General features: G+C 43.1%; 2 protein-coding genes across 2 annotated transcripts; both read left to right on the forward strand.

Moving 5' to 3' along the window:
- The first annotated feature begins 6,285 nt into the window (after positions 1-6,285).
- LOC113246153 (peptidoglycan recognition protein 4) lies at positions 6,286-18,294 on the forward strand. The gene is made up of 8 exons (XM_026486653.3): positions 6,286-6,331; positions 7,384-7,472; positions 8,284-8,495; positions 9,914-10,032; positions 11,488-11,640; positions 12,963-13,161; positions 16,092-16,210; positions 17,499-18,294. The coding sequence occupies exons 1-8, from the start codon at positions 6,286-6,288 to the stop codon at positions 17,675-17,677; spliced, it is 1,116 nt and encodes a 371-aa protein (XP_026342438.1). The 3' UTR covers positions 17,678-18,294.
- An 11,043-nt stretch (positions 18,295-29,337) lies between these two features.
- Positions 29,338-41,800, forward strand: PGLYRP3 (peptidoglycan recognition protein 3). Its single transcript, XM_057310737.1, has 8 exons — positions 29,338-29,471; positions 30,326-30,333; positions 31,540-31,741; positions 33,565-33,683; positions 34,511-34,663; positions 35,923-36,121; positions 40,204-40,322; positions 41,005-41,800. Exons 1-8 carry the CDS (start codon positions 29,338-29,340, stop codon positions 41,181-41,183), a joined length of 1,113 nt encoding a protein of 370 aa, XP_057166720.1. The 3' UTR covers positions 41,184-41,800.
- Positions 41,801-72,089: the final 30,289 nt, after the last annotated feature.

Raw genomic sequence — 72,089 nt, forward strand, 5'->3', positions numbered from 1 at the left:
CTTAGGGATGTGGGCTTCTTGATTTTTCAGTCTGCTTTCTGGGGGAGGGGCCTGCTGATACTCAGGCAACCCTCTTTGGGTAGAGTCTCCGTGTCCCCTGCGAGGGGTGATGGGGATAGGCACACTGTGAGCCAGTATTTCCAGGCTTTTGTTCTCTGGAGGCCTTCCCTGGTGGTTTTCTGTGCCTCTTCTGAGAGTCAGAGCAGCAGTGGCCAAATCCCAGCCTCTGTCTCAGAACAGAGAGATTGCGGTCTGCTCTCCACTGAGCTCTTCTGGCCACTTTAACTCTGTTTCTGTTGGTGCTGCTAAACCCTGCAGCATCCCAGGATGTGTGCCCCACAACCGGCGTCCCAGTCCTCACCCCCAGGGCTAGCAGGTCTCTGTCCTTTGTGTTTCTAGCACCACCAGCTGCCCCCCCTTCGCGCTCTGGAGCTCCGTTTCAGTGTGGTTCGCGTACACTCCGGAGGTCCGGTTTTCAGACTGGTCGCGAGCGTTCCCAGGCTCACGGTCTCAGTCTGCTCTCTCACGGGTGCTGGTCCAGGAGTCAGCCTGCTACCCAGTGCAGGTGACTACTGCTTCCCAGCACCTGAACGTGGAGACTCCCTCCCCCTTCCGTTTATCTTCTGATATCTGTGAGCGGATTCAGGGCTCCCCACTTTGTACCTCAATACTCAGTGCTGGAGATTTTCATTTGTAGATATCCAGATGTATCTTCCTGCGTCTCAAGCTGATTCTGTGTGTTTTCAGTATGTTCTGGTACCTATCCACCTCGACTCAGGGGACCAGGTGAAAAAGGGGACCCCTACTCCTCCTCCATCTTAACTCCTCTAGAAACTTGTTCCTTAAAGGAATAAATAAGATCAATAATCCACTGGCCAGACTTCTTCAAGAGAATAGAGAAAGGACCCAAATTAATAAAATTATGAATGAAATAGGAGATGTCATGACCAACACCAATGAAATAGGATGGATCATTAGAAACTGTTATCAACAGCTTTATGCCAATAAATTAAACAACCTGGAAGAAATGGAAGCCTTCCTGGAAACCTATAAGCTACCAAGACTGAAACAGGAAGAAATTGATTATTAAAACAGACTGATTAATTATGAAGAGATTGAAACAGTGATCAAAAACCTCCCGAAAAACAAGAGTCCAGGGCCTGACAGATTCCCCGGGGAATTCTACCAAGCATTAAAAGAAGAAATAATACCTATTCTTCTGAAGTTGTTTCAAAAAACAGAAAGAGAAAGAAAAGTACCAAACTCATTCTATGAGGCCAGTATTACCTTAATCCCCAAACCAGGCAAAGACACCATCACAAAGGAGAATTACAGACCAATTTCCCTGATAATTATGACTGCCAAAATTTTCAGTAAGATCCTAGCTAATGCGATACAACAGTACATTAAAAGGATCATCCATCATGACCAAGTGGGATTCATCCCTGGGATGCAAGGTGGTTCAACATTCACAAATCAACCAGTGTGATACATCATATCAACAAGAAGAGAGTCAAGAACCATATGACCCTCTCAATAGATGCAGAAAAAGTATTTGACAAAATACAGTATCATTTCCTATTTAAAACACTTCAGAGTGTAGGGATAGAGGGTACATTCCTCAATTTCATAAAAACCATCTATGAGAGGCCCAAAGCAAATATCATTCTTAATGGGGAAAAGCTGGAAGCCTTTCCCTTAAGATCAGGAACATGAACCGATGCCATTCTCACCATATTATTCAACATAGTACTAGAAGTCCTTGCAACAGCAATCAGACAACAAAAAGGGATGAAAGGTATCCAAATAGGCAAGGAAGAAGTCAAACTGTCCCTCTTCACAGATGACATGGTACTCTATATGGAAAACACAAAAGACTCCACCCCCAAACTACTAGAACTTATAGAGCAATTCGGTAATGTGCGGGATACAAAATCAATGCTCAGAAATCAGTTGCATTGCTATACAAGAACAGTGAGACTGAAAAAAGAGAAATTAGGGAATCCATTCCATTTACAATAGCACCAACAACCATACGTTATCTTGGCATTAACTTAACCAGAGACGTACGGATCTATATTCTAGAAACTACAAATCACTCTTGAAAGACATTGAAGAAGACACAAAAAGATGGAAAAATAATCCATGGTCATTGATCGGAAGAATTAACATAGCTAAAATGTCTATGCTACCCAGAGCAATCTACACTTTCAAAGCCATCCTGATCAAAATACCAATGAAAAATTTCAAAGAACTGGAACGAACTGCCCTTAAATTTGTGTGGAACCAGAAAAGGCCCCAAAATGCCACAGAAATGTTGAAAAGGAAAAACAAAGCTGGGGGCATCACGTTGCCTGATTTCAAGCTATACTACAAAGTTGTGATCCCAAGGACAGCATGGTACTGGCACAAAAACAGACACATAGACCAATGGAACAAATAGAAACCCCAGAAATGGACCCTCGGCTCTTTGGGCAACTAATCTTTGACAAAGCAGGAAAAAACATCCAGTGGAAAAAAGACAGTCTCTTCAATAAATGGTGCGGGGAAAATTGGACAGCTACATGCAAAAGAATGAAACTTGACCACTCTCTCACACCATACACAAAGATAAACTCCAAATGGATGAAAGACCTCGATGTGAGACAGGAATCCATCAAAATCCTAGAGGAGATCATAGGCAGCAACCTCTACGATATCGGCCACAGCAACTTTTTCATGACACATCTCCAAAGGCAAGAGAAACAAAAGAAAAAATGAACTTGTGGGACTTCATCAAGATAAAAAGCTTCTGTACAGCCAAGGGAACAATCAAAAAAACTAAGAGGCAGCCCACGGAATGGGAGAAGGTATTTGCAAATGATGCTACAGATAAAAGACTGGTATTCAAGACCTACAAAGAACTTCTCAAACTCAATACATGAGAAACAAACAAGTCATAAAATGGGCAGAAGATATGAACAGACACTTTTCCAATGAAGACATACAAATGGCCAACAGACACATGAAAAAATGTTCAAAATCATAAGCCATCAGGGAAATTCAAATCAAAACCACACTAAGATACCACCTTATGCCAGTTAGAATGGCAAAAATCAACAAGGCAGGAAACAGCAATTGCTGGAGAGGATGTGGAGAAAGGGGATCCCTCCTCCATTGTTGGTGGGAATGCAAGTTGGTACAGCCACTCTGGAAAACAGTGTGGAGGTCCCTTAAAAAGTTAAAAATTGAGCTACCTTATGATCCAGCCATTGCAATACTGGGTATTTACCCCAAAGATGCAGATGTAGTGAAGAGAAGGGCCATATGCACCCCAATGTTCATAGCAGTATTGTCCACAATAGCTAAATCGTGGAAGGAGCCGAGATGCCCTTCAACAGATGACTGGATTAAGAAGATGTGGTCCATATATACAATGGAATGTTACTCAGCTATCAGAAAGAACGAGTTCTCAACATTTGCTGCAACATGGACGGCACTGGAGGAGATAATGCTAAGTGAAATAAGTCAAGCAGAGAAAGACAATTATCATATGATTTCTCTCATCTATGGAACATAAGAACTAGGAAGATCGGTAGGGGAAGAAAGGGATAAAGAAAGGGGGGTAATCAGAAGGGGGAATGAAGCATGAGAGAGCTATGAACTCTGAGAAACAAACTGAGGGCCTCAGAGGGGAGGGGGTGGGGGATTGGGATAGGCTGGTGATGGGTAGTAAGGAGGGCACGTATTGCATGGTGCACTGGGTGTTCTACGCAACTAATGAATCATTGAACTTTACATCAAAAACCAGGGATGTACTGTATGGTGACTAACATAATATAATAAAAAAACATTTTAAAAAGTGGGCAGAAGATATGAACAGGCACTTTTCCAATGAAGACATACAAATGGCTAACAGACACATGAAAAAATGTTCAAAATCATTAGCCATCAGTGAAATTCAAATCAAAACCACCTTGAGATACCACTTTACGCCAGCTAGAATGGCAAAAATGGACAAGGCAGGAAACAACAAATGTTGGAGAGGATGTGGTGAAAGGGGATCCCTCTTACCTTGTTAGTGGGAATGCAAGTTGGTACAGCCACTTTGGAAAACAGTGTGGAGGTCACTTAAAAATTTAAAAATTGAGCTACTCTATGATCCAGCAATTGCACTACTGGGTATTTACCCCAGAGATACAGACGTAGGGAGGAGAAGGGCCATATGCACCCCAATATTCATATCATCGTTGTCCTCAATAGCTAAATTGTGGAAGGAGCCAACATGCCCTTCACCAGATGACTGGACAAAGATGTGGTCCACATATACACTGCAATATTACTCAGCTATCAGATAGAACGATTACACAACATTTGCTGCAACATGGACAGGACTGGAGGAGATTATGCTAAGTGAAATAAGTCAAGCAGGGAAAGACAATTATCATATGGTTTCACTCATTTATGGAACATAAGAAATAGCAGGAAGATTTATAGGAAGGGAAGAATGAAAGAGGGGTAAACAGAAGAGGGAATGAACCACGAGAGTCTATGGACTCTGGGAAACAAACTGAGGGCTTCAGAGGGGAGGGGGTTTGGGTATTGGGATAGGCCAGTGGTGGGTATTAAGGAGGGCACATATTGCATGGAGCACTGGGTGTTATATGCAAATAATGAATCATGGAACACTACATCAAAAACTAAGGATGTACTGTATGCTGACTAACATAACATAATAAAAGATTATTATTAAAAAATCAAATTGAAGTGAGACAGATTAACAGGAGAAAATTAATCAAAGCTTAAGAAATTATATACCTCCTGTATACATGGCAGAGCCCCAGGAAAACTGAGTAACTCACTGAAATGGCCAAAACCATCACCTTGAAAACCATTTTCAGCTAAAGACAAAAAATGTCCACGGCAAGGAGTCAGTTGTGGGAGGTCACCAGGAAAAGCATAGCCAATAACATCAAAGTTTAAACAGATTCAAGTCATTGCTTTCTCCATTGATTGTGTCATCTGGAGGTTTGACAGCCACCCCCTCTTCCTGGTACTGAAGGAGACACCCTTACAAGTGGAGATTTCCCTTATTCATGTAAATGCATCTTACAAAAGTGTGACTTCTTGGTTATCAGAATGTCTCCTGGCTCTTGTGTATTTCCTTAAAAAAATAACCAGGTTGGAATAAACAATATGCCAAAGAGTCATATCTTGGGGTGGCAAAATTTGCTCCCCTTACAGTCTTCAAGGCCAGGAAGTTCCCAGATGTTGGGTTGGTCGGCTTCCCAAGGACTGGGGATGAGGAAGCAGCTCAGGGAGCCTTGGGCAATCACACCATTTGCCAGGGAGGAGGTGCCTGGGCTTATTCACAGGGTGAGGTCTTGTTCTCAGCTTGAGTCTGGTCTCCCTCAGTTCCTCTGGGTGCCCTGGATGGAGCCTGTAGGAGCCTCAGAACTCTGCCCCCTCTCCACCTTCTCTTAGGGATCCACATATTCCTCTTCTCTCTGGAAAGCCAGAGCCCAAGTGCTCCCTTCCCAGGGAGGGAGTGCCCTGTGGTGAGAGGGAGCCTGAAGACCTGGGAGGTGGCAGCTGGAGAAGGAGGGCAGGGCCAGAGGCCAAGTCTGAAGGGAGGAACTGCCTTGAAGGGAGAGCCACCTGCACCCTGACCAGTGGGGCTGGAACAGCGTGAGACTCACAGGTATTTCTGAGTGTGGGTGTGCGTGTGTTTCTTGTTGAGGAGCCCTCTCCCTTGGAAGGGACTGGATGTACCACATGGAGCATTAAGATCAGATCTCTTCTGCCCTAGAACTGGGGACACTGTCCCCCACTGACTCTTGTACCCTCTCTCACCCCACCCATCCCCAACTGGGAAGTAATTCTCTGCACTAGACCCATCCATGTGTGTTTGGATTTCTTAATTCTATTATTCCTGGATCTTACAGTTTTCTTCTATAAGAATGGGCATTAACATTCCTACATGGCAGGGTTAGCATAAGGATTAAATAAGATTGCATGTGTGAATGTCTATGCTGGCCTTGTACATAGGAGTGAAATCTAGTTGCCCAGGGAAAGAGGATGAGGGTGTTTACCCATCCAAGGAATACCTGACATGTACTGGGGACCTTGAGAGGCCTGGTCAGGTGCTGGCCCTCAGGGGGCCCATAGTTTGGCAGGGAGGCAGACAGAAGTGTCATGCAGTGGGGTGGGTGCCCTGTCTGAGGAGTGAAGCATGTTCTGGTTAACTATGTCTCTCCTAGGGCTGAGTTCCACCCCCTCCAGTCAGTGTTTTGGGACCACATGAGGATGCCGCTGTGGCTTTGTGTCTTGGCTCTGGGTCTCAGAGCCTGGGGTGAGTTTTCCTTCACTGGATCAGAGGGTAACTAAGAAGGATCATCTACTTTCACAGTAGAGTTCTTTAAGTGTTGCCTCTCCCTTAGGGTGAAAGAATAGCTTTGCATCTGGAACACAGAACTTGAAGTCTATTAACCTGGTTTCAAATCTTTGGCCTACCTCCAGCAATGATTTTAGGAAAATTATTCAGCCCTTTATTTATCTATTTATTTTTTAATTTTTTATTATGTTATGTTAGTCACCATACAGTACATCATTAGTTTTTGATGTAAAGTTCCATGATTCATTGTTTGCATATAACACCCAGTGCTCCATGCAATACGTGCCCTCCTTAATACCCATCACTGGCCTATCCCAATCCTCCACCCCCCTCCCCTCTGAAGCCCTCAGTTTGTTTCCCAGACCCTTAAACCTTAATTTTTGCACCTGATAATTGAGATAAATTTATGATTTCCCAAACTTTTGAGGATTAAATGAGATAATGCACATGAAGGATTTTGCACCTGAGCAATGGAAGCAATAATTCTATCTGTATGTGGCTGGGTTTATGCTTCTCAATAAGGAAGTTCTTTGGGTCTAGGATGACAGTCACACACACAGGAGATTGGGATAGCACATGCTTCCAAATCAGGGCTGGAAGAACTGACTTGATTTGTGTAAGTAATTCTAATCCCTCTTCCACATCATCTTCTCATTGTTTCTACTTGGTAAAATCCACTCAAAAGAGAAACTTGTGCTTTTGGGATGCTTAAATACATTTCCAGGTTACTGTTATTGTGTGTTGTTTTCCCAATAGTGTATATAGATGCAGCTCATGAGAAACAGATATATTGCTGATTCCCTGCTCTTGGCTATTTAACTGTGTTATGGGGATTCCCTGGAGTTGGTATTGAAGAAAATCATGCATGTGATGCTGTTGGAGGTGGTCCTCTGGTCAGCCCAGAGAATGTCTCCTGGAGGGGCCTTAGTGATCTGGCCCAAGTCTGTCACTGAGATGGCTAGTACTGGGACTCTCTGAGGATCAATGTAAGATGGACTGTTCTTCTGCAGGTGATTTCTCCTGGGATGAAACACAAGCCAAACATGTATCAGAGGGCCATCAGGACCCATTTGGCAACATCTCTCATCTCACTGAGAAAGGAAAGCTCAGTCTTAATGGTGAGGAAGATTAAAGACACCTGGGTATGTTCTGTGACCAGAGTGCTTCTAAGATCTGCACTGCCTCTTGTGGCTGGCATGGGGCAGGTGGGGCTGAGACAGTGGAGCATCAGCAAACCACCTGCAGGGATGCCACAGGCCTTGGGGGTCTGGGGTGGTACCCGGAGAGGACAGAAACCAGGACAGGGAGATTCAGTCTCTGCGCTCAGGGTCTCCTAGCCTGAAGATGGAGACCCACACCCTGCCCTGAGGGAGTCGTCCAACTGAATGGGAGAGCCAGGCCCTATCTGGAGTGAGCTGCTAGGCTGAGGAAGAGATGTAGTCCCCTTAGAAAGGACTCAGGGCAGGACAAAGGACACAGTCAGAGTCACAGAGCAAACTGTGAGTGGGCGTAGTGTGCCCTGAAAGCATTAATGCTGCAATGAAACCCGAGGGGCCACTCAGGTCTTTCCCAGGGGAAGCAGTGGGAAGAAGCTGCTTCCTAAAGCAGGGGTCTAGGAGTAGAGCAGGGCAGGAGCTTCAGGGTGGAGTGTGTCTCAGTGGGGCTGCCCTAGATAGGGGAGCAGAGCATCCAAGCTTCTCTGGGCTGGTGCATACTCTGCAGTGGGGGCAGTGGCGGGGAAATAGATGTGGAGGTGAGAAGGAGAGGGTGTGTCTGCCTGCTGAAGGCTCCTTCAAAGGCTCTTCCACCCCTATGGGGCAGACTTAGCCCAGAATGGCACCTATGGCCTAGGGGGTTAGTGAGGTAATGATGGAGCAGGGTGCAGTGAGTGATATCCTTCTCACCCTCGTGGTTACCCCACAGATGTCTCCACAGTGGTCTCTCACAAGGAGTGGGGGGCAGAAGCTGTTGGCTGCAGCACCCCACTGACCACGCCCGTGGATTTCCTTGTTACTCACCACGTCCCTGGACTGGAGTGTCACAACCAGACTACATGCAGTCAGAGCCTGTGGGAGCTGCGGGCCCATCACATGCACAACAGCTGGTGTGACGTGGCCTACAAGTAAGGCCATGTGGGGGTATATGGTCAATGCTGCTCCTTAGGGTACTTCTCCCACCCTTACTCATGTCTTCTTTCCTCATTTCCCTGGTTGAGGTTATATCAGGTTTATAGTGAATAAAATATTAAAAACCCTATAAGATTCCAAATCCTTTTGAATTTTCTATGAGATCTCCTAAAAGGAAGCAAGGAAGGCTAAGTAATAATTATACTTCTTATCTCCCTCCAAAACTGGCTCACACAGCACACTGATAGTTATGAATGACTACCAAGTGCATGGGTGCATTTGTTCCACCAAAAACATGGGAGGTTAGTCAGGCATACATTACCATCTCCATGCTCCAGGTGAGGGGACAAAGGCAGGGACATTGTCTGGTTTTCTCAGAGTCACGCAGCTACAAGGTTGTGGAGCACAGACTCATTCAAACCTGGCTCTTTGCCCACTGCATGTCCCACCTCACTGCATGTAGGGGGCTCTTACTTGGCAAGGCATCTCTTACACTAGTGGTCACTCTAGTGGACCCTCTTAGTGCCTAGGACCACATGTCCTCAGCCCACCTCTGACCTTACCTAGTTGTGGGCAGTTCCTATGCATGGTGATGGCTTTCCACTTTGAGTACCCTCTGCATCTCTCCATTTTTCTGCTTCAGGCTTTTACCACCCCTGATGGTGAAGGAGAGTTAATTCCCCACTGGGAGGCAAGAGTGGTAAATAACTTCCTCAGCCCTCAGTCCCTCTCAGGGACAAATATTAGGTGCATGTACTCAGTTCCTTGCAAGTTCACCTGTCTTGTGGCAGGTGATGGAGGAAACAGTTCTGAGCCCCAGGTAGCCATTGTGAAGCCAGCCCAACTGTGCACAATTTGTTGGATTTCTTTCTTCTGACTCACTCTCCTTGCTCCGTCATACTGGCTTCTGGGATTCCTTCTCAAATAAACTGCCTGCATCCATGTCCTTATTTGAGAAGCTACTTCCTGAGAAGTCTGTATAAGACAGTAACCTGGCAGGGAGAAATCACATGAACAGCCTACGTGGAGATGACACATGTAGCATGCATTTTGGAGGAAGGAGGAGAGCAGTGTTTGAGGCAATGTGGAGGCTGAGAAGAATCTCACAGTCTAATTGGGTCTGTGTTAGCTACTATGGTGGCAACGGAACCTCTCCTCCTTCTGAGTGTGGAGAATGATTTACATAAAACCTGGGCATCTGCACAAAGAAGGGAGGTAGGGAGTGTGGGGGTGGGTTCTGAATTCTAAGGGAATGTTATTAATTTGGTCTATCCACTGTCTGGGACAAGTCCATGCAAATTGCCTGTAGTGAACATAGCTTGAGCCCTTTTCCCTTTAGAGGCTTATAAGTGGTTCCTCTTGTGGGGATGTGCCACAGTGCCAGTCATTCAGCCTGTATCTCCCTGCTCCACAGCTTCCTGGTTGGGGACGATGGCAGAGTGTATGAAGGTGTTGGCTGGAAAGTCCAAGGCATGCACACCCAGGGTTACAACAATATCTCCCTGGGCTTTGCTTTCTTTGGCACCAAGGAAGGTAATGGCCATCCCAGCTGCCCTTCTCCAAAGAGTTACTTACTTCTTTGTTTCCACACTGCCTCCTTGACCTTCTCCTACTTCCCTCATGATCTGCTTTCCTGGAGTTCCCCTCTCTCTCGGCTTACATGAATGGTATTGGTTCTCCTCTTCCTGCTCTGGCTTCCTTCTCAGTCTCCTAGCTGTCTCCTCCTCCTCTGGATATCTTGCAACAGAGGTGCTGTCCAGCCTTCTCTTGTTACCCTCCCATTCTCATCATGGAAGGATGTGGGCTTCTGCTCTCTTCTGTTGGTGACTGTCACATCTTCCTCTCTGGCTCTGACCATTCTGCAGCACCAGACACTGCTTCCCATTTCCTACCAGGCACCTCCTCCTCCTATCTCTCTTACCTCAAGATTTTCTGTACAATTTTTAAAACCACTCTGAGGTCTCCAATCCCTAAGTCCCTTCTACTTTCTTCTAGTCTTACTGCTGCCCATCCCCCCAGCTCTCCCAGCATCCTATCATACATGCTCCAGGACCATTCCAGTGAGTTTGTGCACCCTCGACTGTTAAAGCTCTTGCAGGTCTAGTTTCTTATTGTCCCCTCCCAATACTCTGTGAGAAAATCCAGACAAGTTTCCTGATCGCTGTTACACAAAGTACAGCCTGAATTCCAGAGAGGAAGTGACCCAAGAAGAATCAGAAGGCAAACTCACACCTTCCATTTCCAATTCCAGGGTGGTTTCCAGAACACCAGGTGACTCTGTGTTCAGCTTGGTTTGTTTTTGTGACCACTCATTGTTACCTGGGTGTCACCTTATTAGCTGTAGTGTCTTGAGCATGTTAATTCTTGAAGCCTCAAGTTCCTTTCTGTTGATAATGGGGCTAAAAATAGCATCTACCTCAGAGGTTTGTGGTGAGGATTAAAGAAGTTAACGCAGGGGCACCTGGGTGGCTTAGCTGTTAAGCCTCTGCCTTCAGCTCAGGTCATGATCCCAGGGTCCTGGGATCAAGCCCCACATCAGGCTCCCTGCTCGGCAGGAAGCCTGCTTCTCCCTCTCCCACTCCCCTTGCTTGTGTTCCCTCTCTCGCTGTCTCTCTCTCTCAAATAAATAAATAATAAAATTCTAAAAAAAAAAAATAAAGACATTAATGCAGATAAAGAGGCTGGCACATGCCTGGAAAGGCCCCTGCCAATGGGAAACCCTGACCCAGCTAGCTGTGCTTTCCTGAGCATGGGGCTGTGTTCCAGTTCTTCTGTGGAGAAAGAGCACTGAATGAAATTTTGGCAGGCCATTGGGAAAGGTCTTCAACCTGAGCCAGGTGGATCCTTGACTTTCATGCTTTCCAACCTGGAGGATGAGCCAGTTTCCCTCCAACAGCTGTGAAAGGGCTGGCAGGGCATCTAGTCCTTCCCCCACAGCCCCCTGAAACTCAGACCAGACCCAAGTTGCCCCAGATGACTCTTTTTCAGGCCATAGTCCCAGCCCTGTTGCCCTGTCAGCCATGGAGGCCCTGATCTCCTATGCTGTCCAGAAAGGCCACCTGTCATCCAAGTATGTTCAGCCACTTCTTGTGAAAGGTGAGAACTGCCTACTCCCTCTGCAGAAGGCAAGTCCCAAGAAAGGTAAGACCTTCAATCCTACTGGGCCTCCCTCTAGACCCACCCACCCAGCCTACCCCCTACTAATTTCCAAATACCATTGGGAATTACCTTTTTAGTCAGACTCTCATTGGATCCTTTCTGATAGGCAACTGGTCACCCAACTCCCTGAACCTTTGGGGATGGCATACATTAAGAGGGACCCTCCAGGTCACCTCTTTATCCCTCAGGTTCCTAGAATGATAGAGCCATGGCATTAGCCTAGTGTAATATATGTGCACTCATTTCTTCAATCAGTCAACAATTATTTACTGAGAACCTGCTAGTCACTGAGGATATATCATGGAACCAAACACAAGAAGTGCCCTCATGAAGTTTCAACCTAGAGGGTAGAAAAAACAATAGGCAAATAAGCAAGTAAAATATTTGGTATGTTATAAGGTGAAAAGTGCTGTGGAGGAAAAAAACATGGGGAGGAATAGACATCTAACACATACAAGCACACAAGCACAAATGCACATCTTTCTGAATCCAAGAACCAGAACAGTACTGATAGACCAAAGTGCTTACATCACCACCTATACTGACATCAGAGGAAGTTGTTAGGTTAATTCTGGTGGTAAACACTAGATAAAAGGTAGATTTGGGGTTTAACAAACAGTAACATCAAAACCAATATAGTTAAGGGACACTTGGCTGACTCAGTCAGTAGAACATGTGAATCTTGATCTTGGGCTCATAAGTTTGAGCCCCACATTGAGGGTAGAGTTTACTTTAAAAAACAAAGCAAAACAGTATAGTTAATAACCACTTTCAACCTTTTCCTGGACTTAATAAAGTTTTAAATATAATTATCTCTATTATATGAAAGCTCCGAGTAAATCTATCTCTGCCTTTGGATTAGTGCTATCTACTAATATGAATAATTGCTTATATTGACAGAGATTTTTAGGGATTACAGGTGAGTCTCAAAGACATGCTTTCAGTTGATAATTCAGCTGATTTGTCCAAAGGGCCCTGTTATGCAGGTACACACACATACACACAAGACAATCATGCAGACAGATAGGTATCTTTGCCCTTGGGAATGAGCCTCCTTAGGATCAACATTCCCGCTGTCCTCTGGGTTCTGTTTTTGGGTTAGATCCCATGGCTCTATGATTCTTATCTCTTGAATATAATCCCATCAGGCAGACATACTCTACTCCCAGCTGGGCTCTCTTGAGTTCCACAGTCAGAGTCAGGTCAAGATGCCCAGAGGGCATGGGGATGTTCAGTAGTGAGGTGGTTGACATGGGTGGCCACAACAAGTCCACACATCCATGTTTTTTTGTCTGCCTCATCAGCTTGCTCCAACATTATCCCACGGTCTGCGTGGGAGGCCAGGGAGACCCATTGTCCCAAGATGAACCTCCCAGCTAAGTACATCGTCATCATCCACACTGCTGGGAGAACGTGCATCATGTCTGATGAGTGCTGCTTGCTGGTCCAAGATATCCAGTCCCTTTTCATAGACAGGCTGAACTCATGTGACATTGGGTACAAGTAAGTGGACCTGAGGATATGTGGGCTACTTTCACCTGAGGGTGGACTATGAACCTTCGAATGGGAGAGAAAGGAAAATAATGTTTACTGAGTGCCCACCATATGAGAGGTGCTCTATGTATAACGATGTTGATTTTTCACACAACTCTGGGTGAGGCTTAGGATATAGCTAAAGGGGTGGTCATTCTCCTTGAGGTTGTACTCAAAATGTGTCTTTTAAAGATCATATATTGACATGATGGAGATCAAGACTGCTGGAAAGATACTAAAGGAAGTTGTATACATGCAAGATTGTGAAGCCTGTAGAGAATATCTTTCTTGTCTGAAAGCAATGGGAGACACCAGATAACATCCTCTGATCTGTCTAATGCCTAGATCTGTAATTTTTTAAATAAAGAGCACACTGACCTAATGGGAGAATAAAAACTTCTTGCAGGGTGCTCTCCAATCTCACAGATAAGATGTATGGGTTAGAAACCATCTCATGTCCATCAGAAACAATTACACTGAATGTTAAGTCTCAGAATGGGCCGCCACTAATCTAGACAGTACACGTTAATCAAGGACCCCTCCTCTAGGGGCTTCATGGCTTAGCTAGTGGAGTTGGATTTTAGACTCTCCTTGCCTCCTGGCCAGGCCACTCTACACAGCATAGCTGCATGCAGTGGCCCTGCCTTGGCTGTATTTACCAATTATCATTGGATTACCAATTCTAATTGGCTTGGATTTACCAATTGTGATTACCGTGGAATCACAATTACCATGTGATTCTGGGCTGGTAGCCTCTCCTTTCTCCATTCTGTTTTAGTTGTAACCCTTTTGAGATAGGAGGAAACGTCTTCCAACACCTTTCATCTGTTAAGACTTGCCAAGTGCTCTGCTAAATCCTGCTATGCAGGATTATTCACAGGGTTGCTCTCTTTGATTAGAATGAATACCAGAAAATTGACTATATGTTTTGAACCTAAACTGGAAAATGATGGATGCTGTGAGAGGACATTTTCCTTTTTCCATTCAGGTTTCAGAGGCCAGTTTCCTGTCCCCTGACTTTTGACCTTTTATTGTGTCCCTTGTACCATAATTTTCATGACCCCGCTCACTGTGAAATGATCTGTAGTTAGGAGTAAGCACCAATTTGCTATAAATTAATTCCCTGAGAACACAATTGAGTGCCTACTCTGTGGCATGAGGTTATGCTCTGGGGTTGCTATCAGATGTAGCACAGATATGGTTCTTGCCTAGATGGAGAAATATGATTAAATGAATAAATCCTAATAGAGTACATTAAGTGTTATGATAGAGGGTGCAAAGATGTAAGCAGGAGACATTTTTAACTCACTAGCTTGCTGGGGAATTGGGTGTGAAGGAAGTACTACTTGAGAGGTGACATATCAGCTGTCCTAAGAAAAGAGAAGGGCCATATGCACCCCAGTGTTCATAGCAGCATTGTCCACAATAGCTAAATCGTGGAAGGAACCAAGATGCCCTTCAACAGATGACTGGATTAAGAAGTTGTGGTCCATATATACAATGGAATATTACTCAGCTATCAGAAAGAATGAGTTCTCAACATTTGCTGCAACATGGGCAGCACTGGAAGAGATAATGCTAAGTGAAATAAGTCAAGCAGAGAAAGACAATTATCATATGGTTTCTCTCATCTATGGAACATAAGAACTAGGAAGATAGGTAGGGGAAGAAAGGGATAAAGAAAGGGGGGGTAATCAGAAGGGGGAATGAAGCATGAGAGACTATGGACTCTGAGAAACAAACTGAGGGCTTTAGAGGGGAGGGGGGTGGGGGAATGGGATAGGCTGGTGATGGGTAGTAAGGAGGGCACATATTGCATAGTGCACTGGGTGTTACACGCAACTAATGAATCATCGAACTTTACATCAAAAACCAGGGATGTACTGTATGGTGACTAACATAATATAATTAAAAAACATTAAAAAATAATAAAAAATAAAAAATAAATTTAAAAAATTAAAAAATATATATTATCTGGCAAAAAAAAAAAAAGAAAGAAAGAAATGAGTGAGCTTATCAGAGGAGTGGGAAGATATTACAGGCAGAGAAAAAGGACTTCTGTGGGAAGTCCTGGATGCCAGCCTGAGAAAGGTGTGTTTGAGGAACTGAAAGAGGTTTATCATAATAAAAATAAATGACAAAGAGAGGGATGTGAAAGGTAAGGAGGCAAACAGGGGCCATCTCATGAAGGATCTTTTCACTTAAGCTGGGGAGTTTGGACTGTTGCCAAGGGACTACAAACAGGGTTTGATATAAGATTTGTATCAGAAAGACCTGAAGAACTGCACGTTTAAGGGAAGGACACAGGGAGACAAGGTGCAGAGGAGTGAGGAGCAGCCACTAAAGACAGCTTGGAGGGTCGAGTGCACTGGAAGTGAGGGGGTTGTTTGTGGGCGCAGAGGGGTCAGGCAAGGAAAGGTGGGAGGTGTGTAATTTGACTTTAGGGTAAGGCAGCCACAGCTCACCTCCAGGAAAACAGTGTCATTGATGAGGTATGGGGAAGGCCAGGTTGCAGAGATGACAGCTGTCACTTTTTTCTTCCTAGGGGCAGCAGCAGTATGCTGGATGGGCTCACAAGAGTGGATTGTTGGAGAACCAGGACCTTTGTTAAATCACCAGTGGCTGAAAATCAGCCATGGTGGAAGTTTTACACAACAGAAATCAGTAAAGGCTATAAATTGGGCTTCCTGCCCTTCCCCCTTTCTGATGAGAGCTGGTTTATCAGCATGCTCCTGGCAAAGACTGTCTTTTTTGTAACTCAGTGCTTAGAATTTAATAGCTAATCAGTGTTTGCTGAGTAAAGGCATGAGTGATTGAATGAATGAGTGAATGAATAAATGAAACAATCCCAGATTGTCTGTCTGTCATGCTGATCTCCATCTCCCCTCATTGTCCTCTAGCTTCCTTGTGGGGCAGGATGGTGTCATTTATGAAGGAGTGGGCTGGAATGTCCAAGGCTCCCGTGTTCCTGGCTACAATGACATTGCCCTGGGCATTGCCTTTATGGGCACCTTCTTAGGTAAGTGGATGCTTTGGGCAGTAGCAGTCATTGTATGGTGTTTGAGGGAGAGTGTCTCAAATGGAAGACAAGAGCATCAAACTCAGGGATCACTTCAGTGCCTGCATATGCTGGACTTACCCAGCTTCAGATTTGTCATTTGACTAAGCTGAGTGTGACCAGGAGTGACTCCCCCCACCCAGACAGAATGCCCACCCTGAATCTATCTCCTTTGCACCCAACCAAATGTCTCTCTCTTCTGACATCCAAAACACATATCAGACAAGGGGAAAAATCTTTGTGCATATGCTTTGCTAAGTTTTTACCATGGTAATAATGTGGGGACCCTTACCTTATTTGCCACAGCCCTGGATTAGCCCTTGTCTCTGCATCCAGAGTGTACACTGAGAATTGTCAGTACTCAGACCTCTTGACTAGAGTTTGTTTAGACTCAGGGAACTTTTGCTGCTCCTCTGGACAGAGAAGCCCATGTCATTGGGTCTGGTTCAAGGTGATACTAAAACGGATGTTGGGTGCCTAGGGGATGGGGCTGGACATGAGAAAGTACAGAGAGCACACCTTGTGGCCAAAGCAAGGTTTCTCAGACTCAACACTATTGACATCCTGGATCAAGTAACTCTTTGTAGAGGAGCTGACCTGTGCATTGTAGGACCCTTAGCTGCATCCCTGTCTTCTGCCACTGGTTGCCTGTAACACACTTTGCCTAGCTGTGACAAACAAAAATGTCTCCAGCCAGTGCCCAATATCCCCTTGGAGGCTACATTCCCCCAGTTGGGAACTACCAGATTAAATATTTGCAATGGAACAAACTGAGGGCTTCAGAGGGGAGGAGGGTGGGGGAATGGGATAGGCTGGTGATGGGTAGTAAGGAGGGCATGTATTGCATGGTGCACTGGGTGTTATATGCAACTAATGAATCATCGAACTTTACGTCAAAAACCAGGGATGTACTGTACGGTGACTAACATAATATAATAAAAAATATTATAATAATAAAAAATAATAATAATAAAAATAAATAAATAAATCAATATTTGCAATAGATAAAGGCTCTGTGCATCCCCCAAACAATTGTATGTTTTATCCCAGGCTCTGCTCTTTTCATTCAGGAAGAACTTTAATGCTGAGGAATCTGAGTCCTGACTTGGTTTTCTGTCTATAGGGTGGCTGGTAGTAGCAGAATATATTAGCATGGTGGTAGGGGTGGGTTAGAGAGGATTCAGGAGTGGATCCTGCTCTAGGCAGGGTGCCCTGGAAACCTGTAGCAGACAAAATAACTGTTTTGCAGGTACTCCGCCCAATGCTGCAGCCTTGGAGGCAGCGCAGAACCTGATCCAGTGTGCAGAGGACAAGGGATATTTAATTCCCAACTACCTGCTGGTGGGGCACAGTGACATTGTCAACACCCTGTCTCCTGGGCAAGCTTTGTACAACATCATTAAGGCTTGGCCTCATTTCAAACACTGAGGGAGCCCCTGTTCCTTCTGAAACGATTCCCTGTGCCTGCCTAGCTGCCGGGCTTCCTGTCCCCACCCTCCATCCTGACTCAACACTTGGTGTGTCCTCCCCGTGAGCCCTGTCCTGTCCGTCCTCTCTCAGGTTAGGGTGATCCTCTACTGCTAGCACCATCCTCCAAGCAGCTCCGAGACCCCAGAGCTGCACATTCCTGGCCCTCTGAGGAGGCCCCACCTTCCTCTCTCCTCATCTTCCCCTCCCCTGGGCACCCAGCTCCTAAACCAGGTGGGAAGATGGGCTGATGCTTGTTTGACTTCTCTTTCCCTTTCTGGCTGCCCCTCTGCCCCATGTACCTTAGCCCTGCCATCTGCCCGGCAGCCCCCAAAACTCACGCAGGACCCAGGTTCAAGGCCTGAAGGCCTGAAGCCCTCTCTGCTCACACACAGACTTGTCCACATGTAGATGTGGTCCTTATTTCAGGGCTCCATCACTTATAGGTGTGCTTCTCCTCTCCACTGGATTGTGAGGGTTTCCAGTTTTATTTGTCCCCATGTCCTCAGTTCCTCAGCAGCGTCTGGAGTCTAGTAGGTGTTACAGAAGTTTGTTGGAGAGGTGGATGAATAAAAGAATGAGTGGATCGAGTTCCTGCTCCCCTTTTCAGTCTGCTCCACCACCCCTTCTCTGGGGATGCCTTCTGGGGCAGTCCTCCATCCTGCCAGCTTTCTCTCTGTTCCTGCCCTTCCCAGTCTGAGGCTCAGAGCCAGCTCTGGTGGATTATGTGTAATGGTTACTGTGCCTCTGGGGTCCTGTGTCCTGTCCTTCCAGAGTTCCCTAAGGACAGAGACTGGGCTGTGTCCACACAAGCTGCCTGTGCCTGCAGCCCTAAAGAGATGCTTATGGATGAAAACTGTAAACTGATATCTCAAACCATGCTGAAAATATCAAGAAAATGATGATGTAAGATATGGAAGGACAATTAATTAGAAGTATGAAGGTATAAATCAAGTACTAGAACTCAGGAGAGAATAAGAACTACAATAAACCACTGTTTCAGAATGACCAGTTAAATGGCAAATGCTAAGGTGTATTAAAGTAATGGATTTTAAGGGGAAAATTTCCTTTGGGCATTCAGGAAAAAATAAAAGAACAAAAGAAGACACTAATAAGAGAAAGAAATGTGCCATCAGACTTTTGGACAACACTTTAGGCTAGAAGGTAATGGAATAACATTTTAAATATTAGGGGGAAGATGTGATCATATGATTGAAGAATTTTCTGTTCAACCAAACTGACTTTCAAGTATGAAGGTCACAGACAAACTCATCAATGTGTAAGAAATCTGGTGATTTGTCCCATGAGCCCATCCTTAGAAATTTGCAAGAGAATGCTAACTAACCAAAATAATATATTGGCGTAATGGCCAGAGCTGAGCATTTAATGTGTATTTATTTGTAAGTGGAGGACTAAATGCGGATTATTAGAGTGAGGAGAGTACATAATGGGTATGAGCTGCCATGGAAGTATGACAGAAGTGAAAGAAGTGGGGGAGAGAATGAGGAGATCATTTGTAAATTGGTGTCTAAGCTCCTTTAGAGATTACATCATTGGTGCTAATATTAGTATTATTGTAAGAAAGTTTACTGTGAGGACACCTGGGTGGCTCAGTTGGTTGGGCAACTGTCTTTGGCCCAGGTCATGATCCCAGGGTCCTGGGATTGAGTCCCACATCAGCCTCCCCCTGCTCTACAGGGAGCCCGCTTCTCCCTCTCCCTGCCACTCCCCCTGCTTGTGCTCTCTCTCTCTGCCAAATAAATAAATAAAATCTTAAAAGAAAAAAGAAAGTTTACTGTGAGATGTGGGATCATCATTACTTTTTACTCATCATCATAATTTTGATGAGTAATTATGTGATCTTATAATTCCATGACCCCCAATGTTTTGAAAGCAGGATATCAAGGTGGGGAAAGGAGGCACAGATTAACACAGAACAGGTTAAGTAATATACCATAGCCCCGGATTTGATTTGAAAACATCAGGGTGAACTCATGACATACTAATGAGCTCATGAGATGTTTCATCTTAATTTTTTTTACCATTGCCCACTGAAGAATCCTAGAAACTTTGATTAAGTAGCAGTATGTTAGCACCCAGACTATGAGCTTAAGATACAATTTTCCAATAAAATAAATCAAAGGTTCTTGGAGAAATGACTGGCTCCAGGTCTGGGATAGGAAATATACAAGAATAGTATGACATATTTTCTCATATCAGGTAGTGATGAAGCAATAAAATATTTCTCAGGTTGGGTCAAAAGATCTTGGGAGAATTCCAATATCTAATATCTACTCAATGGAACGTTTTGAAAATTGATAGCAAAAATGACTGCAAAAAGCCTAGACTTATGAAATTTAAATCCATAAATTTATTATGATACAAAAAGCGATAAATCAATAAATTCATTATGATATAGACAGGTGACAAAAGGTCACCTTCGAAAAATCCTAGAAGACCACATGAATTCACTTTTTCCTTTAACATTCCTTTAAGTGTGGTTGACATGAAATATCATATTAGTTTCAGTATTTAATATGTCAGTCAGTTAATTCTGTGTTATGCTGTGCTCATCTATCACTATACAGTGTTATTACAGTATCACTAACTATATTCCCTGTGCTGTACTTTGTGTCCGATGATTCATTTATTTTTTATTTATTTTTTAATTTTATTTATTTATTATTTATTTATTAAAATATTTATTTTTTATTTTTATTTTTTATAATAATATTTTTTATTATACTATGTTAGTCACCACACAGTACATCCATAGTTGTTGTTGTTGTTTTCCTAGTAATTCTTCAGATTTATTCTGGGGTTTAGTGCCACTCTTCTTCTTTTTTTTTAAATAATAAAATTTTTTTTATTCTATTATGTTAGTCACCATACAGTACATCCCTGGTTTTTGATGTAAAGTTCCATTATTCATTAGTTGCATATAACACCCACTGCACCATGCAATACGTGCCCTCCTTAGTACCTATCACCAGCCTATCCCATTCTCCCACCCCCCTCCCCTCTGAAGCCCTCAGTTTGTTTCTCAGAGTCCATAGTCTCTCATGCTTCATTCCCCCTTCTGATTACCGCCCCTTTCTTTATCCCTTTCTTCCCCTACCGATCTTCCTAGTTCTTATGTTCCATAGATGATAAAGCAGGAAAAAAACATCCAGTGGAAAAAAGTCTCTTCAATAACTGGTGCTGGGAAAATTGGACAGCTACACGCAAAAGAATGAAACTTGACCACTCTCTCACACCATACACAAAGATAAACTCCAAATGGATGAAAGACCTCGACGTGAGACAGGAATCCATCAAAATCCTAGAGGAGAGCATAAGCAGCAACCTCTACGACATCGGCCACAGCAACCTTTTTCATGACACATCTCCAAAGGCAAGAGAAACAAAAGATAAAATGAACTTGTGGGACTTCATCAAGATAAAAAGCTTCTGTACAGCCAAGGAAACAGTCAAAAAAACTAAGAGGCAGCCCACGGAATGGGAGAAGATATTTGCAAATGACACTACAGATAAAAGACTGGTATCCCTGAAGGCTTTTAGCACCAATGTGAGGGAGATGAAAATGGCAGCTCCCCTATCTGTACCTCTGGAGCTGAAAGTCTGCACCCACCCACCCCCAGTCTTCAGTGAGCTCTCATAGAAAAGCAGTCAATCACTCTTGTCTCCCTGGTTTCTGACCAAACTCTGTGTTCACCCAGCCTGTGACCAAGCGTTTTTATCTCAGGCATGTGACACAGATTTGAGTCACCAAATTTTATGGACCCCTGTGGCACGGACCCACACCCTTCCTCTTGGGGAAAGAGTGGGGGGGGGGCTCTCACCTTTTGCTAGGCTCCTGCCCAGAGAGTGGTCGTGTGGCTGTGCAGTGGTTCAAGGTTTATGACAACATCGGGCAGAAAGCCGGAGCCTAAACTCGCTGTTTTCAGCCAGCTTCACTGCTCTGATGCCTGGAAACTCTGCCACACTCAGGTACCCCCATTCTTCTTGTGACCCTGGGGATCCTGAGGCCACACTCTCCCACCTGGGATTGTGCCCCGCTTTGCCACCTGAGCACCTTTAAGCCAGGGATGTCCCCCACTGTAGCAGACTTCTAAATGTTCTGATTTTGAACTCTGCTGTTTATAATACTTTGCAGTAGCCTCCTTAAGCAAGCTCCCTGCCCTCTGCAGTTTATCTTCTGATATATCATCCTGGATTCACATCTCCACACCTCCTACCTTCCAAAAAGTGGTTGCTTTTCTATTTGCAGAATTGCAGCAATACTTTTCTCAGCTCTCCCATTGAGTTTGCAGGTGTTCAGAATGATTTGATAACTATCCAGCTGAATTCCAGGGACCGGATGAAATTAGGGTCCCCTACTCCTCTGCGTCTTAACTCCTCCTTCTCATTGTAATTTTAACTTACATTTTTCTGATGAAAAATAAAGTTAAGCATATTTATATATATTTATTAGATATCTAAGCACCCTCTTTTGTGATTTGTTTCTTCTTCACTTTTGCTCATTCCATTGTTGAGTGGTCTTTTTCTTATTGATTTGTCAGAATTTTTCAACTTAATTTAACATAAAAAAGCAATGTTATTTTTTTTATTCCATGTCTGACAATTCTAATTGGTTTTTTTCCCATCTATTCTGATACTCTATGTCTTTTATTGGAGCATTTAGCGTTAGTACTCATTCAGAGTTTTCTTGAGAGATTTGAATTTAATGCCATTTCATTACCTGTAAAGTCACTGTTCTTGTAGATTGTCTCTGTTCCTCCTAGTCTTGCTTTTGGACTCTCTTTCTTGCTCAAATGTCCCCTTTAATATTTCTTGTGGAGGTATTTAGTGTTCACAAATTCCTCTAGTTTTTGGTTGTCCTGGAAACTGTATCTCTCCTTCTTTTCTAAATGCCAGCCTTGCTGGATAAAGTATTCTTGGCTGCAAATTTTTCCCATTCAGCACTTTGAATATATGATGCCAGTCCTTTCTGGCCTGACTAGCTTCTGTGGACAGGTCTGCTGCTAACCTTATATGTCTACCCTTGTAGGTTAAGGACCTTTTGTCCCTAGCTGCTTTCAGACTTCTCTTTTATCTTCGTTTTTTGGAAGTTTTAATATAATATCTGGAGGTGTTCACCTGTTTTTGTTGACTTTGAGGGGAGGTCTCTGTGTCTCTTGGACTTGAATGTCTGTTTCCTTCCCCATGTTAGGGAATTTCTCCAGCTATAATTTGTTCAAATAAATATTCTGCTCCTCTTTCCCACTCTTCTTCTTCTGTGACTCCTGTGATACAGATATTATTGTGCTTTGTAGAATCTATGAGTTCCCTAAGTCTGTATTCATATATAATAGTTTTCTTTCCATCTTCTTTTCACTTCGTTATTTTCCATAATTTTATCTTCTATATCATCTGTTCAATCCTCTGCTTCTTCCAACCTCATTGCGATTACATCCAGTCTGTTTTGCCTCTCAGTTATAACATTTTTTTAAAGTTTCAGCTTGACTAGTTTTTAGGTCTTTTATCTCTGCAGCCAGGATATCTCCATGTCTTCTATGCTTCTTACAAGCCCAGCTCATATTCTTACAACTGTTGTTCTAATTTCCTTTTTTTAAAAAAAGATTTTATTTATTTATTTATCAGAGAGAGAGGCCCCCAAGCAGGGGGAGCAGCAGGCAGAGGGAGAGGCAGACTCCCCGCTGAGTAAGGAACCTGATGTGGCACTTGATCCCAGGACCCTGGGATTATGACCTAAGGTGAAGCAGATGCTTAACTGACTGAGCCTCCCAGGCGTCCCTTTTGTTCTAATTTCGTATTCAAATATAATGCAAATCCCTGAATGATTTCTTCTTGATCTTTCTTTTGGTGAGAATGTCTCCATCTTGTCATTATGTCTAGGTTTCTGTCTTTTGCATATTATGAAAGCCTTTTATGATTCCTGCTTTTGAGAGTAATACTTTATTAAGAAGGGGTCTTACACTGTCCAGGGCCTGGTACTTCATTAAGTGTTTCTGGTGTATGCTGTGTGTACTCTGTTGTTGTGTTTTGGGTGGTCTTTCCCATAGGTCAGACCTCTGTACAGTTCCCCTTTGCTTGCTTGCTGTGATGAGTGTTTGGATCTTTAACTAGGTGTGCTTTGTGTGTTTTGATTTGTTTGTTAAGGTAAGCCTGATAGGAGAAGAAGAAGAAGAAGAAGAAGAAGAAGAAGAAGAAGAAAAAGAAAAAGAAAAAGAAAAAAAGTTTGATCCAAGAAAAGAGAATAGGAAAAAGAACAAAAAAAGCAAAGAGAGAAACAATAACTATAAGTCTGATTCCAAAGGAAAAGAATGAAGAAAAAAAGAAATGGGGGGGGGGGGGAGAAGCCTGATCCAAAAAACAAGAAAAGGAAACAAACAAATCAAGAAATGAACAAAAAACTATAAGCCAGATTCCAAAGAAAAAAGAAAAATTAAGAAAAAAAAAAAAAAAAAGCCTGGTCCTATTTTCACCAAAACTGAAGCTGAAGCCCTATGATCAGTAGACTTGGTACATGAAGGGGGCCTGTTTGGTCTTCTGAGGCAGAGGCCTGCTGGACTGGATCAGAGTCAGACCTGCCCTAGAAAAGATGCCCCTGTGGGGTGCAGGGGGGCAGGGTTTGGTGTAAGTGATTCCACCCTCCACTGGAGGTGCTATGTTTCTTTCTGAAGTCTGACTATACTAGTGGGTGGGGGGTTGAAGTTGGGAGCTGGGGGGTTGGGGGGTCTGGGAGGTAGGGGGTGGTGTGTGTGGAAGATGACGTTACCCACCTTCTCAACCCCCAGGAGGGGAATTCATGACCACTGCTGTTGAGGAGGCCTTTGTGGAAAACCAAACAGTCTCCCCTCCTGTGTCCCAGGCCTCCAAAATATCCCCACACTCAACATGTCTGTGCCCAGGCCACTGGCAGACCTGGTGTCACAGTTCTGTGTTTTATATCTGGCAGGTGGCTGGGATTCAAAACTCCAAATCCTAAAGGACCCAGCAAGGCATGGGCTGACTCCCCTTTCCTGGAGAAGAACCTCACAGTGCTGCACCTGACTCTGTTCAGTCTCAGAAAAGCAGTCGCATAGCTTCCCAGGTACCTGGAGTCTGTGGCAAGGCACAGCAAAAAACTGACCAGGTTATTTGCCTTCTGCACATCCCCTGCTATTGAATGAAGGCCTTTTGTCTTTAGAGAGGCAATATACTGTCTTCCAAATGTACTCCAGAAAGAGGAGTGTTCTTTCCCAGTGTGACCCAGGGGATCCCCAGACCTTGGGATCTTGTGCAAACCCTATGTGCTGTTTTCCCTCCAGCTCTTTCCCTGATTTTTCTCTGCAAAAAGGGCTCCCTCTCCTCTGCAGCACCGTGGCTTTTCTGTCGCCCAATTCACATCTCAGAACCTCGCATCTACCTTGCTCTCTCCCTCCAACTGTGCAGGTTTTTTTCTTAATCCTCAGATCTATTTCCTAGTTGTTCAAAATGATTTGATTTTGACCTAGTTGTGTTCAAGGGTTGAGGCAAGCTCAGAGTCTGCCTACTACTCCACCATCTTAACTTCTCCCCTAGTTTTCTTTTTCTTTTTTTTTTTAAAGTAAACTCTACCCCCAATTTGGAGCTCAAGCTCACAACCCCAAGTTCAAGAGTCACATCCTCTATCAACTGAGCCAGTCAGCCAGTCAAAACCAATAAGGTGTTTTTGATTTGAAGGTATGATATAGCCAGAATATGCTAATGCTGCAAATATGTATAGAACACTTAAAGTTCTCAAAAGATACATTTTTTCTAGAGAATTCTGTGATGATTTCTCTGAAACCTTTAATCTTGGCAATCATAAGGAAGCTGAAATCTCTTTTGATGTCCCTAATATTTTTTATATTGCTTCAGAATGTAACAGCTACCTTTCATTTTTTTTTAGATTTTATTTATTTATTTGACAGAGATAGAGACAGCCAGCGTGAGAGGGAACACAAGCAAGGGGAGTGGGAGAGGAAGAAGCAGGCTCCTAGCGGAGGAGCCTGATGTGGGGCTTGATCCCCGAACGCTGGGATCACGCCCTGAGCTGAAGGCAGACGCTTAACGACTGAGCCACCCAGGCGCCCCGCTACCTTTCATTTTGTACAAGTCCTTAGAGTTCCCTTCCTCTTGCTAGATGGGATATTGCCTGGTTCATGAAACATTTAACAAAGCCAGTTATATCTTCAAATTTACTCAGTTGAATTTTGTTTTTTTAACAGGACCCATCAGTGTGTAGAACACAGCAGCTATTCAAGTAGCATTTCAAGTGGGCAGTCTTTTTTTCAGGACCTCTGGTCTGAGTTCTCCCATTTCAGGGGCTGCAACAACCTAGGTACTCTTGGCAGAGCATGTCTGGAAAGTCTTACATATAGACCTCCTCAGAGAAGGTACAGGGATTCTGCGAGACCAGAACTGAAGACCGAGGTCACTGTCCAGAGTGAGTGAGCTTTGGTTTATAGAATACTTCCTTTTTTTTTTTTTTTAAGATTTTATTTATTTATTTGACAGAGGGAGAGAGCCAGCCAGCGAGAGAGGGAACACAAGCAGGGGGAGTGGAAGGAGGAAGCAGGAGGAAGAAGCAGGCTCCCAGCAGAGGAGCCCGACATGAGGCTCAATCCCAGAACCCTGGGATCATGCCCTGAGCCGAGGGCAAACGCTTAACGACTAAGCCACCCAGGCGCCCCTAGAATACTTCTTATGACATTTGTTTCAAACAGTTTAATGCTGAAGTAGGGTGGTTGATGTATTTGCCAGTGGTCACAAGGTCAGATAAGGACTAGTGATGACGACATATTGTGTGCTGCCTCCTGGAATGTACGTTTCTATTTATTTGCCCCCATCCTACCTCTGCTAGTTGATGTGTGAAACAAAGGCAGAAGAAAAATTACTAAATTTCCTTACTACCTATGGCCCATTGACAAGCCCTTGAAACGAGCAGAGTGACATTCCTCTAGGGACTCAACTGCCTCCATGTTGACACTTTGCTAAGAGCAAAAGGCAATCCTAGCCAGAACCACCCCCTGCCCCCAGGATCCTATAAGTCTACTTTAACATATAAATGCTCCTTTAGAAATTTCTTTTGTCTCTAACCCCCCCAAGATATGTGTTGGTAATCACCCCCCAAGAATATGTCCCACCAATATACATCTGAAGGGTCTCATGACTAAGGTTTTATTAGATGGTAATAAATGACTTTTTCCCAACAATAGCTAGCCCCCTCAAGGTCCTGGAAACTTTAATTCCAAAACGCCTTAGAGACTTATGCTATCTCTAACCCCCTCCCAAGCTGAAAGTATATAATGGGCCACTCCTCACGATCCCAGGACAGCTCTTTCTACCCACTGGTCCTGTCTCCATGCTTTAATAAAACCACTTTTTGCACCAAAGACATCTCAAGAATTCTTTCTTGGCCATCGACTTTGAACCATAATGTTCTTTCCTACATCACTGGTGACCCAGGTGTTCCAGGTGGAATGAGGTGGGGTGTTGATGAGTGACATCCATCCATAGCCTTGACACTCCTGGAGCAGATTTGCCTCCAAGGCCACGAAGTTCCTAGGTGTTGGGTTGGCCAGGCTTCCCAAGGACTGGGGATGAGGAAGCAGCTCAGGGAGCCTTGGGCAATCACACCATTTGCCAGGGAGGAGGTACCTGGGCTTATTCACAGGGTGAGGCCTTGTTCTCAGCTTGAGTCTGGTCTCCGTCAGTTCCTCTGGGTGCTCTGGATGGAGCCTACAGGAGCCTCAGAACTCTGCCCCCTCTCCACCTTCTCTTAGGGATCCACGTATTCCTCTTCTCTCTGGAAAGCCAGAGCCCAAGTGCTCCCTTCCCAGGGAAGGAGTGCCCTGTGGTGAGAGGGAGCCTGAAGACCTGGGAGGTGGCAGCTGGAGAAGGAGGGCAGGGCCAGAGGCCAAGTCTGAAGGGAGGAACTGCCAGCCAATGAAGGGAGAGCCACCTGCACCCTGACCAGTGGGGCTGGAACAGCGTGAGACTCACAGGTATTTCTGAGCATGGGTGTGAGTGTGTTTCTTGTTGAAGAGCCCCCTCCCTTGGAAGGGACTGGACTCTCTATCTGGTTAAAATATTCATATGGTAGAGAAAGTTTCCTTGATGTCCCCTCTTGAATTCTTTCTCCAAATAAGAAAACTTTCTCTATTCTGAATTCTACTAAATGAGTTTGGTTCTACCATGCCTGGATCTTTCTTGCCAAGGCTATGGGTCCTGGGGTTACTGCTACCCAATTTCTTTCCTTTCTGTCTAGCTCTGAATCCCTATTGCTTATGTCTCACTTGTCCCCTGTTCTGATAGTTCATCTTTATTTTAAGCATACAGAATGCATAACAATGTAAGCCAAGGCAGATGAACCCTGGTCATTCCACCAATTCAGTGTTTGTGATTGGAGGTGGGAGTGGGGGTTTCCACCAGTTCCTGACCTGGTATGATGAGGGGCTAAGCTCAATCCTTGCAATTTCAGCTGTGTGTTATGACAAGCTTGGGACAGCATTTGCCACCTTAACACTTCTGGTTGGGGAAGCACCATGAGCAAGTGACCAGGATCCAACCTTCCTATTGACCAGAATTGATTCCTGGTTTCAAACTAGGTTTGCAAAAATCCCTCATTTTCTGGGAGGCCAGCCTCCATGTTGGGCAAGTTAATCCTTGCCTCTCATTTGGCCAATGAGGAAGGCTGAAGACTTTTCCACATGTTTATTAAGTGCCTGCTCTCATCTGCGATGGGCTCATTTCGTCTTCAGCAACAGTTTTCCCAAGTGAATGGAACTGGGCGTTATGCACTAAGAGATTGTCCTGATCCAGAAATTTCCTATACGCTCAGATCTTAAAGTGTGGTTCTAAACATTTTCCAGCTGGGGGCGCCTTGGTGTCTCAGTCGGTTAAGCATCTACTTTAGGCTCAGGTCATGACCTCAGGGTTCTGGGATTGAACCCCATTTAGGGCTCCCTGCTCAGCGCAAGTTCTGCTTCTCCCTCTTCCCCTGCCCCTACCCCCAGTTCATGCATGAGCATTCTCTCTCTCTTTCTCACTCTCTCTCTCAAATAAAATCTTTAAACATTTTCCATCTGGGGACTACTGATTATAATATAAAAACTCTGGAGAGCAATGATAGACCTCATTTTATCTGAAACCTCCTTCTATCATTTCTCAGTAGGATAACTGGGAGAAAAGTTGATGTTTTGGTAGACATCTTGGGGAGCTGATATTTCATTGTGCTTGAGCACAAACAAGCAATTCATTTCTGCCTGAGAGAACCAATAAGATTCCTGCAGTCAGAAAGGACTACAGAGATCTTGGGGTTTAACCTCTTGCAACAACATTGAGAATATCCAGCAACAGAAACTTGGACAAACTGTGGAGAAGTTCCAGGCAGAGGCTGTGGAGTCAGACAGACTTGGGTATGAATCCTGATCTGCCCCTATTGATTGGATAACTTTGGGCAAGAGCTGTTAGCACCCTCACCTTTATTGAGCACCTGCTAAAAGTCAGGCCTTGTGCTGGGGACCCAGAGAGGCCTAGCCAGGTGCTGGCTGTTAGTTTGGTGGGAGGCAGGCAGGGGTGCAGTGCAGTGAAGTGGGTGCCCCACTTGAGGAATGATCACATTTGGGTTAACTGTCAGCATCTCTTCCAGGGGCAACGTCCACACAATCCTTGTTGATGTCCTGGAATCACATGAGGATGCTGCTGTGGCTTCTAGTCTTCTGCTCTCTGGGTCTCAGGGTCTGGGGTGAGTTTTCTTTCATTGGGTCAGAAGTGCTTTTGGTGCTATTTGTAAGACATCATCTTCCTTGCTGATAGATTGCTCCTTCCGGCCAATCCTTGTTCCCCATCAAAGCCCAGCTCAGGTGTCCCTTCCCCTGCTGAGAGTGGTTCCAGTCCTCAGCAGTGTTCCCAGGCTTCACAGCATACCTTGGCCTCAGTGTTATGGTCATAACTTTACTCCTGATGATTTGACAGAAGGACAGAATCTCAGAAACATGGTGGAGACCCTCAGTGACCTTGACTTATAGACAAAGATACAGGCTGGACTCCACTGTGGAAGTGACTTGCCCAAGGTCATCCGACAGCTTTGGGGAGGCCACAGAGTGTAGTGGCACAGAACACAGTTTGGTCAGACATCCGACAGCTTTGGGGAGGCCATAGAGTGTAGTGGCACAGAACACAGTTTGGTCAGACAGCCTAGGTTGGAATCCAAATCCATGGCTTAAACCCATATCATGTTAGACAAGTAACTTAACCTCTCTGAGCCTCAGTTTCTTCTCTGTGTTGAAGGAGTGGTTAATTTTCTCTGCTTATCACGTAAGCTTGTTTTAAGCCACAAATCTGATAATGCTCTTGAAAGTGCTTTGCAAACTACAGAGCTGGCCTGTGGGAGGTGATGTTGGTGACACTGCTAGTTCTAGTGAGTTTTGCTCCCATGTCTTCTGGTACTGAACTGTTTGTGAGGGTAGTCAACAACAATCTGCAAATTTCTGTATTTCAAGAACCTTGTCTGGATCAATACATGCTTGATACATGTGTACATGTTAGCCCAAAATAATGGTGACCATCTTGGTATGTGACCCTCTGATCTGGACATAGGTATGCAGGTGAGCCAGGAAAGCTAGAGCTGCTCAGATGAGGGGGCAGGATAGATGGCAGTGTCCTTGGAATGGAGGGGACTTGGGGGAGCATGAAGGCCTCATTGGGGCAGATGTGAGAGGCAGAGGTGGGGTGAGGCCAGAAACAACACTCCTTTGTGTTGTTTCCTAGAGGATGTCAGGGGACTTGGGGGCTGAGAGGCTGTGAACTTCGGGGTGGGGATGTTAAGTCCATGCCTTTTCACTGGTCCGGGTGTTCTCGAAGGACCAGCACCAAGTGCAATGTTCCTTTGCAGGGGATTCCCCATTGTTCTCCTGGAATAAAACCCAAGTCAGAGGATTGTCAGAGGGGCTTCTGGACCTGTTTGTTGGCATCTCTCAGCTCATTCATAAGGGTCGAAATGGTGAGGCAGTTTGATTGGGGCTCCTCAGGTGGCCATAAGTGTTTCTTAGGACTTCATTTTGGCTGGGCTGGGTTGGTGGGTGGGGTAGAATCCCATAAAGGTCATCTGTCATTGACTGGCATGGATTATCCTGAGTCCTCAGGCAAAGGTGGGGTCCAGGAAGGAGGGAAAACCCAGGGAGCAAGAACAAGGCCTCCAGTCCCCAGCTATCAGTAGGAGGGTGGAGACACCCATCCTTTAGAGAGTTCTTGGGAACTCCCAAGATAACGATAATAAGGGAGTGGAGCCCTGGGGTCCTGTGTAGGGCTCTCAGCCCTGCCCAAAGTGCATTTTCACATGGAAGCGAGACACATACCAATGCTCAGGGAACTTTCCTGTGGGCTCCAGTCCAAGGAGAGGGGCAGAGCTTTCCTCAGAGAGTCACCATTCTGAGGGGAGACCCAGATAAAAGACACCTCAGAGACCCAAGGCAAATGTGAAGACAAGGCATTCCAAGGCATCCATGCTAAGGTGCTTCAAGAGAAGGCAGCTCAGAGTCCCATGGCTGGTTGGGTTGTCACAGGGGCTGCATTTTGGAAGCAGACCAGAGAGGGGCTGATGGGGGGTTGTCCTCTAGGATATACAAGGAAGGAGTGTTTGAAGAACAAGACGGTTTCACTTCTGAGTCTGACGTAGTCTGCATAGAGAGAGCCAGAATGGACTATGGAGATGGAAAGGAAAGGCTGTGGGTGGTGAAGGCCTCCAGACCTCTCTCTGGCCTGCGGAAGAAATAATAGGGCCTGCTGTGTGCCATCCTGTGGTCCCCTTGCAGAAGTTACCACCATTGTCTCCCGCACGGAGTGGGGGGCGAGGTCACTGGCCTGCAGGGACCAGCTGAACCCACCTGTGGCCTATGTCATCATGGACCAGCTCAGAGGGATGGAGTGCCAGGAACAGAATATTTGCAGCCAGAGGCTTCGGAGCCTTCAGTCCCATTCTGTCTACACCAAAGGCTGGTGCGATGTGGCCTACAAGTAAGAGAATGGGTGGGTCCTGGAGCCACATTCAAGTCTGTCCCTGAGGAGGCCATCTACTTCCCCTTGTTTAGTTTTTGCATCTTTCCACTTATGTTGCTTTTATAGTGAATGAAAAATGTTCAAACAAACAAATAAAATGCAGAATCCTCAGAGGTGTTTAGGAGGAACAGCTCTGAGCCATTTATTCAGAGGTGGTCTTGGACACTGAGCCTCCTGGAACAAGCAAGGGAAGTCGTGTAATAACTACAGTCGCCCCTAGAGCCTGCAGAACATTATGTTTACAAGGATCTTCATGAGCATTACCCAGGTAGCTCCCCGTCTCCAGCCGCTCTGAGGAATGGGTAGGAGAAATATTACCACCCCCTGTGTCACAGGCGAGGATGCCATGGTCTGAGGAAGGCAGAGAATTTGCTCAGTCACATGGTTAGGGAGTGTGGACCCAGAGCTGCTCCCATATTGCCTGTTGCTCCAGCACCCAGTCCGCATCCACATACAGACAGTGAAGGGCATTGTCCCAGTGGGTCACCTGAAGGGCCACCCACACTAAGGCCTGATCTCACAGGAGGAGTGGTGGTAGGGATGAGTGAAGAGAGCCCATGTTAAAACAAGTGTGAGGCATGGAGATCCTTAGTCTGTTCATGGAGTGTTCACGCTGAGGATTATTGGTGGAGGCCCAGAACCTCTTCTTTCCCCCTTAAGAATGAGGATATACATGTACATACATACATATAGATAGATATAGATACGTAGATATAGATATATATAAATGTATGTGTAGCTATATATACGCACACACATACACGTGCTCAAAGTCCAGGCAGCAAAGCCAAGTATGTGGTGGGCATAGTGAGGTTCCATCTAGTCCCCAGGCTACATCACTGCAAGGCGGGAGGTAGACCCCCTCCATTCAGGGTCTTCAGGCAACCTCAGGAAAGTGTTCTTTCTGTGCTTAGTCTGCTGTAGAAACTCACAGTTTATTAAAAGCAGAATGTGGCAAGACCTGTGAAAACATCATTTCTGATGAGTGTGGTGGGAAAGTGGAGGACAAGAAAATTGTAGAGACAGAAAGGAGGGAGGAGGTGGGACAAAAGAATAGATATATTGTTTTTAAAAGAAAGTGAAAAAAAGAATGTTCTAAACAAATTTCTGTGGCAAAGAGCTTGCAAGAACTCATATATATATATATATATATATATATATATATATATATATATATATATATGGATTCCTGAATTATATTTGTTCATTTTAAATATTCATGTGCTTGCTCCTATAATTTAAAATGGGATGGATGAATTCTCATTGCCCTGGAAAAATAAATGTTGAACTAATGTCCTCAGGTGTTTGAGAGTCATACGTTCGAATTCCACTTTGAACCGACTGTTTTTAAAGTGAGGTTCCGGGAAACACATGTAAGCTAAGTCACAGCATAATTCAAAGTGTATTCCCACATCTCTTGGAGATCTAAATGAGTTATCTATGTCCCACTGTTAGGTCATTAAAGCACAGCACTTGGGGCACATGGGTGATTCAGTTGGTTAAGCGTCTGACTTCCGCTCAGATCACGATGTCAGGGCCCTGAGATTGAACCCGTGTCAGGCTCCCTGCTCCACAGAGAATCTGCTTGTCCCTCTCCCTCTCCCTCTGACACTCGCCCTGCTCCTATTCTGTCTCTTTCTAAATAAAGAAATAAAATCTTAAAAAAAAAAAAGCATAGTACTTATTGATGAGCCTCTGGAAGGATTTTCCCCTCTGAGGATGGGTGAGAAGTCACCTGGTATAGGGATTTGTCATTAAATTCATGTTTCCTTTCCTGGCAGCTTCCTGATAGGGGACGACGGCAGGGTGTATGAAGGCGTTGGCTGGAATGTCCAAGGTGTGCACACCCAGGGCTACAACAACATCTCCCTGGGAATCGCCTTCTTTGGCAATAAGATAGGTAATGGTTGTCCCCTCAGACTCTCTGCCAGAAAGTTTTCCACAATCTCTTCCTCCACTCCCCTGTCTCAACACTGTTGTCTTTCCAGCTTATACCATACTGGTCTTCACCACACTCTTGAGTTCTTTTCTTCCTTGGATTCTATGACATGGCTTTTATTTTTGTCCTTTTCCTCCTCTCTGGTGTGCACTCCTGTGAGATAGTTCCAGTTCTTACCATCACTTCTGGAGTCTGAGGTTGTGTGACACTGAGGCTGTGGATGGCAGAGGCAGAAAAGCATAGTTTGCAGGTTTCTAGCTCCCTGCAAAACAGAGGAGAACTCAGAAAGGAATGGAGTTAAGAGCTAGTAGATGAATAACTGGCACCTGCCAGGATCCTAATCTGCCAACTGGGGCTAGGAATAGCATTCATCTGGAAAGTTTTCAGTGAGAATTACAAGTTAATGAGTGTAAAAAGCACTCACCACATGCCTGATTGTGGGATAAAGTAAATTCTGGCACCTTTTCCTGCATGCTAGGGCATACCTAACTTGATCAGGTGGACCCGCCTTGGCATGCACCTTTCACTGCTGCCCAGCTCTTTCACCTAGAGATGGAGTGGATAAAGTCCTACTGTGGCACTTGGGAGAGGTCACCAATTTGGCTTCCAAGACCTCTGGCCAAATAACTCCTTGTCTCTTAAGCCCCCAATTTGGCTACCAGACCAATTTCCTCTCTTTCCATCTATCGGCTGTTCAGCCTTAGGTGGGTATTTTATCCTCCCTCCATGTGTAGGCCAGATTGGAGTATCTTGCTGACAGTTCTATGTTCCACGTTATCCTCTTTCAGGGGGCAGTCCCAGCCCTGTTGCCTTATCAGCTGCGGAGAACCTGATCTCCTATGCCATCCAAAAGGGTCATTTGTCACCCAGGTATATTCAGCCACTCCTCTTGAAAGAAGATGGCTGCCTGGCCTCTCGGCAGCCAGTGATGTCCAGGAAAGGTAAGACCCTCGAACTTGCCTCACCTTCCTCCCAGTTACCACTCAGCCACAACGGGGAACACTCTGTCCTGTTGGTGTTCATTGGCTTCTTGGATCAAGAACACTTCATGCTGAGATCTGACAAATTCTGACAGGCCACCTTCCTGGCCTCCTCTTCTTCCCACTGGAATGATATAGCCATGGGACCATTCTTGACATAAACATATATGTGCACACATTTTCCCTCAAGCAACAAATGTTTGCCAAATATGAGGCACTATTGTAGGGACTGAGAATACAGCTGTGAACAAATATACAAATCTGCACATTTCAGTGAAGGAAGACAGAAAATGAAGGACTCAACTAATATAATATATAATGATGTCAGGTTGCATAAAGGCTATAGAAAGAAAGAAAGCATGGGAATGAGGTGGGGTAAATATTTATACATGTTTGTGTATACCAGATGAGTACATATAGACACACACACACACACACACACACACACACACACACACACACAGCTTTTTAAGTGCGAAACCCAGCCATCCTGCACATGACTATAGCAGTGAGAAAAACTCTAGTTCACAGGTGACACTGACATCAGAGAGAATATTCCAGGAAGTTGAGTAATGAAAATCATGTGCTATTTTGGAGTGAACAAGCAGTGACCTAAAACCGGTATAATTAATCTATCTCTCTGCTAGAGTGGACCTTTCCTTGGACTCAAGGATGTTTTTTATTAGGCTTTTTTAAAAACTGTAAATCTCTAAATAGTGTTACTGGCTTTCAGATGGATGCTATCTTCAATAATGATATTTTTAGCATTTGTGTAGTTCTTCATGTATTTTGAATTATTTCCATATACACATGATCAGGTAGAGAGACAGCTGATTTCTGCATACTGTCCTGTTACATAGGTACACACACCTGCATACATTTGCAATACATAATCAAGCAGGTAGGCATACTTTGTCTTTTGAATAAAATGGCCATGCCTCTGTACAATCAACAGTCTTTTCCTTTCTGTTCATATAATGATTTCCACAATTGTTATCAGAAACCATAGATTTTTTTGCCTGTGTCTTGGCTCCAGCATGTGACCCAGTCAGTCCCTATCTGGACTTTCCTGGAATTCCACAGCTAGGCTCACATCAGGTTGTGTCAATGAGTGCCAGAGGTTGGGGAGACTGAAGAATAACCCAGCCTGCCGTTGTGAGTTTGTCCACAGGTGGGCCCAGGTGTGTTCACATGTCCTTGATTTTTTTACCTTACCACAGCTTGCCCCAACATCATTTCGCGGTCAGTTTGGGAAGCCAGAGAGACACACTGCCCTGAAATGAACCTCCCAGCCAAATATGTCATCATCATCCACACGGCTGACAGAACCTGTAATGTATCCGTGGACTGCCATATTCACATCCGAGATATACAGTCCTTCCACATGGACACACAGCACTTCTGTGACATTGGATATCAGTGAGTGGGTTGTTCTCTTCAGTGCTGTAGGAAGGCAGGCTGGGGAAGGGATTGATATTTCCTGAGCCCTTCCTTGGGGGCAGGTGCTTCACAGAAAACATTATATTTTATTCATGCAAGTCTCTGGACTATCAGTCAGAGCATAGTTAAGGGTTAGTTAACTCTCCTGGGCATACTCTCCATGAGTGGCTGGGAAGACTCTGAAAAGACATTAGCAATAATAATGATAAAGCAAGGCCATGAGATCCTTATGGAAGGTCATCAAAGGATTATGCCTTTTTATGCAATCCCTTCCAACCATTCAGGGATACAGGCCCTGCTCACCCCCTACCTTGGCCTGACCCAACCCCAAACTTGTGCCCTCTGATGTTAGAATCCTGCAATACCTCTGGTATTATTTACTCCATTTTATAGATACATGAACTTTTCACCTTTTGGGCCTCTTTTGCCTCATATCTGCAATACGGACAAAATACCTTAACTATTTGAAGATATAGAGTGAAACAAAAATGTTCTATTTTGGTTCCTTTAATGCCAGGTCTATAATAAAGAAACACATTAAGCTAGTGGAATAGCAAAAGCCACTTGGAAGGTGTCTTGGAATTTTCATAGAAGGAATTTAGGTTTAGCATATGATAAATTTCACCTACTCATCTCTGACTTAATCACAACAAAACCAGTATCAGGTGGATTGCTTTTGCATATGTGTTGTTCTGGGCTGGCTGGCTCTCTCCCTTTAATGCCCTTTTCTTTGTGTGTGAAATTTTTTAAATAATATTTTTTATTATATTGTGTTAGTCACCATACAGTACACACCTAGTTTTTTATGTAAGTTCCATGATTCATTACTTGCGTATAACACCCAGCGCACCATGCAGTACGTGCCCTCCTTACTACCCATCACCAGCCTATCCCATTCCCCCACCCCCCTCCCCTCTGAAGCCCTCAGTTTGTTTCCCAGAGTCCATAGTCTCTCATAGTTCATTCCCCCTTCTGTTTACCCCCTCTTTCTTCTTCCCTTTCTTCTCCTACCGATCTTCCTACTTCTTATGTTCCATAAATGAGTGAAACCATATGATAATTGTCCTTCTTTGCTTGACTTATTTCGCTTAGCATTATCTCCTCCAGTTCCGTCCATGTTGCAGCAAATGTTGAGAAATCATTCTTTTTGATGGCCGAGTAATATTCCATTGTATATATGGACCATATCTTCTTAATCCAGATATCTGGTGAAGGGCATCTCGGCTCCTTCCACGATTTAGCTATTGTGGACAATGCTGCTATGAACATTGGGGTGTATATGGCCCTTCTCTTCACTACATCTGTATCTTTGGGGTAAATACACAGTAGTGCAATTGCTGGATCATAGGGTAGCTCAATTTTTAACTTTTTAAGGGACATCCACACTGTTTTCCAGAGTGGCTGTACCAACTTGCATTCCCACCAACAGTGTAAGAGGGATCCCTTTTCTCCACATCCTCTCCAACATTTGTTGTTTCCTGGCTTGTCAATTTTTGCCATTCTAACTGGTGTAAGGTGGCATCTCAATGTGGTTTTGATTTGAATTTCCCTGATGGCTAATGATTTTGAACATTTTTTTTCATGTGTCTGTTAGCCATTTGTATGTCTTCATTGGAAAAGTGTCTGTTCATATCTTCTGCCCATTTTTTTATTTGATTATTTGTTTCTCGTGTATTGAGTTTGAGAATTAATGCCCATTTTTAAAAGCACACTTTGCCATCTGGGTGTCTTCTTTAGAAAATGTCTGTTCATATCTCCTGCCCATTTTTAATTGGATTACTTGTGGTTTTTTGGTGTTGAATTGTTAAATTGTTTATATATTTTGGATACTAACCCTTTATTGGATATGTCATTTGCAAATATTTTCTCCCATTCAGCAGGTTGTCTTTTAGTTTTGTTGACTGTTTCCTTCTCTGTGCAGAAGCTTTTTATTTTGATGTAGTCCCAATAGTTTATTTTTGCTTTTGTTTCCCTTGCCTTAGGAGACATATCTAGAAAGATGTTGCTAGGCTGATGGCAGAGAAATTACTGCCTGTACTCTCTTCTAGGATTTTTATGGTTTCACATCTCACATTTAGGTCCTTAATTCATTGTGAGTGGAATTTAAGAAACAAAACACACAAATAAAGGAAAAAGAAAAGAGAGAGAGACAAACCAAGAAACAGACTCTTAGCTATAGAGAACAAACTGATGGTTACCAGAAGGGAGGTTGGTGGTGGGATGGATAAAATAGGTGATGGAGATTAAAAAGTATACTTATGATGAGCATTGAGTAATGTATAAAATTGTTGAATCACTATATTGTACACCTGAAACTAATATAACACTATATGTTAAGTATACTGAAATTAAAATAAAAAATGTAATGAAAAAATAAGCAGCCTTTACAAACAGGAAGAAATGGTTGCTGCATTTTCCAAGATTGCCCTCACTTTTCCCTTGTCTTGCTATGATTATTTAGTACAGACAAGAGAGAGTTGTCCATAAATTTGGAAATTCCGAATGGAAAATGCCAGATGCCAAGGGAATGTTTTCCTTTTTCCTTTAGTCTTCAGGGACTCTGACTTCATTCCTTGATTTTATGGTACTTGCTTCTGCCTCAATCTCATGGTGCATTATCTTTAACTCTGACTGGGCTGCAGTTAGGACAAAGCACCTTCTTGAACACTGTTTCCTAACATTTTAACTAATATTTATTGGGTGTCCACCATGTGCCTGGTGATTGGCAGAATAGATATCACATCTTCCCTTGTGGAGTAGTAGAGAGAAGACAGTGAGCAGTAATGACAATTTTTTGTGTTAAACATAAACACTGTGACAGATGAGGAACAGGATATGCAGAGAATGAGCTTCTAACAAGATGTAGGGGGAGTGAGCAGTACCAGGAAAGGGCTTCTGGAGGGAGTGGTATCCAGGCTCTGAGGTGGGTAAGGATTGGGGATTAGTGAGGCAAAGAAGGATAAAGAATGCTCCAGGTAAGGGGAGCAGCATATGCAAAGACCTGGGGTCCTGAGAGGGTATATCTTTGATGAACTGAAAGGAGCTTAATTCATACCTAGAGATAGATTTCAGTGAGGGGATTGGTGAGAGGTAAGGCTGAAGAAGCTGACAGGGTCCCTCAGAAGTCCATCAGAGGACCTTGGAGTTGGTCCTGTCAGACTGACTCTATTCGAAAGACAACTGGAAGTCATGCCCCATGATAGGACTTGTATTTTAGCAAAAGCACTTGGGGTGCTGTTGCAGGAATGGATTAGGAGGAGGTGAACCTTTGGGGAAGGAGCTATTGCAGTAATCAAGAGAGCAGGTGATGGCTATTTGGAGCAGCGTGGTGGTAGTTGGCACAGATAGAAGTGGAGGAATTAAGCTGGGAAATATAGCCATATGTCATGTCTAATGGTTGGAAGGGGCTGGGAGAGGGAGGGGGAGGCATTCAGGTGATGCCCACTTTTCTGGCTGAGGAGATTGCAGAAGAAGAAGGGTTCCTTTGGACATGTTGGTTTTTATAGATAGCAATTGAAGCCGTGGGTCTGGGCGAATCTCCTGTCCTGGGAGAATATGCTGAGTGACAAGAGAGAAGGGGGAAGGCCAGACTCTTGAGGAACACTATGTTTGAGGAAAGGGAGGTGAGTGGTAGAGGGCCCTGGGGGAAGCAGCAGAGTTGAGGAAAATAGGAGAGAACATTTCAAAAAGAGAGTGGTCAAGATGGACAGTGTAACTAGAACAAAAACTAGTTGTTTTTGTACTAATGTCAAGGCAGTCACTGGTCACCTTGGCAGGGTCAGACTCAGTGGAGCTGTGGGAACAAAGACCATGTTGGAGTGCATTGAAGTTGCTGTTATCACTGCTTGTCATTGTCTGTCTTTACTTCTTGGGTTCAGGGATGTGGGTTTTTTTTTTTGTTTTGTTTTTTGTTTTTTTGTCTCTGTGCACATTGGCATGTAAAAGATGTTCACTAGATACCTGATAAACGGAAGAAAGAATGAATTAATGATTCAAGGAGTGAATTAAACCAATTCTCCTTCCTTGAGTGACTTTCTCTATTTTCCTTTGCCCAATCCAAGCTTCCTGGTGGGCCAGGATGGTGGCGTATATGAAGGAGTTGGCTGGCATATCCAAGGCTCTCACACCTATGGATACAACGATATTGCCCTAGGAATTGCCTTCATAGGCAACTTTGTAGGTAAGGAGTAAGCATAAGGCAGTGAGGGCTCTGGGGAAGGAACTACTATGTACAATGTCTGGGAAGCATGGGGAAAAGGCAACACTGTGGTACCTGGCAGCATGGTTGGAACATTTTGGCTTTTAAAGTGAACTCTCAATACAGGATGCATGTCACCAGGAATTCCTGCCAGGCAGAACTTCTCCCCAAATCCACCTGTCCCAATACTCCACTCTATCTCTCCTTATAGCCCTACCCAAGGCAAGCAGGGAGCAAGAGAGAACAAACTCTTTTGCAAACTTTGGTGCTTTTATGGCTCAGTTGGCAAATGTATCCTTTTCCCTAGTAACCATGGTGACAATGTTGGGGACCACCCCTGCCTGCTATGGGAGAGCAGCGGACAATCCAGTGGTGCTATGTCTGTCTCATGGCGCCTACTGAGGAGTGATGCATTGTACTGCAGCTCTCTTCCGGAGCAGTTTTGAACTTTCTGGAAGGAGCTTTGCAAGGAGGAAACAGAGAACACAATGACCTTGTTTTCTCTTTGTGCTCGGCTGGGCTGCCACAATTTATATGAATTTGTTGGCTATGATGGTGGTGGTAGGGGTGGGAACAGAAGGAGACTGGAATCTAGGTGCTCGTCCTTGTCCTAAGCAAGTAAACTTGAGACCCTAATGATTGATGGGGTAAATGTGTTTTGCAGGTACTCCACCCAATGCTGCAGCCTTGGAGGCAGCCCAGAACCTGATCCAGTGTGCAGTGGACAAGGGATATTTAATTCCCAACTACCTGCTGGTGGGGCACAGTGACATTGTCAACACGCTGTCTCCTGGGCAAGCTTTGTACAACATCATTAAGGCTTGGCCTCATTTCAAACACTGAGGGAGCCCCTGTTCCTTCTGAAACGATTCCCTGTGCCTGCCTAGCTGCCGGGCTTCCTGTCCCCACCCTCCATCCTGACTCAACACTTGGTGTGTCCTCCCCATGAGCCCTGTCCTGTCCGTCCTCTCTCAGGTTAGGGTGATCCTCTACTGCTAGCACCATCCTCCAAGCAGCTCCGAGACCCCAGAGCTGCACATTCCTGGCCCTCTGAGGAGGCCCCACCTTCCTCTCTCCTCATCTTCCCCTCCCCTGGGCACCCAGCTCCTAAACCAGGTGGGAAGATGGGCTGATGCTTGTTTGACTTCTCTTTCCCTTTCTGGCTGCCCCTCTGCCCCATGTACCTTAGCCCTGCCATCTGCCCGGCAGCCCCCAAAACTCACGCAGGACCCAGGTTCAAGGCCTGAAGGCCTGAAGCCCTCTCTGCTCACACACAGACTTGTCCACATGTAGATGTGGTCCTTATTTCAGGGCTCCATCACTTATAGGTGTGCTTCTCCTCTCCACTGGATTGTGAGGGTTTCCAGTTTTATTTGTCCCCATGTCCTCAGTTCCTCAGCAGCGTCTGGAGTCTAGTAGGTGTTACAGAAGTTTGTTGGAGAGGTGGATGAATAAAAGAATGAGTGGATCGAGTTCCTGCTCCCCTTTTCAGTCTGCTCCACCACCCCTTCTCTGGGGATGCCTTCTGGGGCAGTCCTCCATCCTGCCAGCTTTCTCTCTGTTCCTGCCCTTCCCAGTCTGAGGCTCAGAGCCAGCTCTGGTGGATTATGTGTAATGGTTACTGTGCCTCTGGGGTCCTGTGTCCTGTCCTTCCTGAGCTCTGCGAGGACAGAGATTGCGTTTATCCAGGCCAGTCTGGGCTGTGTCCACACAAGTTGCCTGTGTCTATAGCCTGCCCTTGCCTAGCTGTACCCACTCGGTGTGGGGTTCAATGGAGATCCAGAGCCTGGCATTCCACAGTCCTCCAGGCCTGGGCTCATCCGGCCCAGAGGCAAGCTAAGCACTTGAAAGTATTCCGTATCAGGTAGGCAGAATTCGGCTGTTCACTGGAAGCACATGGGCTGGCTCTTATTTCTCCTGATCTGGAAACAAGAGGAGGAAGAAGAAGGGGAGGGATAAAAAGAAGTAGCCTGAAACATGGACTTTTCTCCCCTCTACACTTTTGGTATTCATAGTGTGTCTTTGCCCTTAGAGTGTTCTACATCTCTTCAACAAGGCAGGTTTTAACATCCTCTCATTTTTTACAGCTCTTTTGTGTTTCAAAGACTGTCCCTTCGATCTTACTGGATTTACTGTCCTTTTGTTATTTGCCCTCAGTCCACCTGGCATGTAAGCAGGGGAAGGAATTGTTTATCCGGAGGGTCAAGTAGGCAGGGGACCCAGTGCCACTTCCTGATTTCCTGAGCCAGCAAGATGTGGCTCCTGGAGAACCCCCTGAGGTCTCTCCACCAGAAGCGGCTGGATACAGACTTCCCGGAGGAACCTTGTGTTTCTCCATCTCTTAAAACATCAAAGATGAGTTTCCTAGCCCTTCACACAGAGGGTAGCCAACAAGGTGGATGTGAGATGCTAAGAAATAGTATCACGATAAAAACTGTGTCCTTCAAATCTCTTCACCTTTCTTACAATCTTACCTTTGATTGAGGAAGGTTCTCTTCCCTTTGATTCAAACCTGATCCCCAGGCCTTAGGGTCTTGTTGGCCTCCCCTGGCCCCAGGCCCAGGCAGGCTGTGGACAGGGCTGTAGACTCCCCCACCTCCACCAGCACTCACCGAGGCCTCCTCAAATCAACAACACTGCATAGTCTGGACTATAGTCTTCTCCAGATTATTAACTTGTATTGGTCTCACATATACAATCTAAGTAAAAGCAGAGCGCTCACCTGGAAAATGCTTTTTTTCACGGCAAATTCTGAGGCAGCTCATTCTGCGCAGTTGCCTCTTCTGAGTCCTCAGTTTGGAGAAATTCTTTCCAACTCTCCTTAATCATGTCAAGTGGGCTTCATACTACCTCTTGCCATCTCAGAAAGCTGTTGTGAGGATTAAGTGAATGAAATGTGGTAAGGTCTTAGACTCATGGTTGGCATGTGACAACGATTCTACTAAAGTTCATGGAGGTATGGCTATTCATGTTGCTCTTGCTGTGGTTTTGCTATCATAAAGGTCAAGAGCAGGCTGCCCCAAAATGTATCAGTTTGGCATACCAATGCTTTTAAATAAAAGTAACTTAAGAGACAACCTTGCTAGAAGGGCACTCAAACCCTTCTCAATCCCCCTGAAAGCAGGAAATAAATCTCCCCCTGTGAAAGGTACCTTCCCTGTAGCAGAAGGTAAAGAGACATCCTTATCACCAGAGGTGGGGAATTTAGAGCACAGAAGGCTATATAAACAACTCTTGTTACTTTTTACTAATTTACTACCCCAAGCTCCCAAAGTTTTCTTTGTTCTGTCAATGCCTAACAAATTTATTGTCTCTTTTTCTAAAAAGTATAAAAACTGCCTGCCGCTGGAAGACCTTGAGGTTAAAGAAGAACTTTCTCTTTCCTTCAGTATCTATTAGTCCTATTTGCAGCAGGAAGGACGTGCCTTCGCAGGCACCAGCCCTGGTAGCCCACAGGAGTTTGGCAATCCCTAGGACAGCAGGCTGGCCTGAAGCTTGTGGCACACAGGTCTTGGCAGGTCGGAAGGAGCCCATGGTAAAGGAGGGACACATCTCCTTCATGGCCCCTGGACTGTCAGCGTGAGAGGGGTTCTCGAGTTCATCTTGTCAGTTGTTTTCCACAACTAATAGTTGGGAGAAAGAAAAAAAAAAAGACACCAAATGAAGTTTTCTTTGACTCCAGAATAAAATACTTATCTGGCTAAAGCCCTACATTTTTTTTTTTTTAGTTTTTATTTAAATTCCAGTTAGTTAACATATAGTGTTATATTAGTTTCAGGTGTACAATATACGTCCACTTCGACACTTCCATACATCACCCGGTGCTCATCACAAGTGCCCTCCTTAATCCCCTTCACCTGTTCACCCATCCCCCCACCCACCTCTCCTCTGGTGACCATCAGTGTGTTCTATATAGTTAAGAGTCTGTTTCTTGGTTTTTCTCTCTCTCTCTTATTTTTCCCTTTGTTTTGTTTCTTAAATTCCGCATATGAGTGAAATCGTATTTATCTTTCTCTGACTGACTTATTTCACTTAGCGTAATACTCTCTAGTTTCATCCATGTCACTACAAATGGAAAGATTTTGTTCTATTTTACAGCTAAATAATATTCCATATATAATATATATATATATAAATTTCCTTTATTCTCACTGCTTTCCTTCCCTATTCCATTTTTCGTTTTTTAAAAATTTTTGATAAAGCAGGAAAAAACATCCAGTGGAAAAAAGACAGTCTCTTCAATAAATGGTGCTGGGAAAATTGGTCAGCTATATGCAAAAGAATGAAACTTGACCACTCTCTCACACCATACACAAAGATAAACTCCAAATGGATGAAAGACCTTGATGTGAGATAGGAATCCATCAAAATCCTAGAGGAGAGCATAGGCAGCAACCTCTACGCCATCTGCCACAGCAAACTTTTTCATGACACATCTCCAAAGGCAAGAGAAACAAAAGAAAAAATGAACTTGTGGGACCTCATCAAGATAAAAAGCTTCTGCACAGCCCAGGAAACAGTCAAAAAAACTAAGAGGCAGCCCACAGAATGGGAGAAGATATTTGCAAATGATACTACAGATAAAAGACTGGTATCCAAGATCTACAAAGAACTTCTCAAACTCAATACACAAGAAACAAATAAACAAATCATAAAATGGGCAGAAGATATGAACAGACACTTTTCCAATGAAGACATACAAATGGCTAACAGACACATGAAAAAATGTTCAAAATCATTAGCCATCAGGGAAATTCAAATCAAAACCACACTAAGATACCACCTTACGCCAGTTAGAATGGCAAAAATTGACAAGGCAAGAAATAAGAATTGCTGGAGAGGATGTGGAGAAAGGGGATCCCTCCTCCATTGTTGGTGGGAATGCAAGTTGGTACAGCCACTCTGGAAAACAGTGTGGAGGTCCCTTAAAAAGTTAAAAATTGAGCTACCCTATGACCCAGCCATTGCACTACTGGGTATTTACCCCAAAGATACAGACGTAGTGAAGAGAAGGGCCATATGCACCCCAATGTTCATAGCAGCATTGTCCACAATAGCTAAAGCCCTACATTTTGTAGAAAATTGAACCCAAAGGGGTCAGATGACCTGTTCAAGTTCACTCAGTGAGTTAAAGAAAGGAAGGGACACTCAGATTCTGAGCATGACACCATTCTTCTCACACATCTGGTCAAAATCATTTTGTGGTCACTCCTTTCTGACAGAGTAAAGTAAACAACTCAGCATGGAAGTTAGGGCTTTCCACAATGTCAGTCCAAGTTACCTTTACTCACAGAATGAGCCCAGGTGGGCAAGGTATGGGCTTACCTTCTGGGCTTATCTGTCTTGGAGTCTTTGCCCACACTGTCCCTGCCCCACTCCTGACCACTGCAATTACACCAGGTTTTAAGACACTTATCCAGGCTAGGTCTTCCAAAAGGCTTCTTGTTTCTCCAGACCAGAAATGACATCTTCCTCTGCCAGGTGCCCATGGACTTCACTTGAGCCTCTTGGTGGCTCTTCACTGCCTCCCCCCCCCCCCCCCGCCACTGACTTCTCCCTCCCGACCCAGACTCCCCAGGCTGCACCACACCAGACAGGTCTCAAGATCTCCAGGGACATATGGGGGCCTTTGTGTCTGTGCAGTGGAAGGGCAGGAGCCATGCCTGGGCAGAGCTGGGTGAGTACAGGCTGCATTCCTAGGCTGGGGGGTGGCTGCTCTTCCCTCAGCTGGTCTTGAGATAATTTGTCAGAGTGGAAAATACTGTGTCTTCACACTGCCTGAAACTGCCCACTGTTGTAGCACATCAGATTTTTCACAGGTTAATTCCACCTTCATTCCAGGCCAACCATTATTCCCACCTTCTGGTACACTCCCTCTCTCATCAATGAGATTTGGGGAAAAACATGTTCCACCACCAAAGTTCCCCCACCATCCTTGGATGCTTCTGAGACCTTCTCACTGTGAAGGTCACAGCCAGGGGTGGGGTGGGGCAGGGACTATGTCCCAACCCCACCTGCCCAGCCACCTCCTATACTCCCAGGCTCTTCCTCTGTCCCTTTGGCTTCTTTCTTCCCCACTTCAGTTGTTTCTTTCTCTCTCTCTTTCTCTTTCTCTCTCTTCTTTAGTATCTTTTTGTCTCTGTCTCCCTCTCACGTCTGCCTATCTCTCTTTTTTTCTTTCTTTCTCTCACATCGCCTCCCTCTGCCCCTCAGTGCTTCTCATTTTCTGTCTCTATCCACCCTTCTGCTTCTCTGTCTGCCCTGACTTTGTCCTTCTGCTTTTGCTCTCCCCAGCATCTAGAATATGGCAGCAAGGAAGAAACAGCAGGAAAGGGGCCTGTGCCTAGCACTGTCGATCCCCACCAATGTGCCCCACCCTGCTCTAGGGCTGCCAGGGTGCCAGGGAGTGGGAGGAGGAGCGGGAGGACAAGGGTGGGGTGGCTCTGGGTAAGGCACACAATTTCCCGAATTTAATGCCACACAGAAGCAGAAGCAGGATAGGTGTGTTTCTGGCCCAGCAGGTTTTGCCTGGCAGGCTGACTGAGGGCAAGGCCTTAATTAGAAATGCTGGCTGGGAGAGAAGGAAAGGTGTTATTATCTGGGAAGAGTGGTAGGATTGGTAGGAGGTCCTGGGAGGTGTGGTAGGGACTTGGGGACTTTCTGTAGAGGCTGGAGTAAAATGTGACTTCCCACGGTAGGGAGCCTTTTGGTACCCAAGAATGATGCAGCTGTCTGTGTGGAAGGGGAGGTGGGGAATTTCTTAATTCATCCTCTAGGCTCAGCTCGTATGTTCCTTCTTTTAAGAGTCCATCTCTTGAAGCCACCAAATTAGGATTCTTCTATTTGGTTCTTCTTTGGCATTCTGTTCATTTGTAATTATTTTTTTTACATGTTTCTCTGTATGGGTGTGATTATGTGTGTACATGTTTTATATTGTCTGACTGACCCACTAGATTATAAGTGCCATGAGAGTGGAAACCATGTTTACCCTATTCATGTCCGTATCTTCTCCTGGTGCATAGTCAGTACTCAGCAAACATTTTAGACATGCAGAATTCAGAGGGAAACTGGTGTTGTGATTGTCTATTGACTTGTCTTGGAGCAGGTGGCAAGTGTAATTTATTTGTCTGGTCTGTCCTGGATAGGGTTCCTCCCACTGGCTCATCATTTGGGGGTTAGGGGAGGGAGAAGAATCCCAGGGTGTGAGGATGGGGGGATTGGGAGGAAACTGACCTGGGGTCAAACCAGATCACAGCAGACCCACAGAGTGGACACCCATACATGAATAATTAAGATACTGAGTACTTAATAATATTCAGTGGTCTTTTCTTCCTGCAGGGAATCATTATATATGATTTCATTTAATCTTTAAGACAGCTCTTTAGGGCTCTTTGACAGCTGAGGAAACTGAGGCTGGGCTTGGAGAGATTATGTCACCTTCTTAAGGTCACATCGCTAGTGTATGCCAGCACTGAACTGAGTTTCTGGTTGTTCAAATTCCTTTTACAATGGGTGGCCAGAACTGGACAAAAAACCCAGGGTCCCTTGTCTCAGACAAAGTTCACAGGAGTAATTACTTCCCTGATCCAACAATATTCTTTAATTTATAAGGTGATACTTGCAAAACCCTATGTAAATTGCGTAGTTCTGAATTCATGTTGTAATAATAATGATAGCAATGACAAAGAAACAAAAAACAAAACAGACTCTTATATACCCAGAACAAACTGGTGATTGCCAGAGGGGAGGGATGGGTGAAATAAATAAAAAGAATTAAGAAGTATAAACTTCCAGTCACAAAATAAAAGTCGTGAAGATGAGAAGTACAACATAGAGAATATGGTGAGTTATACTGTAATAACATATGGTGACAGATAGTGACTACACTTAACTGTGGTGAGCACTGAGTAACGTATAGAATGGTTGAATCATTATATTGTATACATGAAACTAATATAACATGGTATGCCAATTATACTTCAATACAAAAATAATAAAGCAATGCATTCCAAGACTGTCTTTTGGTCACACTGCTCAGTGGATCTTTCCATCACAACTGCTATTACCCCACCTCTTACCCCATCATGTCCTCACCAGACCTGTTTTTCAACCTAAGTGTAGGACTCCAGTTTGTCTTGATTTAATGTCATATTATAGCAGTATTTCCTCATAGTTAAAGTCTGCTGAAATCTTTTGGATTTTGATTTCATCATCATCTATGAGCCATAGCTCCTTCTTCATCTTCTATATTTTATTCAAATCCTTCACAGTTACCTCCCAAACATCCACAGGCATCGGGCAACAAACACCAGGCACTCCTACATACATTTCCCCATTAGACCTTCTCAAGAAGCTGCAAGGAGGGCACTGTGCTCTCATTTCCTTCATAAATAACTGAGGAGATGTGGTCAAGAACTTCGATTGAGGCCCCTTTCCCTGCATCACCATTGTCCTGTACAATTTTTCCAGAAATCTCCCTCCAGCATGATAGTCATCCGCAGGTCACAAATCTATGCTCTTTGATGTAGAAACCACAAATGCTATAGCACATGCTATCAATCATTCACTCCCTGAAATTCTGTGAGTGCTAGAAGGAGAAAGAAATGGTGGCTGAAGTGTGTATTTATGTTTGTGTGGGGTGTGTGTGTAGTGTATGCGTGGTATGTGTGTATGTGTGTGTGGTGTGTGTGTGTGGTGTGTGTGTGTATGGTGTATATGTGTGTATGTGTGTGTGGTGTGTGTGTATATGGTGTATATGTGTGTATGTGTGTGTGGTGTGTGTGTGGTGTGTGGGTTTGTGTATGGTGTATATGTGTCTGTGTGGTGTGTGGGTGGTGTGTGGGTGTGTGTATGGTGTATATGTGTGTGTGTGGTATGTGTGTGGTGTGTGAGTGTGTATATGGTGTATATGTGTGTATGTGTGTGTGGTGTGTGTGTGGTGTGTGGGTTTGTGTATGGTGTATATGTGTGTGTGGTGTGTGTGTGTGGTGTGTGGGTGTGTATGGTGTATATGTGTGTGTGTGTGGTGTGTGTGTGGTGTGTGGGTGGGTGTATGGTGTATATGTGTGTATGTGTGTGTGGTGTGTGTGTGTGGTGTGTGAGTGTGTATATGGTGTATATGTGTGTATGTGTGTGTGGTGTGTGTGTGGTGTGTGGGTTTGTGTATGGTGTATATGTGTGTGTGGTGTGTGTGTGTGGTGTGTGGGTGTGTATGGTGCATATGTGTGTATGTGTGTGTGGTATGTGTGTGGTGTGTGGGTGTGTGTATGGTGTATATGTGTGTATGTGTGTGTGGTGTGTGTGTGGTGTGTGGGTGTGTATATGGTGTATATGTGTGTATGTGTGTGTGGTGTGTGTGTGGTGTGTGGGTTTGTGTATGGTGTATATGTGTGTGTGTGGTGTGTGTGTGGTGTGTGGGTGTGTGTATGGTGTATATGTGTGTATGTGTGTGTGGTGTGTGGGTGGGTGTATGGTGTATATGTGTGTATGTGTGTGTGGTGTGTGTGTGTGGTGTGTGTGTATATGGTGTATATGTGTGTATGTGTGTGTGGTGTGTGTGTGGTGTGTGGGTTTGTGTATGGTGTATGTGTGTGTGTGGTGTGTGTGTGGTGTGTGGGTGTGTGTATGGTGTATATGTGTGTATGTGTGTGTGGTGTGTGGGTGGTGTGTGGGTGTGTGTATGGTGTATATGTGTGTGTGTGGTATGTGTGTGGTGTGTGAGTGTGTATATGGTGTATATGTGTGTATGTGTGTGTGGTGTGTGTGTGGTGTGTGGGTTTGTGTATGGTGTATATGTGTGTGTGTGGTGTGTGTGTGGTGTGTGGGTGTGTGTATGGTGTATATGTGTGTATGTGTGTGTGGTGTGTGTGTATGTGTGGTGTGATGCCACTGTTCATTGTCATCAATTAGTCCATTTTCATTATGGAGAACCCACAGTCATCATTTCATTTATTATCAGTATTCTTATGTACCCAAATATGGAAGTTTTATTCTTGTTTTTTTACTAAATTTAACTCAATTCTTAATTATTCTCCCTTCTTATTCTTTTTTTAAAATATTTATTTATTGATGGGTATTAAGGAGGGCACGTGTTGCATGGTGCACTGGGTGTTATACGCAATTAATGAATCATGGAACTTTACATCAAAAACCAGGGATGTACTGTATGGTGACTAACATAATGTAATAAAAAACATTAATAAAAGATTTATTTATTTGAGAGAGAAAAAGGGAGAGGACAGGGGTAGAGAGAGAGAGAATCTTAAGCAGACTTTGCACTGAGCACAAGTCCAACATGGGGCTCAATCTCATGAACCAGAGATCATGGACCTGATCCGCAACTGAGTCTGACACTTTAATCGACTGTACCACCCAGGTGCCCCCTCCCTTCTTGTTCTTTTTACACACTTGTCATGAAGTTCACATTTCAGGTATGCATCTTCTGGTCTAGTGGTCACTGATCTGGATGTGGCCCCTTAGCTATTCAAGATATCTTTGGGCATATTAGCCTGTTACTGACCCAGGCACATAAGAAATAGTATTGTATGTATATAGCAAGCCAGATATGACAGATAGAAGGACTTTTCTGAGTGATGTGTGGCTTGTGGAGGATGGAGAGAACTTCATGACCTGTAGACTTCTGGTGTGTGAGGAAATTAAACATGGTACTGCTACTTAAAATCACAGAGATTCTTTTAAAAAAAAGTAATCATAGAGAATCTTGGTTTGGATTCTAGCTCAGTGAAGCTAAGGATGCTTGCTCAATCCTTTTGGTATGCTCTTCTGCCAAGTTTAGGTAATAATGAAATTCTCTGGGTTGGTATTTAAAAGGAAAAGAGAGGGAGAACTTGCAATGTTACAAATAAGCTGAAGTATAAAAAAAATACCATATGTTCTTACACTTGAATAAACTAAAGGCAACCAATATCTACTTCCTGCAGGGAGGTTTTCATCTGCAGGTAAGTGGAAATAAGGGAGGAGCGGGGATGCACCAAAGAGGAGACATGAATCAAGACAGGATCATGGACTATGGACCTCAGCACCTTCTCTGTCTGGAATGTTGTCCCAAATCTCCTCCATTTCTTTGCCTGATCAACTTCTATTCATTCTTCTGTTCCGGGTCTAAATGTGATGTCTTCATTCACTTCTATGTGGAATTTAAGAAACAAAACAGATGAACGTAGGGGAAGGGAATGAAAAATAAAATAAGATGAAAATAGAGAGGGTGGTTAGCCATAAGAGATGCTGAACTCTAGGAAGCAAACTAGGGTTGCTGGAGGAGAGTTGGGTAGGGGAAAGGGTAATTGGGTGATGGGCATTAAGGAGGGCACTTGATGTAATGAGCACTGGGTGTTAAATGCAACTGATAAACCGCTAAATTCTACCCCTGAAACGTACAATACACTATGTATTAATTAAATTGAATTTAAATAAATAATTTAATAAAAATAAAATAAAATAAATGTCATTTCTTCAGAGAAGAACTCTCCCCCACCATCCATCAGCCATGTACTCATTCAGAAACTTTCCCCTTTCCAACAGTGCATGATTTGGAACCATATCTTTAATTCTGCTGTTATTCATTTTTTATCTGTCTTCCTCACTAGATGTTAGCTATATGAGGGCAGGGACCTCCCCAGTGTATCCCTAACTCCCGAGATGGTGCCAGGTATAGCAGCACATAATGGCAGACCAACCCATATTTGTGGAGTGAACAAATATCCTTGGTGTCTTCTCTGCAGCAGCGAGGTTGAATCAGGTGATCTGGGCATTTTCCAGGTATAGGGGTCACACTGTGGGCTGACTCCTACAGTGGTTGAGGTGGAAGGTAGGTGAGGGAACAATGGCAGAAGGGAGCTAGAGTCTTGATGTAGTTTGGCCAGGAGGTGGTGCAGGCAGTCTGGTTCCCTGGCCAGGGCAAGGGCTGGGCAAGTCGTGGTGGGCGTGGAGTTGGAACACTTCCAGGCCAGCAGCAATCCCAGCAGGTGCAGGCACAGGGGAGAATGGCTGGAGATGCATGGAGACCTGCTGGGACACTTGCTGCAGGGATGTGTTGGGTGTTGGCATTCTGTACTTGTGGCCACCAAACTGTTCTTGGCACATCAGGATGACGAGTGGCAAGGTGGCCTGTCCTGAGACTGAGGTCAAAGAAGCAACCCACCCACCATCCTGATGGTTCCCAGTGCTGTCCTGGGACAAGTCTCCTGCTTGCTTGGTCAGCTCCTGTTCCCTGGGCCCTCAAAACAACCCCATGTTCCACTTCCTTCCCCAGGCTTCCCCTCCCACCCTCTTACTCTCATCCTTGCTGAGACCTTATAAATGTGCCTGCAACCCCATTCCCAAAGTTCTTTTTCCATCAGCCTCTGGGGTGATGAGTCCACTCTTCCATTGAGGTCCAACTTTCTACTCCTTCCTTTGATCCCTTACTGAGCTCTTTTGGGATCCCCTTTTTTAATCCATCACTTTACCTCTTGGATTTATATTTATAGCCAAAACTTCTTTTTTGAACATGAGATTCCAATTCAAACTCTGTGCTTTACTCAACTTAAATATCTAGTGGCATCTTTGGGTCTCAATTTTTATAGTTGGTCTCCATATGCATGTAATTAAATGTGCTGCTATTGTTGTTGTTTTTCTCCTGTTAATTATCTCATGTCAATTTAAGTCTTAATCAGCTGCAAGAATCCTGAAGGGTGAGAAAAAAATTTTTTTTCCTCTGTAAGAAGGCCTACACACATTACTGAGGGTCATCTCCTATACCTATGGCAGATGATGGCCATAATACAAAATGCCTTTACAGCAACAGGGATTAGTGTTTCATTAAATAAGTGAGTACTATAGCCTGGCCAAGTAAATACATCAAACTAATTGTCCAAAGGGCTACTTTGTCAGTGTAAGGGTGAATGACAAATACCCCATCCTGCAGAAAAGGATAAAATTGTTTATTGAAAATTAGTAGCAGGTATCAAGAAAAAAATCCTTTCAGAATTTGTAAGTACCAGCTAGAATGCATGTGAGTTTTATTTTATTCTATTTTATTTTATTTATTTATTTTTAAAGATTTTATTTATTTATTTGACAGAGAGAGAGAGACATCCAGAGAGAGAGGCAACACAAGCAGGGGTAGTGGGAGAGGAAGAAGGAGGTTCCCAGTAGAGGAGCCTGATGTGGGGCTTGATCCCAGAACGTGGGATCACACCCTGAGCCGAAGGCAGACACTTATCGACGGAGCCACCAGGCGCCCCTGCACATGTTTTAGATCTGAATGCATGCTATCAATGTGATTGAAAAATTGAAAGTGATTACATGTTAGTAGTATGCCCAGGGGACTGGAAAGACTATGTATACATTTTCTCTAGAGGAGCTGACTTTAACCTAGGTCTCAAAACATTCCCACATTGTGATGCTCCTAGTAAATTGAGCATGACACAGTAAAAAACACAAGACACAGAAAAATACAAGATAAAATGAGTAAGAGTCAGCAGAAACCAGAGACAGAAGAATTAGTTCCATAAAGATATGGGACATTAAAATTGTCAGACATGGGATAAAAAAATAACATTGCTTTTTTATGTTAAATTAAGTTGAAAAATTCTGACAAATCAATAAGAAAAAGACCACTCAACAATGGAATGAGCAAAAGTGAAGAAGAAACAAATCACAAAAGAGGGTGCTTAGATATCTAATAAATATATATAAATATGCTTAACTTTATTTTTCATCAGAAAAATGTAAGTTAAAATTACAATGAGAAGGAGGAGTTAAGACACAGAGGAGTAGGGGACCCTAATTTCATCCGGTCCCTGGAATTCAGCTAGATAGTTATCAAATCATTCTGAACACCTGCAAACTCAATGGGAGAGCTGAGAAAAGTATTGCTGCAATTCTGCAAATAGAAAAGCAACCACTTTTTGGAAGGTAGGAGGTGTGGAGATGTGAATCCAGGATGATATATCAGAAGATAAACTGCAGAGGGCAGGGAGCTTGCTTAAGGAGGCTACTGCAAAGTATTATAAACAGCAGAGTTCAAAATCAGAACATTTAGAAGTCTGCTACAGTGGGGGACATCCCTGGCTTAAAGGTGCTCAGGTGGCAAAGCGGGGCACAATCCCAGGTGGGAGAGTGTGGCCTCAGGATCCCCAGGGTCACAAGAAGAATGGGGGTACCTGAGTGTGGCAGAGTTTCCAGGCATCAGAGCAGTGAAGCTGGCTGAAAACAGCGAGTTTAGGCTCCGGCTTTCTGCCCGATGTTGTCATAAACCTTGAACCACTGCACAGCCACACGACCACTCTCTGGGCAGGAGCCTAGCAAAAGGTGAGAGCCCCCCCCCCCACTCTTTCCCCAAGAGGAAGGGTGTGGGTCCGTGCCACAGGGGTCCATAAAGTTTGGTGACTCAAATCTGTGTCACATGCCTGAGATAAAAACGCTTGGTCACAGGCTGGGTGAACACAGAGTTTGGTCAGAAACCAGGGAGACAAGAGTGATTGACTGTTTTTCTATGAGAGCTCACTGAAGACTGGGGGTGGGTGGGTGCAGACTTTCAGCTCCAGAGGTACAGATAGGGGAGCTGCCATTTTCATCTCCCTCACATTGGTGCTAAAAGCCTTCAGGGATACCAGTCTTTTATCTGTAGTGTCATTTGCAAATATCTTTTCCCATTCCGTGGGCTGCCTCTTAGTTTTTTTGACTGTTTCCTTGGCTGTAGAGAAGCTTTTTATCTTGATGAAGTCCCACAAGTTCATTTTATCTTTTGTTTCTCTTGCCTTTGGAGATGTGTCATGAAAAAGGTTGCTGTGGCCGATGTCGTAGAGGTTGCTGCCTATGCTCTCCTCTAGGATTTTGATGGATTCCTGTCTCATGTCGAGGTCTTTCATCCATTTGGAGTTTATCTTTGTGTATAGTGTGAGAGAGTGGTCAAGTTTCATTCTTTTGCGTGTAGCTGTCCAATTTTCCCAGCACCAGTTATTGAAGAGACTGTCTTTTTTCCACTGGATGTTTTTTCCTGCTTTATCATCTATGGAACATAAGAACTAGGAAGATCGGTAGGAGAAGAAAGGGATAAAGAAAGGGGGGTAATCAGAAGGGGGAATGAAGCATGAGAGACTATAGACTCTGAGAAACAAACTGAGGGCTTCAGAGGGGAGGGGGGTGGGAGAATGGGATAGGCTGGTGATAGGTACTAAGGAGGGCACGTATTGCATGGTGCACTGGGTGTTATACGCAACTAATGAATCATGGAACTTTACATCAAAAACCAAGGATGTACTGTATGGTGACTAACATAATATAATAAAAAAATATTATAAAAAAAAAGATACTTCAATTTACAATAGGTTTACTGTAATGTAACTCCATCATAAGATCTATATTTATTAGAAATAAAAAGAGAACATTAAAAAAAATAAATAAAAGCCTTCAGAGAGCAAAATAGCACCACATAGTGCGCTCTGGAGCCACTTACACTGAGCCCGGCCCCCCGGTAAGGGAGGTGCAATTCCACCAGGGTAAAGGACACCTGAGAATCAGTGGAACAGGCGCCTACCTCAGAAGACCAGCAGGAGCAACTCGCTAGCACCAAGTTTACGGATCATAGGGTAACTTCAGCTCTTGGGAAAAACAGTATATAGCATTCACGTTCTTTTATTTTTTTTAATACTTTAGTCTTAATTTTTCTTTTTTTCATCTATTTTCTTGTATTTTTGTTCTTTTTTTATTCTTTTTTAATTTTTATTTTTATATATACATTATATAATTATATTTTTTAGTTTTGGTTTCCATTCATTGTATTTTATTGCATTTTTATGTATATATACATATATATGTATACACATATGTATACATATATATATATTGCATTTGTGTGTGTGTGTGTGTGTGTGTGTGTGTGTATATATATATATATATATATATATATATATATATATATAATTTCTTTCCTATTTTGGGATCTAGTTTCTTTTAACAAACAAACCAAAATACAAAATACACCCAGGATCTAGTTTATTATTTTGTTCTGTTTTACCTCTTGTTTGGTTTGTTCTTATTTTGTTTTGTTTCTGTTTTCTTCTGGTTTGTTTTGTTTGTATTATTCTGGTGTTGTTGTTGTTATTTTTGTCTTTCCTCTCTTTCTTCTATTCTTTTCTGGACATAATGATGAGATGGAGAAACTCACCCCAAAAGAAAGAACGGGAGGAAGTACTCACTGCCAGGGATTTAATCAATATTGAAATGCGTAAGGTGTCAGAGCTCGAATTCAAAACAATGATTATAAAGATACTAGCTGGGCTTGAAAAAAGCATAGAAGACACTAGAGAACCCCTTACTCTAGAAATAAAAGAACTAAAATTTAATCACCCAAATTATAAACACTATTACTGAGATGCTGTCCAAAATGGAAGCTCTACCAGCAAGGACAAACGAGGCAGAAGACAGTCAAGGATACAGAAGACAAAATGATGGAAAAGAAAGAAACTGAGAAAAAGAGACAAAAACAACTACTGGAATACAAAGGGAGAATTTGAGAAATCAGTGATACCATAAAGCGAAATAATATTTGAATAATAGAGGAGGGGTCCAGGAAGATGAAGGGGGGGGGTCAGAAGGTTCATTTGAACAAATTATAGCTGAGAATGTCCCTAATCTGGGGAAGGAAACAGGCATTCAAGTCCAGGAGGCACAGGGACACCCCCCCACATCAATAAAAATAGGCTAACCCCTCAACATATTATAGTGAAGCTTGCAGATTTCAGAGATAAAGAGAAAATCCTGAAAAGCAGCTCTGGACAGGAGGTCCTTAACCTATAAGGATAGTAGACACATAAGGCTGGCAGCAGACCTGTCCACAGAGACCCAGCAGGCCAGGAAAGACTGGCATGATATATTCAATGTGCTAAATAGGAAAAATATTCATCCAAGAATACTTTATCCAGCAAGGCTGCCATTCAGAATAGAAGGAGAGAGAAAGAGCTTCCAGAACAAACAAAAACTAAAGGAATTTGTGAACACTCAACCAGCTGCTGCAAGAAATATTAAAGGGGCTCCTTTGAATAAACAGAGAGCCCAAAGGTAACAAAGAAAAGAGAGGACCAGAGACAATTTACAGAAACAGCAACTTTACAGGTAATACAGTGGCATTAAATTTATATCTTTCAATAATTACTCTAAATGTAAATGGGCTATGTGTTCCAATCAAAAGACACAGGGTATCAAATAGGATTAAAAAAAAAAACAAACAAGATCAATTGATGTGCTGTCTACAAGAGATTCATTTTAGATTCAAAGACACCTCGAGATTGAAAGCGAGGGGGTGGAGAACATTTATCATGCTAACGGACATCAAAAGAAAGCTGGAGTAGGGGCGCCTGGGTGGCACAGCGGTTAAGCGTCTGCCTTCAGCTCAGGGCGTGATCCCGGCGTTATGGGATCGAGTCCCACATCAGGCTCCTCTGCTGGGAGCCTGCTTCTTCCTCTCCCACTCCCCCTGCTTGTGTTCCCTCTCTCGCTGGCTGTCTCTATCTCTGTCAAATAAATAAATAAATAAAAATCTTTAAAAAAAAAAAAAAAAAAAAAAAAGAAAGCTGGAGTAGTAATCCTTATATCAGACAAACTAGATTTTATTTTTTTATTTTTATTTTTTACTTTATTATGTTGTTAGTCCCCATACAGTATATCATTAGTAGACAAACTACTTTTTAAAGTAGTTTTTAAAGATTTTAAACCAAAGACTGTAATAAGAGATGAAGAAGGACACTACATCCTAATAGAAGGGTCTATCCAACAAGAAGATCTAGCAATTGTAAATATTTATGCCCCTAACTTGGGAGCAGCCAACTATATAAACCAATTAATAACAAAATTAAAGAAACACATTGGTAATAGTACAATGATAGTAGCGGACTTTAATAACCCACTCATAACAATGGACAGATCATCTAAGCAGAAGATCAACAAGGAAACAAGAGCTTTGAATGACACACTGGACCAGATAGACTTCACAGATATACTCAGAGCATTTCATCCTAAAGCAACAGAATACACATTCCTCTCTGGTGCACATGGAACATTCTCCAGAAAGGTTCACATACTGGGTCACAAATCAGGTCTCAAATGGTACAAAAAGATTGACATTATACCATGTGTACTTCAGACCACAATGCTTTAAAACTTGAACTCAATCACAAGAGACAACTTAGAAGGAACACAAATATATGGAGGTTAAAGAGCATCCTACCAAAGAATGAATGGGTCAATCAGGAAATTAAAGAAGAATTAAACAAATACATGGAAACAAATGAAAATGAAAACATGACAGTTTAGAACTTTTGGGATGCAGGCAAGGTGGTCCTAAAAGGGAAGTATATACCAATATGGGCCTTTCTCAAAAAACAAGAGAAGTCCCAAATATGCAACCTAAACTCCCACCTCAAGGAGCTGGAAAAAGAACAGCAAATAAAGCCTAAATCCAGCAGGAGAAGAGAAATAATAAAGATTAGAGCACAAATGGGGTGTGAGGGTGGCTCAGTCAGTTAAGCATCTGCTTTCAGCTCAGGTCATGATCTCAGGGTCCTGGAATCAAGCCCTACATCAGGCTCCCCGCTCAGCAGGGAGTATGCTTCTCTCTCTCCCTCTGCCCCTCCCCTGCCACTTGTGTTCTCTCTCTCTCTCTCAAATGAATAAATAAATAAAATCTTTTTAAAAAATATTAGAGCAGAAATCAATGATATAGAAATTAAAAACAACAACAATAGTGCAACAGATCGATGAAACGAAGAGCTAGTTCTTTGAAAGAATCAATAAGATAGATAAACCACTAGCCAGACTTATCAAAAAGAAAAGAGAAAGGACCCAAATTAATAAAATCATGAATGAAAGACGAGAAATTACAACCAACACTGAAGAAATACAAACAATTATAAGAGAATATTATGAGCAATTATATGCCAACAAATGAGGCAAACTGGAAGAAATGGATGCATTCCTAGAAATATATAAACTACCAAAACTGAAACAGGAAGAAATAGAAAACCTGAACAGACCCATAACCAGCAAGGAAATTGAAGCAGCAATCAAAAATCTCCCAACAAACAAGAGTCCAGGGCCAGATGGCCTCCCAGGGGAAGTCTACCAAACATTTAAAGAAGAACTAATACCTATTCTTCTGAAGCTGTTCCAAAAACTAGAGAAGGAAGGAAAACTTCCAAACTCATTCTGTGAGGCCAGCATTACCTTGATTCCAAAACCCAAAGACCCCACCAAAAAGGAGAATTACAGACCAATATCCCCGATGAACACGGATGCAGAAATTCTCACCAAGAAACTAGCCAATAAGATCCAACAGTACATTGAAAGGATATTTCACCGCAACCAAATGGGATTTATCCCTGGGTTGCAAGGGTGGTTCAACATTTGCAAATCAATCAACGTGATAGATCACAGTAATAAAAGAAAGGACAAGGACCTCATGATCCTCTCAAAAGGTACAGAAAAAACATTTGACAAAATACAGCATCATTTCTTGATTAAAACTCTCTGCCGTGTTGCAACAGAGGGAACATACCTCAGTATCATAAAATCCATCTACAAAAAACCCACAGCGAATATCATTCACAATGGGAAAACCTGAGAGCTTTTCCCCTACGGTCAGGAGCAAGACAGGGATGTACACGCTCACCACTGTTGTTCAACATAGTACTGGAAGTCCTGGTCTGAGCAATCAGACAACAGGAAGAAATAAAAGGCATCCAAATTGGCAAAAAGGAAGTCAAACTCTGACCCTTTGCAGATGACACGATATTTTATGTGGAAAGCCCAAAGACTCCACCCCAAAACTGCTAGAATTCATACAGTGATTTGGCAAAGTGGCAAGATATATAATAAATGTATGGAAGTCAGTTCCATTTATCCACACTAACAACAAAGCAGAAGAACAAGAAATAAAGGAATTGATCCCATTTACAATTGTACCAAAACCACAGGATACGTAGGAATAGACCTAACCAAAGTAGTAAAGGGTCTGTACTCTGAAAACCATAGAACGTTTATGAAAGAGATTGAAGAAGATACGAAGAAATGGAAAAACATTCCATACTCATGGACTGGAAGAACAAATATTGTTAAAATGACTATGCTACCCAAAGCAATCTACACACTCAATGCAATCCCTCTCAAAATATCATTGACATTTTTCACAGACCTGGAACAAACAATTCTAAAATTTGTATGGGACCAGAAAAGACCCCAAATAGCCAAAGGAATGTTGAAAAAGAAAACCAAACCTGGTGGCATCACGATGCCAAACTTCAAGCTGTATTACAAAGCTGCAATCATCAAGACAGTATGGTACTGGCACAAAAACAGACACAGAGATCAATGGAACAGAGCAGAGAACCCAGAAATGGACCCTCAACTGTATGGTCAACTAATCTTTGACAAAGCAGGAAGAATATCCAATAGAAAAAGACAGTCTCTTCAACAAATGGTGTTGGGAAAATTGGACAGCCACATGCAGAAGAATGAAACCGGGCCACTTTCTTACACCATACACAGAAATAAACTCAAAATGGTTGAAAGACCTAACTATGAGCAGGAATCCGTCAAAATCCTAGAGGAGAGCACAGGCAGCAGCCACTTTGTCCTTGGCCACAGCAACTTCTTGCTAGACACGTCTTCAAAGGCAAGGGAAACAAAAGCAAAAGTGAACTATTGGGACTTCAACAAGATAAAAAGCTTCTGCACAGCAAAAGAAATGGTTGACAAAACTAAAAGACAACCTTTATAATAGGAGAAGACATCTGCAAATGTCTTATCAGATAAAGGGCTAGTATCCAAGATCTAGAAAGAACTTACCAAACTCAACACCCAAAAGACAAAAAATCCAGTCAAGAAATGGGCAACAAAGAAGACATACAAATGGCCAACAGACACATGAAGAAATGTTTAACATCACTTGGCATGAGAGAAATACAAATCAAAACCATACATCAAACCAGTTGGAATGGCTAAAATGGCAGGAAACGACAGATGTTGGCGAGGACGAGGAGAAAGGGGAATCCTCTTAGCCTGTTGGTGGGAACGCAAACTAGCCTAGCCACTCTGGAAAACAGCATGGGTGTTCCTCAAGAAGTTAAAAATAGAGCTCCCCTACAACCCAGCAATTGTGCTATGAGGTGTTTTTCCAAAGGATACAAACATAGTGATTCAAAGGGGTCACCTGCACCCCAATGTCCACAATGGCCAAAATATGGAGAGAGCCCAGATGTCCATCCACAGATGAATGGATAAAGAAAATGTGGTGTATATATACAAGAGGATGTTACTCAGCCATCAAAAACCGTGAAATCTTGCCTTTTGCAATGACGTGGATGGAATTAGAGGGTATTATGCCAAGTGAAATAAATCAGTCAGAGAAAGACAAATACCATATGATTTCATTCATATGTCGAATTTATGAAAGAAAAGAGATGAACACAGGAGAAGGGATGGAAAAATAACATAAGATGGAAGCAGAGAGGGAGACAAATTATGAAAGACTCTTAACTCTTAAAACAAACTGAGGGTTGCTGGATGGAGGTGGGTGGGTGGGATGGGGAAACTGTTGATGGGCATTAAGGAGGTATGTAATGAAATGAGCACTGGCTGTTATATGTAACTGATGAATCACTAAATTCTACCTCTGAAACTAATAATGCACTATATCTTAATTAAATTGAGTTTAAGTAAAAAATTAAAAATTGCCATGAGATATTGTACACAAGTTGCACTTATTAATTTGAATTGTAGAGAACATATGCTTTCATCGTAATAGAAAATTGTCATAAAAACTTATGTAAAATAAAATAAGTCAAATATTTAACAAGAGGCAGAACAGTATTTGCCCTTCTCTAAAGTTATGATATACATTTCCTTTCATTTTGGGAAAAATTATTTAGATACTATAAGAATTGCCAAATGATGTGGTTCTTATAAGTTGAATAAACATAACACGAATGTTCTTTGTTTCCAAAAATGTGGGTTTTTAAAAAGATTTTATTTATTTATTTGAGAGAGAGAGAGAGAGAGAGTGAGAGAGAGAGAGCACAAGCAGAGAGAGGGGCAGAGGGAGAAGGAGAAGCAGACTCCCCACTGAGCTGGGAGCCCAATGGGGGTTTTAATCCCAGGACCCCAAGATCATGACCTGAGCCAAAGGTAGACCCTTAACTTACTGAGCCACCCAGGTGCCCCAAAAAACATGTTTTAAATAAACAAAACAAAACGTCGTTTTCCATGGAAAATATTCTAAGAAAAATGTAAATATTCAAAACAGAATTAAGAAGAGTAGAACATGTGAATGGTTATACAACTATGAAAAAATTAAAATCTTCTCAATAAACAAAACATCCAGCTGCAAGTTCTACAGGTGTTCCAGATAATAGATTTTCCTACCTGTGTAGAAACTCTTACGAAGTAAAAAGCGAAAAGCTCATATGCCAACACATTTTGAAAAGCCAGGTTTTCCTTGACACCAAGACCAGAGATGAGCAGTAAAATAAGGGAAAATTTGCAAACCAAACTCTCCTATGTATATGGATGAAAAATTCTAAACACAATTAGTAAACTAAATCCAGAAATGCATAAAAACAATATGCCATAACTCAAACCATTACTCCAAGAATGCAAAGTTGGTTCAATATGAATAAATTTATTAATATAATTAATTCCATTAATAAGTTAAGGAAGAAAGAAAATCCATGGAATTCACCTCAGTTTTCAACAAGTATGTAAGAACTCCCAACAACCTAAAAAGAAGGGAATTTTAAAATACAAAATTAGTATGTATGAAAAATCCAGAGCAACCATTATATTCAATGATGTAGTGTTGAATGTATTCTTTTAAAAATAAGAAATGAGCCAGAAATAACCACTATTACTGTATATTCAACCAGTGCAGTAAGACAAGAAAAAGAAATAAAAATCATAATGGTTGGAAAGGAATAAAAAAAATGCCACAAATCACAGAAAATATGTGTCCACACAAAAAAACCCCAAAGAGTTTTATGACCTTTTAGAATTTCTAAGAGATTTTAGAAAACATGTTAGACTTAAAGGTGGAAACTGTGAATGGGTCCAGGTGGCACACTCACCATCCTCTGTCCCAGTCTGAGGAGTCTGAGCATTTGAAAGAGAAAGGGGCTCCTTTGTGTTTTCCTGACTGAGTCATATTCACTTTCAGCAAACCTAGACTCTTATGAAGTCAAACAATGAGGAATACCGTTAAGCTAGAAAAGATAGGTCAGAGATAAAGAGATGTTTGCAATACATATAACTGGCAAAGGATTACTATCCATGATATATTGAGAACTCTTATGATTCAACTAGAAAAAGTCAACCTAATAGAAAAATGAGCAAAATATTGAATAGACATTTTGTAATAGAGAAAACATAATTGTTCAATAAATATATGAAATATGCTTAGTCTCATTAGAGATCATGATGATAAGTGAGCTAATCATATAATTTGATAATCTAAAAAAGAACAGCAGAATGCACCTGAAGTTCAAGTTAATCATAATAAGATATCCACAAGTTAGTAAAATTAAAATGTCTGGCAACACCAAGTACTGGTAAGGATGTGGAAGAAGAGGAACTCTTATATACTCTTAGCAGAGATGCAAATTTTAACAGCCATTTTGAAAAACAGATGGCATTGGTAACTTAGTAAAGTTGAAGACGTGCATAGCCTAGAACCTGATAATTGTGATAATCCCATAGAAATTCTTGCACATGTACACAAAGAAATATGTTCAAAAAAGTTCATGGTTTGATAAGTTCTTTCTAGATCTTGGATACTAGCCCTTTATCTGATAAGACATTTGCAGATGTCTTCTCCTATTATAAAGGTTGTCTTTTAGTTTTGTCAACCATTTCTTTTGCTGTGCAGAAGCTTTTTATCTTGTTGAAGTCCCAATAGTTCACTTTTGCTTTTGTTTCCCTTGCCTTTGAAGACGTGTCTAGCAAGAAGTTGCTGTGGCCAAGGACAAAGTGGCTGCTGCCTGTGCTCTCCTCTAGGATTTTGACGGATTCCTGCTCATAGTTAGGTCTTTCAACCATTTTGAGTTTATTTCTGTGTATGGTGTAAGAAAGTGGCCCGGTTTCATTCTTCTGCATGTGGCTGTCCAATTTTCCCAACACCATTTGTTGAAGAGACTGTCTTTTTCTATTGGATATTCTTCCTGCTTTGTCAAAGATTAGTTGACCATACAGTTGAGGGTCCATTTCTGGGTTCTCTGCTCTGTTCCATTGATCTCTGTGTCTGTTTTTGTGCCAGTACCATACTGTCTTGATGATTGCAGCTTTGTAATACAGCTTGAAGTTTGGCATCGTGATGCCACCAGGTTTGGTTTTCTTTTTCAACATTCCTTTGGCTATTTGGGGTCTTTTCTGGTCCCATACAAATTTTAGAATTGTTTGTTCCAGGTCTGTGAAAAATGTCAATGATATTTTGAGAGGGATTGCATTGAGTGTGTAGATTGCTTTGGGTAGCATAGTCATTTTAACAATATTTGTTCTTCCAGTCCATGAGTATGGAATGTTTTTCCATTTCTTCGTATCTTCTTCAATCTCTTTCATAAACGTTCTATGGTTTTCAGAGTACAGACCCTTTACTACTTTGGTTAGGTCTATTCCTACGTATCCTGTGGTTTTGGTACAATTGTAAATGGGATCAATTCCTTTATTTCTTGTTCTTCTGCTTTGTTGTTAGTGTGGATAAATGGAACTGACTTCCATACATTTATTATATATCTTGCCACTTTGCCAAATCACTGTATGAATTCTAGCAGTTTTGGGGTGGAGTGTTTTGGCTTTTCCACAGAAAGTATCATGTCATCTGTGAAGAGTGAGACTTTGACTTGGTAACATTGTAAAACAATGAATAAATATACTGTACTATAGTCACATGTAGAATACTATATATTAGTGCAAATTAATGAAAAATAGGTTTATGCTTCAAAATTGATGAATCTCAAGAATTTAATGTTTAGTGAAATAAGCATATCATAGAAGATAACTCAAAGTATTTGAGTTTATATCCACTTATATAAACATAAAACTGTGGTCAAAATTAAATAATATATGATTTCGGCCTAAATACATATATTGTAAAACTTAAGGCAGTGATTTTCACAAATTCAGGGTTAGGTGGAATTGGAGGTTGTGACTGGGAGGAAGCACCCAATACACTTCTAAACTACTGGTAATTATCTACTTCTTAAAATATGTGTTGGATACATATAAGCATTGAGGTATTCATTTTATTATTAATTTTTAGACTATAACTGTGTAATATACACTCTGACTATATGAGATATTTAACAATCTTTCTTTTTTTTTCTTTTTTCTTTTTTTTAAGATTTTATTTATTTGACAGAGATAGAGACAGCCAGCGAGAGAGGAAACACAAGCAGGGGGAGTGGGAGAGGAAGAAGCAGGCTCATAGCAGAAGAGCCTGATGTGGGGCTCGATCCCAGATCGCCAGGATCACGCCCTGAGCCGAAGGCAGACGCTTAACCGCTATGCCACCCAGGCGCCCCTAACAATCTTTAAAAAGAAAACAAAGCAATGGATATGTTTTCGGCATAAAAAGGAAATATAATGCAAGATAAAGACCTCCATAGGATTAAGGTGACCTGCTAATAATGCAATTGCCTGTCAGAACAAAAAACAATAGTTTAACAGTTTTCTACAGGAAGAAAGTAGAACCAAAAGGCTCAACATTACTAGGTTACAAAAAAAAAAAAAAAAAAAGGAGATCAAGAGATGACCAGATGGTACAGTTAGCAGATTTTCAAACAGTTAATAAGATGGTAAAGAATTGATAGGAAAAAATTGTCAGAATAAGTAATCAGATGTGAAATCTCAGTAGTGAAATGGACATCGTACAAAAGAAACTAATGGACAATCTATAAATAAAAAGTACAATAAAGTACAATATTTGAAATGAAAATTTTACTGCATCAGCTTCACAGAAGGCTGAGTTCAGCAGAAGAATCAGGGAACTTGAATAAAAGTAAATAGAAACTATTCAAATTGAAATAGGAGAGGAAAATAGAATGAAGAAAACAGAACTGTATTTAAGACATGTCAGGCAATATCAAATTAGGTAACAGATATGTAGAATCCCAGAAAAGAAAAGAAAAGAAAAGAGAACAGAAGAGGCAGGTAAGAAAGAGAATAAATCTTTGAGGAAATAATGTTAAATATTTTTTTTAAATAACGAAACACATCAAACCACAGATAAAAGAAACTCAGACAATGCCAATCAGGGCAGATAAAAAAGGAGGCCTTACTTCAGCTTATTTTAGTCAAACTACTGAAAATCAAAGATGAAGAGAAAAATTAAAGAAATCAGTCAAAGAAAAGAAACACATTACCCTTAGAGGAACAATCATAGACAAAGAATCTCAGACTGGATTAAAATATCATGACCCTGGGCGCACCTGGAGAGGGCATAGAAGCTCCACGCCCTTCTTCCGTGTTTGGTCCAGTGCGTCTCTTCCGTCTGGCTGTTGATGAGTTCTTTCCTTGTATAATAAACTGGTGATCTAATACAACCAAGTCATACAGAGCCATTTTCAGAGGCCTTTGGATGTTATAAGAAGCACCATCAAAGATTGTGGACCTACTGGGAAACCTCTAGTTTTCCAGATTTTATTTATGGGAGTTAAGATGGCGGAGGAGTAGGAGACACCGTTTTCAGCCGGTCCTCCGAGTCGAGCTGGATAGGTACCAGACCAGCCTAAACAACCACGGAACCAGCCTGAGACGCAGGAAGACGCATCTGGATCTCTACAAATGAACATCTCCAGCGCTGAGTATTGAGGTACGAAGCGGGGAGCCATGAAACTGTGCACAGATATTGGAAGATAAACGGAAGGGGGAGGGAGCCGCCGTGTTCGGGCGCCGCGCGCGGGAAGCGGTAGCCACTTGCACGGGAGAGCGGGCGGGGCTCGCGGACGGCACCCGCAAAACAGCAGACTGAGACCGTGAGCCGGGTGCGCGCGCCACCAGGCATCTCGCGGAACACCGGAATCCCGGTGCGCTCACTGGATCCAGACTGAGACCGGGAGATTCGGGAGCGCGCGCGCGGGGCGGCTGGCGGCTGGCGGCTGGCGGCATTAGAAACACAAAGGACAGAGACGCGCCGGCCCTGGAAGTGAGGGCTGGGACGCCAGGTGTGGGGCGCACATCCCGGACGCTGCAGGGTTGAGCAGCACCAACAGAAACAGAGTTAAAGTGGCCAGAACATTAGTAGAGAACGGGCCGCAATCCCTCTGTTCTGTGACAGAGGCTGAAATTTGGCCGCTGCTGCTCTGACTCTCAGAAGAGGCACACCAAACCGCCAGGGAAAGCCGCCAGAGAACAAAAGCCTGGAAATACCGGCTCAGGGAGTGCCCATCCCCATCCCCCCTCGCAGGGGACACGGAGACTCTAACCAAACAGGGTTGCCTGAGTATCGGCGCGGCAGGCCCCTCCCCCAGAACACAGAAGGCAGGCTGAAAAATCAAGAAGCCCACAACCCGGGCGCCTGGGTGGCGCAGTCACTGAGCGCCTGCCTTCGGCTTAGGGCGTGATCCCGGCGTTCCGGAAAGGAGTCCTTCATCGGTCTCCTCCGCTGGGAGCCTGCTTCTTCCTCTCCCACTCCCCTGCTTCTGTTCCCTCTCTCGCTGGTTGGCTGCCACATAAATAAATAAATAAAATTTTTAAAGAAGAAGCCCACATCCCTAAGATCCCTATAAAACAAGGGGCACGGCCTGGGACCCAGTCAATAATTTGGGCTCTGGAAACCCCGCAACCTCTCCTCATCAGAATGACAAGAAGGAGAAGCCCCCCCCCCAGCAAAGAAAAGACAGTGAGTCTGTGGCCTCTGCCACAGAAATAATGGATATGGATGTAACCAAATTATCAGAAATGGAATTCAGAGTAACGATGGTCAAAATGATGAGTAGAATTGAAAAAACTATTAACGAAAAGGTTACTGAGAATATAGAATCCCTAAGGACAGAAATGAGAGCGAATCTGACAGAAATTAAAAATTCTATGAGCCAAATGCAGGCAAAACTAGAGGCTCTGACGGCCAGGGTCGCAGAAGCAGAGGAACGGGTTAGTGAATTGGAGGATGGGTTAATAGAGGAAAAAATGAAAATAGAAGATGGTCTTAAAAAAATCCACGCCCACGAATGTAGGTTACGGGAGATTACTGACTCAATGAAACGATCCAATGTTAGAATCATCGGCATCCCCGAGGGGGTGGAGAAAAACAGAGGTCTAGAAGAGATATTTGAACAAATTGTAGCTGAAAACTTCCCTAATCTAGCAAGGGAAACAAACATTCGTGTCCAAGAGGCAGAGAGGACCCCTCCCAAGCTCAACCATGACAAACCTACGCCACGTCACGTCATAGTGCATTTCGCAAATATTAGATGCAAGGATACAGTATTGAAAGCGGCCAGGGCAAAGAAATTTCTCACGTACCAAGGCAAAAGCATCAGAATTACGTCAGACCTGTCTACGCAGACCTGGAATGAGAGAAAGGGTTGGGGGAGCATATTTAAAGCTCTTTCAGAGAAAAACATGCAGCCAAGGATCCTTTATCCAGCAAGGCTGTCATTCAGAATTGATGGAGAAATAAAGACATTTCAGAATCGCCAGTCACTAACCAATTTTGTAACCACGAAACCAGCCCTACAGGAGATATTACGGGGGGTTCTATAAAAGTAAAAAGACCCCAAGAGTGATACAGAACAGAAAGTCACAGCCAATACAAACAAAGACTTTACTGGCAACATGGCAACATTAAAATCATATCTCTCAGTAATCAGTCTTAATGTAAATGGTTTGAACCATCCCATAAAACACCACAGGGTTGCAGATTGGATAAAAAGAAATGACCCATCCATTTGCTGTCTACAAGAGACTCATTTCAAACCCAAAGATGCATTCAGACTGAGAGTAAGGGGATGGAGTACCATCTTTCACGCAAATGGACCTCAAAAGAAAGCTGGGGTAGCAATTCTCATATGAGATAGATTGGATTTTAAACTACAGACTATAGTTAGAGACACAGAAGGGCACTATATTATTCTTAAGGGAAGTATTCAACAAGTGGATATGACAATTATAAATATATATGCCCCCAACAGGGGAGCAGCAAGATACACAAGCCAACTCTTAACCACAATAAAGAGACATATAAATAAAAATACATTAATAGTAGGGGACCTCAACACTCCACTATCAGAAATAGACAGAACACCCTGGCAAAAACTAAGCAAAGAATCAAAGGCTTTGAATGCCATACTCGACGAGTTGGACCTCATAGATATATATAGAACACTACACCCCAGAACCAAAGAATACTCATTCTATTCTAATGCCCATGGAACATTCTCAAGAATAGACCATGTTCTGGGACACAAAACAGGTCTCAACCGATACCAAAAGACTGAAATTATTCCCTGCATATTCTCAGACCACAACGCTCTGAAATTGGAACTCAACCACAAGGAAAAATTTGGAAGAAACTCAAACACTTGGAGACTAAGAACCATCCTGCTCAGGAATGACTCGATAAACCAGGAAATCAAAAATCAAATAAAACAATTTATGGAGACCAATGAGAATGAAAATACAACAGTCCAAAACCTATGGGATACTGCAATGGTAGTCCTAAGGGGGAAATACATAGCCATCCAAGCCTCACTCAAAAGAATAGAAAAATCTAAAATGCAGTTTTTATATTCTCACCTCAAGAAGCTGGAACAGCAACAGAGGGACAGGCCTAATCCACGCACGAGGAAGCAGTTGACCAAAATTAGAGCTGAAATCAATCAAGCAGAAACCAGAAGTACAGTAGAGCAGATCAACAGGACTAGAAGCTGGTTCTTTGAGAGAATCAATAAAATTGACAGACCACTGGCAAGACTTATCCAAAAGAAAAGAGAAAGGACCCAGATTATTAAAATTATGAATGAAAAAGGAGAGGTCACGATGAGCACCATTGAAATTGGAAGGATTATTAGAAATTTTTATCAACAGCTATATGCCAATAAACTAAGCAATCTGGAAGAGATGGAATCCTTCCTGGAAACCTATAAACTACCAAGATTGAAACCGGAAGAAATTGATTCCTTAAACAGGCCAATTAATTATGAAGAAATTGAGTCAGTGATAAACAACATTCCAAATAACAAAACTCCAGGCCCGGACGGTTTTCCTGGGGAATTCTACCAAACATTCAAAGAAGAAGTAATACCTAGTCTCCTAAAGCTATTTCAAAAAATAGAAACAGAAGGAAAGCTACCAAACTCATTCTATGAGGCCAATATTACCTTGATCCCCAAACCAGGCAAAGACCCCATCAAAAAGGAGAATTACAGACCGATTTCCCTAATGAATATGGACGCCAAAATCCTCAACAAGATACTTGCTAATAGAATCCAACAGTACATTAAAAGGATTATCCATCACGATCAAGTGGGATTCATACCTGCGATGCAAGCGTGGTTCAATATTCGCAAATCAATCAGCGTGATACATCATATCAACAAGAAAAGACTCAGGAACCATATGATCCTCTCAATCGATGCCGAAAAAGCATTTGACAAAATACAACATCCTTTCCTGATTAAAACCCTTCAGAGTGTAGGAATAGAAGGTACATTTCTCAATCTCATAAAAGCCATCTATGAAAAGCCTACTGCAAATATTATTCTCAATGGGGAAAAGCTGGAAGCCTTTCCCTTAAGATCAGGAACTCGACAAGGATGCCCACTCTCGCCACTATTATTCAACATAGTACTAGATGTCCTTGCAACAGCAATCAAACGACAAAAAGGGATCAAAGGTATTCAAATCGGCAAAGAAGAAGTCAAAATGTCTCTCTTTGCAGATGACATGATACTCTATATGGAAAACCCAAAAGAAGCCACTCCCAAACTATTAGAAGTTATAGAGCAATTCAGTAACGTGGCAGGATACAAAATCAATGCTCAGAAATCAGTTGCATTTCTATACATGAATAACGAGACCGAAGAAAGAGAAATTAGGGAATCCATCCCATTTACAATAGCACCAAAAACCATACGTTACCTTGGAATTAACTTAACCAGAGACGTAAAGGACCTATATTCTAGAAACTATAAATCACTCTTAAAAGACATTGAGGAAGACATAAAAAGATGGAAAGATATTCCATGCTCATGGATCGGAAGAATTAACATAGTTAAAATGTCCATGCTACCCAGAGCATTCTACACTTTCAATGCTATCCCGATCAAAATACCAAGGACATTTTTCAAAGAACTGGAACAAACAGTCCTTAAATTTGTATGGAAACAGAAAAGGCCCCGAATCTCCAAGGAACTGTTGAAAAGGAAAAACAAAGCTGGGGGCATCACAATGCCGGATTTCGAGCTGTACTACAAAGCTGTGATCACAAAGACAGCATGGTACTGGCACAAAAACAGACACATAGACCAATGGAACAGAATAGAGAGCCCAGAAATGGACCCTCGGCTCTTTGGGCAACTAATATTTGATAAAGCAGGACAAAACATCCGGTGGGAAAAAGACAGTCTCTTCAATAAATGGTGCTGGGAAAATTGGACAGCTACATGCAAGAGAATGAAACTTGACCACTATCTCACACCATACACAAAAATAAACTCCAAATGGATGAAAGACCTCGATGTGAGACAGGAATCCATCAAAATTCTA

Source organism: Ursus arctos, unplaced genomic scaffold, assembly GCF_023065955.2.
Source record: "Ursus arctos isolate Adak ecotype North America unplaced genomic scaffold, UrsArc2.0 scaffold_12, whole genome shotgun sequence".
In the NCBI taxonomy this organism is placed as follows: Eukaryota; Metazoa; Chordata; class Mammalia; order Carnivora; family Ursidae; genus Ursus; species Ursus arctos.

Coding starts and splice junctions, on each gene's coding strand:
- PGLYRP3 (XM_057310737.1), top strand. CDS start 29,338: ATGATCACATTTGGGTTAACTGTCAGCATCTCTTCCAGGGGCAACGTC. Junction 33,684..34,510: donor CTTCTTTGGCAATAAGATAG/GTAATGGTTGTC, acceptor ATCCTCTTTCAG/GGGGCAGTCCCAGCCCTGTT. Junction 40,323..41,004: donor CTTCATAGGCAACTTTGTAG/GTAAGGAGTAAG, acceptor TGTGTTTTGCAG/GTACTCCACCCAATGCTGCA.
- LOC113246153 (XM_026486653.3), top strand. CDS start 6,286: ATGCCGCTGTGGCTTTGTGTCTTGGCTCTGGGTCTCAGAGCCTGGG. Junction 11,641..12,962: donor GAAGGCAAGTCCCAAGAAAG/GTAAGACCTTCA, acceptor CTGCCTCATCAG/CTTGCTCCAACATTATCCCA. Junction 13,162..16,091: donor TCATGTGACATTGGGTACAA/GTAAGTGGACCT, acceptor ATTGTCCTCTAG/CTTCCTTGTGGGGCAGGATG.